Here is a 65839-nt window from a genome sequence, read left to right as displayed (position 1 = left end):
TTTGTTTGACCTGGGTATGCAACAAACTCTTTTTTTAACGATACCCATATTGCTCGGGACACTTCACTGACAATGCGCCTAACTGTGGCTGAACCAAGCTTATAACTGGCTGCAGGGGCTCTATAGCTCATCCCAGTTGCGAGAAACCGAAGGGTGACAGCCAGTCGCTGAGCGCTGCCTATTGGGTCACTGTGAGTCTGATTGTGTTCAATATGAGGGTGAATTCGACGGAGCAATTAGTCAAACTTGGCATGTGCATGCTTGGCAGACATCTCATCTTGGATGACTGCTCACCAGCTAAAACTCAACACTAGTAAAACCGAACTGCTTTACATCCCGGCTGACTCATCCCCCCTCCAGGACCTTGCGATCTCCTTTGACAACTCCCTGATCCGTCCTTCGGGTTCTGCTCGCAACCTTGGAGTTATCATGGATGATCGGTTGTCCTTTTCCTCACATATCACCAGTCTTTCCCGCTCTTGTCAGTTTCTCCTCTTTAACATCAGGAGGATACGTCCATTTCTTTCCACTCGGGCTACCCAGATACTCATCCAGTCCCTCGTCATCTCACGCCTGGACTACTGCAACTCGCTTCTAGCGGGTTTACCACTGTGCGCCATCTGTCCCCTCCAACTGATTCAGAATGCAGCTGCTCGAGTTGTTTTCAACCTTCCCAAGTTCTCCCACACCACTCCCTTGCTACACTCTCTCCACTGGCTTCCTGTAGCTGCCCGCATCAAATTCAAAACACCGATGCTCGCATACAAAGCTAAAAAGGGTCTGGCACCATCCTATCTAAAAGACCTCATCACACCCTGTACTGCACCCCGATCTCTCTGATCCTCCAGCACTGCTCGACTGGTCCCACCACCCCTCAAGGCACAAGGACGACACACATCTCGGCTCTTCTCTGTCCTGGCACCTAGTTGGTGGAATGAACTCCCCCTTAATGTCCGAACAGCGGAAATCTTGGCTGTCTTCAAGCGGCAACTCAAAACTTGCCTTTTTCAGAAATACCTGAAGTAGTACTCTGTATTCTTACCCAGCTCTTTTCCTTGTGTGTGTGTGTGTACAAAAAAAAAATTTGTTGCACTTTCTCAACAGAGTATTTAGATAGATGGTATTCATAGCCTGGGTCCTTATTGAGCTAGTATCGGAAAAATTCATCGCAGCGTCTTGAAGCACTTATGTAAGTCACTCTGGCTAAGGGCGTCTGCCAAATGCTGTAAATGTAAATGTAAATAAATGTCAAACACTTTAGAAGACATTCAGAAATATTCCCGGTGTTTTTCCTCATCAATATCTCTCATTGGCAAAACCAGAGAAAAGAATTCCCCATTTTGTTGACGAGATCTATTAATTGGTCGAATGTACCATCTCTGCGATTTGCGTTTTCTTTTCTGATGCCGTCTCAGTATAATTAAGATTAATTTTTCTTCGAGTAAAGACATATCTGCTCGTAACATATGACAGCTTTAAGATACAGGTATTAATTTATTTATTTAGTTTGCGGCCTTGACACTGACTCCTGGTGGTAAGGAGCACACACTACAGATTACAACGCACAGTACGGACGCCAGTATTTCAGCACAAAGGTTAACAATGCAACTGTGTATGGATACGCATACGTAGCTCACAGCAAGTGTATTTCTGCCCTAACACAGACACACACGGGGCACCAGAGATGGGAACAACAGAGGAAGGACTCCAGGAGGCACACCAACGAAAGGGACCTGACGAAAACACTGAGGGGCCAGGCAAATGGGGAACAAAACTAAGGGAAGGAGAACCAAAAGGGGCAAAACCAAGAGGCAAAGGGCAGGGGGAACCTGGGAGCCATAGAGAAGGCGGAAGCAGCAGGGGCCACAGGCGACCGCGAGGTTGGAGCCAGAGGAATCCTTAGCGAATGCGAGGCAGGAGGCAGAGGGGACACCAAAGGGGGCAAGGAGGAAGGCAGAGGGACTGCTGGAGGAGGCGTGGAGGGAGTTGGCGCCACGGCAGACAAAGCAAAGATGGGTAGCTTCCTGAAGTGTTATGGCTTTGGATGGGGAGTGACATGTTGCAGTGCACTGTAGTGTCTGATGGCAACAGGTAGAAAGGATTCCCTGTAGTGCTTCTTAATGCAGCGTGGCGGAATGTACTGATGGCTAAAGGTGCTCCAAGACAGCTCCCCATGGAGTGGGTGGGCAAAACTATTCAAAATGTTACCTGGTTTTGCCAACATCTTCTTCTACCATTAATGGGTCTAGGGTCAGTTCTGTGATTAAACTGACCCTCATGGTGAGTTTGTTCACTGCTGCCTCCTCCCCAGCAGGTCACAGCATAAAAAAACACGTTGGCCGGTCAGACCTGGCAGACCCCAGTGTATAGTGAGGGTCTGCTGGGAACGCCTGGCGGAATCCCCTGTCAGGAGGAGCTTCAACTCCAAGCTCCGGTAGAACTTCCTCATGTCCCGGGGGAGGCGGGGGACATTGAGTCCGAATGGGCCATGCTCCGTGCCTCCATTGTTGAGACGGCTGACTGGAGCTGTGGTCGTAAGGTGGTCGGTGCCTGTCGTGGCAGCAATCCCCAAACCCGCTGGTGGACACCGGCGGTGAGGGATGCTGTCAAGCTGAAGAAGGACTCCTATCAGGCCTTTTTGGCCTGTGGGACTCCGGAGGCAGCTGATAGGTACCGGCAGGCTAAGCGGAATGCGGCTTCGGCGGTCGCTGAAGCAAAAAGTCAGGTATGGGAGGAGTTTGGCGAGGCCATGGAGAACGACTTCCCCGTTCGAGGAGATTCTGGTCCACCATCCGGCGTCTCAGGGCGGGAAAGCGGTGCAGGATCATCATTGTTTATAGTGGGGATGGTGCGCTGCTGACCTCAGCTCGGGACATTGTGGGTCGGTGGAAGGAATAACTCGAAGACCTCTTCAATCCCACCGACACGCCTTCCAATGAGGAAGCAGAGTCTGAGGACTTGGGGGCGGACTCACCTATCTCTGGGGCAGAGGTTGCTGAGGTGGTTAAAAAGCTTCTCAGTGGCCAGGCCCCGGGGGTGGATGAGATCCGCCCGGAGTTCCTCAAGGCTCTGGATGTTGCGGGGTTGTCTTGGTTGACACGCATCTGCGGCATTGCGTGGACATTGGGGGCGGTGCCTCTGGATTGGCAGACAGGAGTGGTGGTCCACCTCTTCAAGAAGGGGGACCAGAGGGTGTGTTCCAACTATAGGGGGATCACACTACTCAGCCTCCCAGGTAAGGTCTATTCGGGGGTGCTGGAGAGGAGGGTCCGGCAGACAGTCGAACCTCAGATTCAGCAGGATCATTGTGGTTTTCGCCCTGGCCATGGAACAGTGGACCAGCTCTATACTCTCGACAGGGTCCTGGAGGATGCGTGGGAGCTACCCTTTGTCCACGATTCTGTTCATAACTTTTATGGACAGAATTTCTAAGCGCAGCCAGGGCGTTGAGGGTGTCCGGTTTGGTGATCTCAGGGTTAGGTCTCTGCTTTTTGCAGACGATGTGGTTCTGTTGGCCTCATCGGACCGTGACCTTCGGCTCTCACTGGAGCAGTTCGCAGCCGAGAGTGAAGCAGCTGGGATGAAAATCATCACCTCCAAATCCGAGACCATGGTCCTCAGCTGGAAAAGGGTGGAGTGCTCTCTCTGGGTCGGGGAGGGGGTCCTTCCCCAAGTGGAGGAGTTTAAGTATCTCAGGGTCTTGTTCACAAGTGAGGGAAGGATGGAGCGGGAGATCGACAGGCGGATCGGTGCGGCATCAGCAGTGATGCGGGCGGTGCATCGGTCTGCTGTGGTGAAGAAGGAGCTGAACCAAAAGGCAAAGCTCCCGATTTACCAGTCGATCTACGTTCCTGCCCTCACCTATGGTCATGAGCTATGGGTAGCGACTGAAAGAACAAGATCACGAGTGCAAGCGGCCGAAATTAGTTTTCTCCGCAGGGTGTTTCCTCCTCTGTTTCACGGTCTTTCCTTGGGCTTGACATCGTAGAAAACTCTTGGTCAAAATAATAGCAATATGTTTTCACATTCTCACCAACTAGACCATCATTTCTAAAATACTGTATAGACATTTAGCATACCTCCAGCTTAGCATTTCCATCGTTGCATTGTAAGTTATACCGTCGCTCGTGAAAGATGCCCATGTTCTTTCAAGCTCTGAGGTGTTTGTTATTTCACCCACGTGACCCGGACTTTTAAAGGTATGTTATGTCGTGTCATGGTAACGTCATGTCTGTTTTGTAATCTTTGAAAACAGCTGGTCTTATTGATTACGACACATTAGCTAGTGTGGTGGGGACCGTTCCCCCGCTGCGGACATTAGCTGTCTGCCTAGGCTAACCTTGTAAAATGCATAAATTCCCTCTGAAAACATGAGTTTTTACTACTGTAAAATAGCACATTTGTTTAAAATAACATGTTAACAAGCACAACTAATGCTTTTTTACCATTTAAAATTGCCAGACCATTTTTCCTCTCTAGCTAGAAAAGATTGACGAGCCCGGTGCAACGTTAAAATCACGCTCTTAAAAGCTTTTTTATTCCTTAAAACGTATTTAAAGATAGCACGTTCAGAAATACATGTAATGCATTTTATTCTTTTAAAGACTATTGAATCCACTTTGGTACCATCTTCTATGGTAAGAACTGCTTTTGAGTCTGTTTATTATTATATGGACCTACAGTATAGTGCCTTCCAGAGGGCAACAATTCAAACAGGTGGCTCTGCTGAGAGAGTAAATTGGGCAGCCAATGATATTCCGGGTTGTCTGGGACCTCCTCGGGGACTGGAACTGGAGGGACTGGAGTTAGGTCAGGGACCAGGATAGGAGTCACAGGGGTTGCAGTCACAGGTGCGGGCAGAGGGACCTCAGGTGTAGCTGCAGCAGGCGGCGGAGGCAGAGGGACCTCGGGCGTAGCTGCAGCAGGCAGCGGAGGCGGCAGCTCCTCGGGCGTAGCTGCAGCAGGCGGCGGAGGCGGCAGCTCCTCGGGCGTAGCTGCAGCAGGCGGCGGAGGCAGCAGCTCCTCGAGCGTAGCTGCAGCAGCGCCTCGGGCAAAGCGGCTGCAGCAGGTGGAGGCGGAACAGGCAGAACAGGCACCGTAGGGACGAGCGCTGCCCCTTTAAAAGTCCTGAGGATACGTGAGATAGCGTCCCTTATTGCGCTGGCCCCTTTATTTGCCGTGCTACCCAGAAGTTGTACCTCTCAAAGGGCGGCAGTAGATCCGCGGCGGCCAGGCGTGTTCCCAGGAAGGGTGGTGACGTTGGAGGGGATCGGGCGTGCTTCCTGATCATTCGGCAGGAAGAGAAGCAGGGATGAGCGTGCACGCCCCCAGGGCGATCGTCAGGGCGTTCGCCGGCTTCCTTCTCTTCCTCCTCTGGCTCACTGTGGTGGCGGGAGGCTGTGTCATGCCTTATTGGACGGATGGCGGGAGGACAGCCCCTGTGACGCTCTGCGCGACCCTCTGCTCTGTCATGTGCTGGGCCAGCTGCTGGAGGTTCTCGCGCACCTCCTCCGCGAGGTGCATGTTCTACTCGAGGGACAGCCTGTCCAGGATGTCCCAGCTCTGGCTCAACAGGTCCCACACCCGGGGATCTTCCCGGACGCTGGGCTGGGTGATCCAAAATAGCAGAGGTAAGCTTCCTCGGTCACGGGGGATGCTTCCTTCGTAGGGTCCGTCATTCTATGAACCAAGTGCCTGGCCTTTTTATCTGCATTGAGTACCTGAGAGATGGCCTTGTGCTGCTATAATACCCTTCCAATCGATTATTCTTTGACGTGAACCCCACCCGGTGGGTGACTCTATCACCAGCTTGTGTTGGGGTGAACCCAGTTATCCCTTTCTTATGAGGAGATAAAGCTCAAATTCTAAAAAAAGAAAACACAACCTAAAATAAGTTTTAAAAACGTTTCTAAATAGATTCATGAAAATAATAAACGCTCAAATCAGAAGAGCAAGTATTTAAATTGCAAAAAATGTTAGCAATTTTGCAATTAATTTTTAGGAACCAATTGAGTATCCCATCATTTTTTGTATAGAATATGCTTAATTATTTACAAATTTAATTTAAGCTGGTGATACAGTTAGCAATTTTTTTTTTTACTGCTCATCAACATACCAATAGCTGAGTGTAGCAGATGTCCAAAGCACTGCAGTTGTGTCCACTTGTTTAGTGATGTGTCCTTCACTATAATTGTCCCACTGTCCGTTATTTTTTTGTCTTCACTCAGTCTCCAGGATGCAAGTGCTTCTGTTAGTCCTAAAGAGATAACTTTGCCTATATGATCGTCAGGGAAGTAGACTATTTGGAGACATTTACTTTTTAAATTCCAGGTTTGGTTAATGAAGTGGGCAGCAAGGCTCAAATATGGTTTAGGTGTGCGACTTGACCACAAATCCGATGTGGTAGTGAAGTATGACACACTTTGCAGCTCATTTTCTACTCTCTCTACACTCCACGTAGAGTTGAGGAATTTCCATCTGAGAGAAATGTTTATGGCAATGGAGCTGGTAACGAGAGTCAATCAATCAGTCGCTTAAATCTGTTGTTGTCAACCGTGCTTAGTGGCATCATGTCTTTTTTAATGAAATAGGCTACTGCATTTGTGATATCTCTGTGTCTCTTTGCTTTTTTGTCGAATGGCACAGCGCTGGCAGAAGTAGACACTATGGTCTGCTGTTGTGTCATGGACCGCTCCCAGAGTTCTGAAGGCCTGTGGGGAACAACTAGCTGGTGTGTATGCTGATATCTTCAACATGTCACTATCCCAGGCAGTAGTTCCACGAATTTTTAAATCCTCCACCATCGTACCAGTCCCCAAAAGACCGGACACATCCACCATAAATGACTTTAGACCAGTGGCGCTCACACCAGTTGTCATGAAGTGTTTACGTGTTTATACATTATTGTGTATATTTTTGTTATATTTCCCAATTAAGTGGTTTTGTCAAAATTGAATGATGAGAGACCTGAACTATATTTAACTATATTTAAGAGGTCTATCATTTCTGAACACCAATGACACAAACTGTATATTGTATATATTTGTAGATTCAGCTGAATTCATTTGAGAACAGAAAATATTAAAGCACAGTCTCACTTTCTTTTGAGAGATCTTGGGAGATAGGGAAGGAACAGTTGACTCTTTTATTCAGTCTGTTCTTCCTAACTTGAGTGGACATCAACAAGTAGTGGAGGCTCTCCAGAAATTAGGTGCCGAAGATCTTGAAGACACGAAGTACATACAATAAATGAATCTTCTTGGTGTCCTGAGGCCAGTTGAAGCAAGGAAGCTCATTGGTCACATTAAATCATGTAAGTACGCCAATTTTTACCTGTCAGACTTTGCAGATGTTTGTAGTTATTTCTAAGTTCTGATTACCTTGACTTGTTTTGTTAAATTCCAGGGAATTCAGATGGCGCAATGAAGAAAAATGAAAAAGTACTCAGTGACACTGGACTGGACAGCACCAGAGACAGTTTCAGTCGTCCACAAAGCCCCTTAATTGGTCAATGGTCCAATGGTGTGTAGTTTTTTTACTATGGCGTACTCCCAGCATTTTAGTTCTTTGTACTTGTGCATACCCGTAACACAATGTTGAATAACAACTTACAAACATTTCAAGTTAACTCATTTGTAAGTAGAGGAGCATCTGTACTTATTTTTGGCTTTTGCCAGTTGATGAGAGCATGGTGTTTTTGCTTGTTTATGTGCTTGTTGTTTTTGAGCTTGTTTATGTGAGCATTATGTGAGTTTCCATGTGCATGGAGTACTTTATTTAAATGTTAAAATGTATCAACACATTTGAAGACAGTTAATGTCACATTCAGTTTTAATGTTATTAAAAGTTATTAAATGAGACACAACTGAATATCTGTGTAATGTGTCATAAATTTCCCCCAAAAAAAACATGTAATTGTTTTGATCAGTATGCTACCGATACAACAAAATGCACTGTATTTTATTGGTAACTGAGCATGTAGTGGCTGATCACAACAGAGACATCACTTTAGTTCTTAAATATCTCCTTTAATTGGTTAAAATGGGATGACATTTTTAGGTCCAGTTTAGTTGCGCCGTGTGCAGCTTGGTTGTTGGTGATTCCCAGAGATGAAACAAGGTTTCTGTCACACCCTTCAGCCAATTTTTTTTTTTTACCATAAGGGTTCAAAATCAACCCAGGAATGCTGCTGTAGTACTGCCAGTATGGTAAAGTCCTTCATCATACTCGTTGCTCTTGTTGCTTTCAAATCAACTGGCTTTTTCACATTTTCAGACCATCTAGAGATATTCTCATGGTGAGGACCACCCCACCCTCCACCCCTTGCTTTCAGACCACCTACACATACCACTCCCTGTACCCCCAGCTACATCCTGCTATAGTGCCATTACCCTCACTTGCTGATACTATACTGGAAGGCCTGTCAATATTAAGAAATCAAATGATTATCACACAGTCTGCCTTTTTATGATTCAAGTAAAAAGTAACAATTTTTTACAGAATAATTTGATTTAATGGAAAGACTCATGATGACAGTTATATGTAGATACAACAGGCCTAAATCATGCATGCTTTACATCATGTGATGGCCATTCTTCTGATAGCCTTGAATATTACTTTGAACATTACTACTTTAAAGTCCTGGATGACAATATATGAATTTCTGGATGTGTATAAAAGTTGGCATGACTTGCCCTGTCGATCCCTCTGCTGTCAGGTCAGAGTTTCGAGAACTGAATGAGGTTCCTGCTAATTTCAGAGACGTTCCTGCAACCTATTTAATACAAGAGCAGAATTGTGACATGAGCACAGCAATCCGTGAGTGACATCAGGGTCACATGATGATCGATCATGGAGACCATGCTAGGCTGGGGCTTCTGTTAAAATGTCCCAGAGCTTGATTATGAGCTCATCTCTGATGGTGAAGCGTCATGGTCCCAAGGGATGAAGTCCACGATTTTCATTCTTCATTTGTTTCTTTGCCCAGTATAACTTCAGTTTTATATTTTACAAATTTATTCTGCTGATTATTGTCACTCAAGGGACCGTTACAATAAGTCAATATTCATTTAAGTTCAGATAATATTTAGATGCACAAAATCAAAGAAATAAAGTACATTTAAATATACCAGTGCTGAACTCATGTAATTAAGTGGTATAGCATTGTAACTACATTAGGTTAATAATCTATTCATCCATATATCTTTGAAGTGCTTACCCACAGGAGTGAATCCAGGGATTTTTAAGGAGGGCAAGAGAGGGGCAATAATTCAGACTGAGGGGTCAACCTTATCACTATCCAATAGGGATGTAACGATATATATATCGCATTTTAAAACATTTAAAAACAAGACATTTAGAAATGATTTACTGTAAAACCTCGGACTGCGAGCATAATTCGTTCCAGAAACATGCTCATAATCCAAAGCACTCGTATATCAAAGCGAATTTTCTTATTAAAAATAATGGAAACTCTGATGATTCGTTCCACAACCCAAAAATATTCATATAAAATTAATTCATATGAAATATAAAGTAAAAATACATAAAACAAATTAACCGGCACAAATGATATGGATACCAATATATACAGTAAACTGATGAAATTTGCAGATGACACCAAGGTGGGTGGTGTAGCAGATACTGAATTAGCAGCTCAGCAGCTACAGCGGGATCTCGATTTAATTAGTGACTGGGCCGATACCTGGCAGATTAAATTTAACGTCAATAAATGTAAGGTACTCCATCTAGGGAGCAGAAATATAAAGTACAGGTATTTCATGGGTGTCACTGAAATAAAGGTAGCTGATCATGAGAAAGACCTTGGTGTGTATGTTGATGCTTCCATGTCCCATTCTCGCCAGTGTGGGGAAGCAATAAAAAAGGCCAATAGGATGTTGGGGTATATCTCCAGGTGTGTGGAGTTTAAATCAAGGGAGGTAATGCTAAGATTATACAATTCCTTGGTGAGACCTCACCTAGAATATTGTGTGCAGGTTTGGTCACCATATTTTAAAAAGGACATTGTGGCCTTGCAGCGTAGGGCCACAAAAATGATTCCTGGCCTTAGAGGAATGTCATACGAGGAACGGTTACTTGAGCTAAATCTGTTCAGTCTCAAGCAAAGGAGACTGGGGGGGGACATGATCCAGGTATATAAGATTCTAACAGGTTTGGATGCTGTTCAACCAAATAGTTACTTCAGCATTAGTTTAAATACATGACCTCGTGGCCATAGGTGGAAATTAGCGGCAGAACATTTCAAGCTGGATTTAAGGAAGCACTTCTTTACACAGCGTGTAGTCAGAGTATGGAATAGCCTTCCTGATAATGTAGTGCAAGCTGAATCCTTGGGTTCCTTTAAATCAGAGCTAGATAAGATTTTAACGACTCTGAGCTATTAGTTTAGTTCTCCCCAAGCGAGCTTGATGGGCTGAATGTATAGTTCTTATGTTCTTAACTAAACGGAATGACTGCAATCTGTTGGCTCATTGGAATATTTTTCTTTTTGTGCAACTTTAACAAGGAACCTATCCAATGACAGCTGCTTTAACTTCTTTTAGACATTGCATTGTCATTAAACAGTTTCATCATCCGCACTGCTACACCCTTATTCGGGTGGAGCTTTTCTACTAAGTTTTGAATATACAATTGAGGCATGCCGACTGAGACCGAGCTTCGGAAAGGATTACCTACAATCCTGCAGCGAGAGAGAGAGAGAATAATCATCAGCTCAGCTGGGATTACATGATGCTTGGCAGACAAAGCGTATACATACTGTAGTACTCGTATTGCAAGACCTCACTCATTTATCAAGTTAAAATTTATTTAAAAGTTTTGCTCGTCTTGCAAAACACTTGCAAACCAAGCTACCAGCAATCCGAGGTTTGACTGTACTTATATCGGATGTTCTTTACTGCAGAATTGTCTGTATTTGCTTCACATGGAGGGTGGTCATAATAGTCATTGGTGTCTCAAAGGAGAACAAGATTTGATATACAAAAAAAGAATGCTTCTTTTTGCAATATTGTGATTTAAAAAAAATACCGTCCAAGGGAATATGATGATATCTACCAGGATATAACACTGTTATTTCACTAGGACAGTTATGTTCTGTTACCTTTGTTGAAAATTACATTGTTCTTGTTTGAACAGCAGAGGACACAGTCACACTGAAAACACTGATGCTCCACTGTGAGTGTCACAGCTGCTGTATGTATATTATTATTATTATAATATGTATATTTTATTATTTTTATTTTATAAAAGTAGAACCAAAAGAGGTTGCACATTGCTTCAATACAATTTTATTAGAAGTCTTCACCTATCACAGACCCGTTTCAGCGTACTGCCTTCTTCAGTGTGCTACTGACCATGTTCCCATTTAGAAAGACACATCAATGGCTGTTCTGCAGGGATAACATAAGTGCAATGGACATCGCATCACCATCCCCAATGGTCACACCCCAAATATGTGGTATAACAGTAGATTGCCATCATTATATATATATTACCTTAAATGATTTATTTGTTTGGGGGTATATAAAACATTTTTCTGTAAGCATGTTATTGCAAACAACACAATTAAAACATTTAAACTTGGCCCCCAGTACCCTGAGGGGCAGGTGACATACAGGGGTATTCAAAGCAGTCTCTCAAATATGAGGCTCTTTTGTAGTAAAAAAACACAGCAGATCTTGGATGACTTGCCCCACATTTGTGTCACTACTTAAGATATACCAATGGTGCTGCACAATATTTTTCAAAGAATTATAGAGATGGCAAAAACTGGAAACAAGTGTAACAAAGGTATTAGAACCATTAGACCGTGCTACATAGTTCATCAGTTCAGATCGCGGAATATTACGTACCTGATCCAAGCAATCCTGACCTAATTCATTACTATAACCCCAGCCCAAGAATCTCTCACAAAACAGGGATTTTTGAATATACGTTTGTAATGTTTGATCTGTCTTATGTCGCCAACTGCTTGCAGGACTTCTTGCCAAAAAACACCTGTGCTGACCTCAGCTGAGTAGATGGTGCTGGGACCTTTTGGCTGACATGGCGTTCTGCTGCGTTGTTTACCTTGAAACCGGGGGTAAACATTATCATTACAGTAATCCACAGTGTCTCTCTGGTGTTTTTCAATTTTTTTCTGCTGCGCCTCTGTCTTGTAGCCATGCTTGGAGGATTCACACATCTCCAACAATTCCTTGACTTAGTCGCAGGAGAACTTTCTCCAAATTGGCAATTTTCTGATGCACCGTAGCCAATCTCTTACTTTGATTCTCGATGATAAGTAGCACAAGATCGAGAGATCATTTATTGAGAAGGTCACACCACTTCTTCCAAATGTCGGAGTCCTCCCATCCCAGCGTAGGTTCCGTTATAATGCGAAGTCCTTTGGGGATGCGCTCGCTGCAAAATCTTCTTGAGTTTCCTTTTTGCAATGAGTTTCCAGCTTCTTATATTGGGTTTCTGTGCATGCAAAAGCATTGGCCCTCACATCTTTGAAATGATCAACTAAGACATTGTGGAGGAGCTCCAATGAAAAAATGGAAAGATTCCATTCAGCCATTTGTGCTCCAGGGATGTGTCTTTTTAAATGGGAACTGCACAAGATCAGTAGCACCCTAAAGAAAGCATTATGCTGAAACATCTGTGTTGGTTGAAGATTTCTACTAAAATTGTACTGAAGCAAAGTGGGACCTCTGTTTGTTATACTTGTTTGATTCTCTTATTGCGGTCCTTCACTCTGTGCAGTATTACTAGGAGTAAAGACCATCTTTCCATACCATATTTATTTTATAAAAGAACTGCCATTACTGACTGCTGCTTTGTTTTTGTTTGAGTTCAGTCATTCATTGCCAGACACAATTCATGCCAATTTTTTGCACATGCTGGCTATTTTATTTAAAGAAGGAAAGCAGAATCCCTTTAAGTTAAAGAATAAAGGAATAAAAAAGGCTGATCTATTATTTAAAAAAGGGCATTTTCTGAAGTCATCATGTCTTCATATTTTAATATTGTGATAAATATTGCATAGTGGACTTATCGTGATATCATCGTACTGTGAGCTTTTGCTATCGTTACATTCCTATTATCCAATGATATGTTTTATATCGGTAAGTGACAGGAACCTTGCCCCTGTATAGGATCCTTCTTATCTAGTATAGTGTCACAGTACGCCTGGAGCCTATTCCAGTCAGCACAGGACACAAGGAAAGGGAAACCATCCATGGGATGCCAGTTCATCACAGGCATGTATTAGCGCAGTGTAGTGTGCTGGTATTAACATACTGGTTGCAACTTACCAGCAAGAGCCATGCACAGCCGGAACTCGTCATTAAGGATCTGCAAGACCTCCTTCACCCCGTCCTCACCCTGACATGCAGAAAGCGTTACACTTCATTCCGACTGATTGTCAGTTCATTGCTCAGTCAGGAATTTAAGGCATTAAATATAACTATAATTGATGCATATGGTCACTGGGTTACTACAGGTTCTGAAGGACTTCCACAGTGATAATGGAAAGACTTAAACATTCTGAAATAAGCCCTTGTGGTTTCCAGAGCAATACATGAGAACAGAGAGTACTGGGTAACAGAGAGTACTGGGTAACAGAGAATACTAAGTAACACAGAATGTCAGTAGAAGATATGAAGTGATAGTGAATACTGGCAGATAGCGTTTGTGAGCAGTAAGAACTGGGAGAACGTCTTTACCTTGTATGCCAAACCCCACACAGCTGGTCGGCCAATGAAGACACATTTAGCTCCAAGAGCCAAGGCCTTCAGCACATCACTGCCTGTGCGGATGCCTCCGTCCAAGTACACCTCGATTCTGCCCTGCACCGCGTCCACGATCTCTGAGAGTGCATCTATCTGAGGGAGTTTGTGCAGATGGAAGCTGAATTGAATACTCTAAAACTCTGGGGATTAAGCCACAGACCAGCTGGAAAGCGGAGTGTGGGCCTTACTGTGGCAGGGTCACCATCCAACTGCCGTCCACCGTGGTTGGACACTATGATACCCTGAACGCCGTGCTCCACAGCCAGCTCTGCATCTTCCTTTGTAAGGATGCCCTTGATGATGATGGGCAGACGTGTCAGTGACCTCAGCCAATAGATCTCTTTCCAGGTGATGGATGGGTCCAGTGTGTTGGCCGGCACACCGTATTCCTCAGGATCGGTGTTTTCCTGCATAAGGCGACAGAGTGGCAGGTTGACTTTGAAAGAATCTCAACTTCAATGTTGTTCATACCGTTCATTTGTTAAGTGCAACTAATTGCAGTTGTTAAGCCTTTGGAGTCGACGGCATCATCGGCGATGCCGCGTATCTTTCTCATGTAATTCAATTCATAACTCGTTGAAATCGTATTGTAGAAACATGAAAAAACACTGACTAAATCCGTAATCTGTCTTCTTTTAAAAACGTTTGTCGGAAATATTAAAGTTTTTAAAAATTTGGTTAAATCGGCAAAAAAGTAAACCATGTCGCCTTACTTTGTTTTACCTGCATCGGGGGCGTGTAGTACCGCCCACACCTGAAGATCGCTATTCAAATTCTAAATAGCCACATTTCCACATATTCAAATCTCATTCACATGGTAATTTGATGAACAACACAGCAGTGAAACGCGTCCCAGATACATCCCCATCAGCGCCATAAAAGGGGGGGATGTGGCCAGGTGTGAATGGCTCATGCACACACATGAAAGTTGCTACATATTCAATGAAAGGAGCCCAGAAATAGTGGCATGAGTTAGGTTTTTCTTATTTATTTATCCAACTGAATGTTGCAACTACACCATTTAATCATCTTCATGTAGCCAAGACCTTGGTGATCAGATATTTGGGATCAAAACAAACTTCCGCCATTGATTACCATGTACTTTTATAATGTTTATGCAAGTTTTCCAAACTGCATTTTACAATTTTCCATACGTTGATGTCAAATTACAAACTTCACATAAATCTGACATATTTACAAAGTACATTAAGATTAAGATGAGTTTAATGCCAAATCAAATATATAAGAATTAATTTATTTGCCATGAATTAAGTTTATGATATTGAATGAAATGTGTGACCATGCCCCAGTCAGTGACAGTGTGTTCCTTGCCCCTAGACCCCAGAGGATTAAGGTGCTTTTATCACAGAGGCAGCAGTGTCTGTTCAATGTAACTCCATGTTGCCACATTCCAAAAATGAAAGAGGCAGGCATGGGGGTAAATCAGAAGGGGTCAAACTGCATGGTTTCAAACATAAGACAAAACGGGCAAGTAGGGAAACCACTGTAGCACACACTGGTTTGTTTCATGTTTCTACAATACAATTTCAGCGAGTTATGAACTGAAATACACGAGAAAGATGAGCGGCATCGCCGACGATGCCGTCGACTCCAGAGTCTGTTATGGTGATATAAGCATATTCATTTACCTGACCTCGCTTATGACCCATCTTTTAATACTGATCTGTTTTCTCTCATCCAAAAATATGCACCAAGACCCCTGTTACAGCCCATTCCACAAATCAATGCCCATTATTGTTTTATTCACCAATGGTACAAAGTCTGTCTTCTATTTTCATTACTTTCTCCTGTTTTTGTTAAAACCATCTACACACCTTTTCAGTAATGAAGCCTATTTTCTTTCCTCCCATCCCAGTGCCACACGGTTCTATATACCAACCCAGTCAGAGCACAATTGGCATTTCATTTCTGTTAATATAACCTTAGGAACTCTCTCGTAACCCATTTGTATAGCTTCATCTACAAAAGGCGGCAAGATTTGATATACAAAATATTGAAGCATCGCAATGTACTGATACTTACGGAAATGGAAAATAAATCATCATTTCATTATAAGTTTAAATAGGACTTCTTGACCGTCACCTCAAAGACACCATCGAAGTTCTTGACACGCAGGTGTGGTGGGAGCTTGAATTGGTTGCGGATGTCGTCACGGCGTTTGCCAGTGTACGGTACGTCCACAGTGAGCACCAGAGCCTGGTAGCCCAGAGACTCCACGCGGTGCACGATCTGCTCTGACACCTTGCGGTTGCGGTACACGTAGAGTTGGAACCAGCGGTAGCCTGCCGGTGCTGCTGCTGCAATCTCCTCCACAGAGCAGGTGGAGTATGTGCTGGCGATGTAGCAGGTATTCACTGCCTCCGTGGCTGAAGATGTGGGGTGGAGGAGAGTGAAAGGAGAGAGAGAGAGAGAGAGAGAGAGAGAGAGAGAGATATTCACAGAAGGGCTGCCATAGAACATGAGAAAATGAGGGTAAGACAGTAGGATAGAGAGAAAGCTGGGGGAGACTGTTTCACATTTAGTGAAAGTTGCCTATACAGGAAACACTATTAACACGTCTGACAGATCTAAAATTTAAAGCTTGAAATCTATAACCTGGGTGCCAATGAGTCTGGAATCTTCATGTTACATTCTTGTGTCCCATAAACCTTTGACATACAAATGCTTTTCACTCAGGTGCTCCATCTTATTTACTAGCACTAATGTGCGTTTAGGTATTTTATCCATTTATTCAGTGAGCATTTATGATAAAACTACATAATATTAAGTCAGGTGGTTGAAGCACTGATTGGCTGGACTTGCTATAAACAGTGGCCCTGTCCCCAGTGTAATTGGGCTCCTTACCTCTGGCAGTGGCTGTCTCACCCTCATGCCAGGCCAGGCAGTGGAAGGCAGTAGGTGCTATTCCCACAGGGAAACTGATCTCGGTGCCCTGCACTGTAGTCCGGGTGTCGCATGCCGACACATCACGCAGAATCCGAGGCCGTAGGCGGATTCTAGCATGGGGAGTGATGCCATAGTGTCAGTGTTCAGTGGGAGCGTGACAATTATGATTCAGTGGAAGCACGCAGTACCGTTTGAACGCCATCAAGTTGTCGTCCCGAGTACAGCACTCATCTGCCCCAGCAGCATAATAGTCCCAGACAGCCTTGGACAGGTGCTCTTTGGCATACTCCTCAAAGTCATTCAGGCATACCATGGCCATCTCTGCACAGTGTGCACCCTCTCTGCGATAAAGGACAAGACTGTCATCACCATGCTGATAATTATTATTTATTATTATCCATCCATCCATTTCTCAAACCGCTTATCCTACTGGGTCGCGGGGGGTCCGGAGCCTATCCCGGAAGCAATGGGCATGAGGCAGGGAACAACCCAGGATGGAGCGCCAAAGCATCGCAGGGCACACTAGAGCTGCTCGATTATGGCAAAAATCATAATCACAACTATTTCTGACCAAAATTGAGATCATGATTATTCACCACAATTATTTACCACAATCACTCTTGACTGCAGAAACATTGTATTTATTGAATCATAATAATGAAACTTATACACTTACATCGAAGTTGAATTGAAATCAAAATAAAATTAATAACATACGCTGAACTTGTACAAATATATTTTTTAAATTAACAGAAATTATACTGAGATGAAGTTCTCTGAGGTTCAAAAACAAAGTTTTTTTTTTTTTTTTTTTTTTACCCTATCTATACCCCAGCTGTCCACTGATATAAAAAGTGGAACTTAAAGATTTTTAGCAAGAAAAACTAGTCTGTTTACATGGTCTAGCTTCAGTGATGCATGATGGCAGGAGAAAATATTTCCAGCTGTGCTGAAGACCTTTTCTTTTGGTAAATAATATCTGACAGCATCCGTTACCTCCGTGTTATTGAGAACTTGAGGGATACAGGGTTGCATTATAGAGGGTGTCCTTAACGGAGTTGATGAGTTTGCCCAACATTTTTTTTTTGTTCACGTATTGTTTGATCATAGACCACTTTATGTTTTACAGGTTTAACCATTACAGGTAAATGGTTAAATAAATTGGTTGTGTTGCAGACACAGATTTAAAACATACTTACATTGCAAATTATTTGCTGTTATGTTTGGCCCGATTTGTTGAAATTGAAATGATTCCAAATAACTTGTGTGTTTACCTGTTTTGTCGACCAAAGGTACCCATCCTGCCATTTTGACCGTGAACGTGTTTTTATTGGTGTGCTATAAGGAATTCACTAACAGCGTTTAGGGAGGGGAAAAGCACACCACTGAATAATTAGTGCGCCGATCGGGATTTATTGCGCAAGATAAAGCAGGGTATCATTTCATTATTTTCTCTATTATTATTTTTTCATAATGGTGGGAAGCCATAATTGTAATTGTGATTGAAATTCAATTAATTGCAAAGCTCTAGGGCACACGCACTATTCACACCTGTGGATAATTAGCATGTTTTTGGACTGTTGGGGAAAACCAGAGAACCCAGAGGAAACACGGGGAAACCATGCAACATACCCAGAGCCCTATTTTATACCCTGTGCAAAGAGGCACCAGATTCAAAGTACAGTAAGTGTCTCTGCTAGCATGAGCCCAACACAGTTGTCATTTTCCCATCCAGTGCCATATCGTTTACATAGCAAATGTACTTGTATCTGTGCCTGTGGGTGTCTCAGTCTTAAAATGAGGTGGAACAGTGATTGCGCTATTGACTAAAAACCTGGGGCCGGTTGCACAAAACACCTTAAGTTAAGATTTTCCTTAAAGTCCGAGTTAAGGTCTCCTTAAAATAAAGTTGGTTGCACAAAACACCCTTAAGTCTCTTCCTTAAGGTTTCCTTAAAATGTTCTAAGTATTTAAGTTTTTCTCCTTATTTTGGTCTTATACTTAAGGAATGCCTTAACGGTTGCACAAAAGACCTTAGCAACCAAACTAAGGAAAAAAATTAAGGTACTGTACCTCTAACCGTACCTTAACTGCAACATGGCCGAGTTTATGATAATAAATAACGAAAATGAACGCATCCCAAACATTTAGTTCTGCGACCGGGAGAATCCCTTTAGATACGTTTAATGATGAGCAATTGATTTTGCTTTATAAATTTGACCGGCAGTCAGTTAATGGTCTGTCTGACCGTCTGCAGTTGGATCACCCCACAGTTGCAGTTTATGTTTACTCTGCGGGTTTATGCTACAGGCTCCTTCCAGGCTGTAACAGGCGACGTATTTCATGTCCACAAGTCAATGGTGTGCCGTGTCAGTCACCGAATTTCAAACGCCACTGCCCGTCTGTTAAACACCGTGGTGAAATTCCCCTCAAAACAGGAAGAGGATGAGATAACGACACACTTCTTTAATGTAGCCAGCTTCCCAAGAGTGTGCAGGGTGATAGATGGGACCCATATCAGGATTCAAGCTCCCGTACAATATGAAGATCAATTTAACAGAAACAATCAGCATTCAATCAATGTCCAGTTAGTTTGCAATCATGAACATAAAATAACTAATGTTGTAAAACACAATGTAGACTTCTTGGATTAATGTTCATTGCAACCTCCTCCCATTTGATGTTTTCTGTTGTTTACTTTTTAGTATGTTATTTCATTTATTGTACTCCTCCAAAAGTATAATCTTTTCCTCCTCTGACCAATCTGGCTTTCTTGTCTTCTTTTCTCCCATATTTTTTTTTACTTTGAGAGTAACTTTGTGAGGCGATAACAGGTATCATAAGCAGGCGTGAGTGCAAGCGTATGAACGGTCTCCATGGAAATGGGACAATTTTACTGCTGTATAACGTCTTTCAATATTGTAAATCCCTTAATGTTTTTCCTTGATTAAAGAAACCTTTTAAGGGGTTCTGTGCATCACCCTTAAATTAATGTGTCATACTTAAGGTGTTTTGTGCAGCCGGCCCCAGGTCTAAAGTCAACGCCGCAATATTTCCATGTTAAAGGTCACTTCATTCAGATGGTAATGTGCCTACAGTATGCAGGTACGTGCACAGCACACGTACAAGCAGTGGCAAAACAACTGCACACAAGGCCCCGGGGGAAAATCACCAATCAGGCCCCCCTCCTCCCCTGGCGCGCGTGTATTTACCGGCGCTGAAACAAGTTTTAAAGTGTAAGTGCAGGATCACAAAAAAAACTTAATAAAAGAATTTGACTGCCCCTCACAAAAACTATGAAGTTTTAGTGGCTAAATTGCGTTTTCTACGCCTTTTCAGACAGAAGGAGATTTGTGTGGCTATTCCTAGAATTTTTTTATACAATTTAGACAGCACTGAATCATCAAGCTACTTTAACGCATTTACAGTCAGGTCCATAAATATTGGGACATCGACACAATTCTAATCTTTTTGGCTCTATACACCACCACAATGGATTTGAAATGAAATGAACAAGATGTGCTTTAATTGCAGATTGTCAGCTTTAATTTGAGGGTACTTACAAATCAGGTGAACGGTGTAGGAATTACAGCAGTTTGTATATCTGCCACCCACTTTTTACGGGACCAAAAGTAATGGGACAATTGGCTGCTCCGCTGTTCCATGGCCAAGTGTGTGTCATTCCCTCATTATCTAATTTACAAGGAGCAAATAAAAGGTCTAGAGTTCATTTCAAGTGTGCTATTTGTATTTGGAATCCGTTGCTGTCAACTCTCAATATGAGATGTAAAGAGCTGTCACTATCAGTGAAGCAAGCCGTCATTAGGCTGAAAAATAAAAACAAACCCATCAGAGAGATAGCAAATACATTAGGTGTGGCCAAATCAACTGTATGGAACATTCTTAAAAAGAAAGATCGCACCGGTGAGCTCAGCAACACCAAAAAAGAGTTGCAAGACCACGGAAAACAACTGTGGTGGATGACCGAAGAAATCTTTCCCTGGTGAAGAAAAACCCCTTCAGAACAGTTGGCCAGATCAAGAACACTCTCCAGGAAGTAGGTGTATGTGTGTCAAGGTCAACAATCAAGAGAAGACTTCACCAGAGTTAATACAGACGGTTCAACTAAAGATGTAAACCATTGGTGAGCCTCAAAAACAAGAAGGCCAGATTAGAGTTTGCCAAACAACATCTAAAAAAGCCTTTACAGTTCTGGAACAACATCCTATGGACAGATGAGACAAAGATCAACTTGTACCAGAGTGATGGGAAGAGAAGAGTATGGAGAAGGAAAGGAACTGCTCATGATCCAAAACATACCGCCTCATCAGTGAAGCATGGTGGTGGTAGTGTCATGGCGTGGGCATGTATGGCTGCCACTGGAACTGGTTCCCTAGTATTTATTGATGATGTGCCTGCTGACAAAAGCAGCAGGATGAATTCTGAATTCTGTTTCGGGCAATATTATCTGCTCATATTCAGCCAAATGCTTCAGAACTCATTGGACGGTGCTTCATAGTGCAGATGGACAATGACCCGAAGCATACTGCGAAAGCAACCAAAGAGTTTAAGGCAAAGAAGTGGAATATTATGCAATGGCCAAGTCAATCACCTGACCTGAATCCGATTGAGCGTGTATTTCACTTGCTAAAGACAAAACTGAAGGGGAAATGCCCCAAGAACAAGCAGGAACAGAAGACAGTTGCAGTAGAGGCCTGGCAGAGCATCACTAGGGATGTAACCCAGTGTTTGATGATACCTGTGCATTCCGGACTTCAGGCTGTAATTGACTGCAAAGGATTTGCAACCAAGTATTAAAAAGTGAAAGTTTGATTTATGATTGTTAATTTGTCCCATTACTTTTGGTCCCTTAAAAAGTGGGTGGCAGATATACAAACTGCTGTAATTCCTACACCGTTCACCTGATTTGTATGTAAATACCCTCAAATTAAAGCTGAAAGTCTGCAGTTAAAGCACATCTTGCTCATTCCATTTCAAATCCATTGAGGTGGTGTATAGAGCCAAAAAGATTAGAATTGTGTCGATGTCCCAATATTTATGGACCTGACTGTATTTATACAACCACATATTTCCCACATTTTGACATGAGTGATGCAGTGAAGATACAGTCTCTTTATTTCTTGACGCCAACCTTCCCCATTAATCCGGGCTTGGGACCGGCACCTAGTTGAGCTGGCTTGCTCTGTTAAGTGGCTGGGTTAGGCTAAACTATATACATATTTACAAAGACTACAATAAAACATCCCGAAATATATAGTCTTACAAAACGCAGTTTAAAGAAGGTAGCCTACCTGGCGAAATTGCAAACAAACAAATAAATAAAAAGGCCCACGGCATATAATTGGGCTATATCAAAGCAGTTTTTAAGAACGTAGGCTACATGGCGAAATTGAATTAATTTCTAGACCAACAAACGCAACCAGGCATGAACATTATGCACCTTCCTAATCTTGATGTATGTCGTCAGATGGATGAGGAGGTTAGGCAGCCTCTAGATCCTACCCATCATGCACTGCAGTTTTTTGCAAATTCCTCAAAAGAAAACCATTAAACACAAAAGGAACAGCTTAGTTTGTTGTAGGGATTTTACAGATTTTTTTTTCCAAAAATTAAAAATTATACCATACACCCACCATAATAAGAATGTATACAAAAAATGAAATTGCAAGACACAGTTAAAGTGTAAATATTACGTTCTATATGTCAAGAGCTTCGGAGAAATTATATCAGTATAACTATGTGGATTTAGTATATGGGAGGGTCCTCTTTTTGCTGGGGGGAGGGCCCTCTACTATCCAGGGGAGGGCCCGGGCCCAGGGTCGGTGGCCCCACCCACCCCACATTTAGCTCCGCCCCTGCGTACCAGCCTTGCTTCACACAGGGATGTGTTGTCATGACACATGGGACACTGAACAAACATGGCAGCCTCTGTTTTAATCCATTGCAATAGAAGATCAACAACACATCTCTCCAGATATTCACCATCATTACCACAGTCGATATGAAATCATCTGCCTCCTTAACTCGGGATAACCTATTCACCTTCACTGACGATTGCTTTTATAACTTGTGCATAATGGCTACCGAACCCAGCAAAAAGCAACAGAGACGAGACTGGTCTACTGAGATTAAGGGCAAAACAACTGCGGTGAGTGCACTCCAGTCCCTAAACAACCAGCTTTCAAATACTGGAATCATTACACTGTTTACACAATTATTGTGCAAGTATTCTAAATGCATTCTAATGGAAAATCATCTCCAAGAGCATTTTTGTCTACTAAAAAATCATATTAACTGTATTATTCACTTGTATAAACATTTTCAGGTGACTTAATTGCGTTTTTGGGAGAGGGTGTGGTTTAAAGTGAGGAATGCCTTAAATCCAGGTGTGTGCAAGTATGAGGCAGATTTTTGCTGCTGGAAAAATAGACCGAAAAGGAGACCTAACTGAAGATGAAAAGACAAAAATAATTAACTGGCTTACACAGGGCCACAAAACTATTGAAATTGCAACGGTGTTGAGGTAAGAATAAATCACACAAATTAACAACTAAAGACTTGAGAAGAATTAAACAGATAGTATGCAGGAACCCTTTAGCTTCAAGAGCCACCATCATTCAGAACTGCAAACTTGGACCTGATGGGTGGGCCCATGGCCGAGTTACTGACTGGCATCGCACACCAGTTCTACTGAAGCGTAAGCAAGGTGGGGGAGAGATAATGATATGGGCTGATATTGGTTGGACCATTTTGGGTGGAAGATGGCTTGAAAATGAAAAATGAACTCCAGACACTACTTTAAGTCCTTGGGGGACACCATCCTCAAGCAGTGGTACCAGAAGAAAACAGAATCATTCAAAAACTGTTAACCAGTTAAACTTAGGAAGGTTAACTTTAATGGAATGAGACTGAAACTAGAAACCGTAAACTGGATGGAGTTAAACAGCAAAACTGTTGAAGAGGCATGGGAATTTTTTAATAGCAAATAATTGCAAATGCAAGACGACTTCATACCTGACTCCAGTAAAACTGAATCTAGGAAACTACAACCAAGGTGGTTTACTAAGGAAATTAATAATGAAGTCAGGAGGAAAAGGGCTCTCTTCCACAAATGGAAATTAACTAATGATTTCAAAATAAAGCAGGAGTCTACAGGTTGAGTTAAAAAATAACATTAGATTCGCTAAGAGGAATGTACTGTAGAAAGGAAGACTGCATTGGAAGCTAAGGATGACATTAAAAGTTTTTTCTAATACTTTAACTTCAAAAGAGCTCTAAAAGCCGAAATCACTAATCTGCAGGATAGTATGGGTCTTATAACTGAAAATGAAATTGAAATAGTAAAATAGTTTAATGATTATTTTACACAGGTGTTCACAGTAGAGGACACAAGTAACCTGCCACCATTTAGTGCAAATACAGCATCATCTATGACCAATATATGTATAACTGAGGCTGATGTGGTACTAAGCCTAGCTAAGCTCAAAATAAATAAATCGCTGGGCCCTGATGGCATCTTACCTATAGTTTTAAAAGAGATGAGTGATATTCTTTAACTAATCTATTCTTTAGCCAATTTTTAACTTCAATATTCCAGAAATCGTTATCTATGGGTGTGGTACCTTCTTATTGGAAGCATGCTAATATGACACCCATATTCAAAAAAGGGGATAGAAGTAACCCAGCAAACTATAGGCCAATCAGTTTAACTAGCATTATGGGAAAAATAATGGAAGCTATAATCCAAGTGAAAATGGTAGATTATCTGGATGCAAATAACATTCTGAGGGATAGCCAACATGAATTTAGGAGAGGTAGATCCTGTTTAACGAATTTACATGAATTCTTTGAGGAAGCTACAAGAGAAAGTGATCACAAAAAGGCCTACAATGTGATCTACTTATATTTCCAGAAGGCCTTTGATGTTGTCCCCCATAAATGGCTCTTGATTAACCCTCTAGGGTCTAGGGGTACGAAACACACTTTCACTGACTGGGGCATGGTCACAAATTTCATTCAGTATCATAAACTTAATTCATGGCAATTAAATTATTTCTTATACATTTGTTTTGGCATTAAAATCAACTTAATCTTAGTGTACTTTGTAAATATGTCAGATTTATGTGAAGTTTGTAATTTGTATAGTATAGACATTGAAAAATGCAGTTTGGAAAACTTGCAGAAACATTATAAATGTACATACTAAGCAATGGTGGAAGATTGGTGATCAGATATCTGGGATCAAAACAAAGTCTTGGCTACATGAAGATGATTCAATGGTGTAGTTGCAACATTTAGTTGGATAAATAAATAAGAAAAACCTAACTAATGTCACTATTTATGGCTCCTTCCATTGAATATATAGCAACTTTCATGTGTATGCATGAGCGATTCACACCTGCCCACACCCCCCCCCCCTTTTATGGCTGTGATGGGGATGTATCTGGATCGCATTTCACCATTGCATTGTTCATCAAATTGCCCTGCGAATGCGATTTAAATACACACTAATGCAGCTATTTAGAATGTGAATAGCAAACTTCATGTGAGGACGGCACTACACGGTGACATGATTTTCTTTTTTGCCAATTTAACCTAATTTTAAAACTTTAATACTTCCGACAATAAAGACAACAGATTACAGATTTAGTCAGCGTTGTTTTCATGTTTCTACAATAAGATTTTAGCGGGTTATGAACTGGAATACACGAGAAATATACGCGGCATCGCCGACGATGCCGTCGATTCCAGAGGGTTAAGCTCAAAGCTCAAATCTTAGGAAATGTAGCAGCTTGGATTGAAAACTGGTTAACAGGAAGCAGCAGGTAGTTATTAGAGGCACAATTTCACAGTGGGCCTGTGTTCATAATGGAGTACCGCAGGGTTCAATTTTAGGAGCACTACTGTTCCTAATTTACATTAATGATATTGACACCAATACGTACAGTAAACTAGTTAAACTTGCAAATGACACCAAGGTGGGTGGTGTAGCAGATACTAAACTAGCAGCACAGAGGCTACAACAGGATCTTGATTGAATTAGTGACTGGGCTGATACCTGGCAGATGAAATTTAACATAGATAAATGTAAGGTAATCCATGCAGGGAGCAGAAATATAAAGTACAGATTAGGGCTGGTGGATATTGCCTAATACTAAAATCTCCGACCCAATTTCCGATTTTTTTTTAATTTTATTTATTGATAAACATAAAAAACAGAGGTTATACAAATAAGTTTTGTTTTTATTCTAATAATGTAAGCATGATTTAGGAACAGCAAACATTTTAGATTTTACAGTATTTTTTCCTGGTCTTAGTAGTTTACACAGATTCACAAGTGCAAAAGAAATTCTTGATAAGGATCAATATAGTAGTACTGTTACTAAGTTACAAAAGGCACCGTCAACTCATGTACGGCTGCATGTCTCGGCTGGACCACAGGTCTGAGGTAGTTCAGTAAAACGGCACATTCTCCAGCAGCTTTGCGGTTTTTTTCACGTGTTCCGCTGTACAGACGGGGTAGGGCTACTTCTGTAACACACTTTCGGCTTGAGAGCTGATATTTGGGATCGATTGTTTTTAAGCATCTAGCCAAACCCGCATTTTTCAATAGTGTAAATGGGCACCATATCTTTGGCGATATGAAATGTCACCGCATCTGTAATTTATTCTTCTGCGCTTCTCGCATAGCTAGGCATTCCGTCCGTTCTGGTGCGTGCATCTGATGAAGATGCTGAAATAAATTTGTTGTGCTGCTACCTTAGTCGCCACCGACTTGAAACAAACTTTACAACGGACAGTAGTTTGTTCAGTGTCGGATTTAGCGAAACCAAACCACTTCCAAATGACGGACGTGACGCTATCGGTTTTCGAGACGACCTTCTCATTTGTTGACTCATGTACATGCTACCATTTTTCTACTGTCTGCTGGTCCCTGAGGGGCTGGGGAGCCTTGACAGCAGTTTGATTTGCTATAATTTACCTCACGATTATATAATTTTTTTAATATATATATATATATATATATATATATATATATATATATATATATATTTTGTGAGCATCATTTACTCAGTGATATTAACATCAAGCTATAATAAATCGACGTGAATCCCGATTTTCATTCTGCGCGTCGTCTTAAACAAAAAATTTTAATTAATTGATAAAATTGATTTATCGTCCAGCTCTAGTACAGATATTTCATGGGTTCCACTGAAATAAAGGTAACTGATTATGAGAAAGACCTCGGAGCAATTAAAAAGGCCAATAGGATGCTAGGTTTCATCTCTAGGTGTGTGGCGTTTAAGACAAGGGAAGTGATGCTACGATTATATAATTCCTTGGTAAGACCCCACCTAGAATATTGTGTGCAGGTTTGGTCACCATACCTTAAGAAGGACATTGCTACCTTGGATGCAACAGAGGACAATGAGAATGATTCCTGGTCTTAGAGGAATGTTTTATGAGGAGAGGTTAGCTGAGCTGAATCTGTTTAGCCTTGAGCAAAGGAGACTAAGGGGGGACATGATCCATGTTTATAAGATTCTAACAGGTCTGGATGCTGTTCAGCCAAATGGTTACTTTAATATTAGTTTAAATACTAGAACTCGTGGCCATAAGTGGAAATTAGTGGGAGAACATTTTAAACTAATTTGAGTAAGCACTTCTTTACACAGCGTGTAGTTAGGATGTGGAATAGTCTTCCTACTAGTGTAGCGAAAGCTAAAACCCTGGGTTCCTTTAAATCAGAGATAGATAAGATTTTAACAACTCTGAGCTATTAGTTAAGTTCTCCCCAAACGAGCTTGATGGGCCGAATGGCCTCCTCTCATTTCTAAATTTCGTATGTTCTTAAAAAGTCCATGAAACTGATGCAAGACAATTTGCCCCATCTCATGTACACCAGAAATTGGCTGGCCAGCAAAGGGTTCAAAAACAGTAAAATAATGACTTGACCCCCTTGCTCACCTGATGTGAACCCAATAGAGAATCTGGCAACAAAGGTAACTTCCTTTGTTAAGCTTCTGAATTCATTAATATTATAATTATTTACAAAGATGTCAAAATGTTTTTTGTTCTTTGTTCATAAAATGATCTAATAATGGTATTATGTTTCTCAGTTGTATAATAAATGTGCACACCCATGTTTTTGAAAAACTATATTTTCTCCTTGTAGCAGACAAATCTAAGTCTTTCTGTATATAACATTTTGTTGTTGCAATGCATGATTGATGTTGCTTAAAATGTGTCTGTTAATTTTTAAAATCTGTAAAACACACGTTTGGATAATAATTATGTACACTGTGCAGGCAGACCTCAAAGACCTACAGTTTATAAGTCATTATAGTTTCTCATCTTACCGACGAAAATAAAAGGATGAAAGAAATCTACAGTCCCGCAGCATGCGAGACAATATGATTTTTTCCGGTATATCCGAACAAACACCCGGTAATCTATAATCTGCAATCAAGGACTTCATGCAAACAGCTCTGCAAACACCACTGAACTTCATAAACAAAATAGCATTTCATCGAGTTTACCGCCTCGGACTCAAAAACACGAACAGTGAAGGACCGAGAGCAATCGTTGCTAAATTCGAACACTATAAACAAAAAGAATTCATTAAAAGCAAGGCAACTACTTACGGACTCAACGACAAATTTGGCAACTCTGGGAGAGGGGTAGACAAGCTGTACTAACTGTGGATTAAATTCACTTTGACGGCCAGCTCTACCGTGACTACTGTACAATAGCACCACCTAGCTTTAGTCCTCCATGATGTACAACAATCCATACGCCAATACTGTATAAGAATTAACTTTAAGCAAATATTGCTGATTCCAAAATTAACTCTGTGCTTCTCTTTTTCTCTCTCCTGCATTTTCTCCCTCTTTCTCTCACTTTTTAATCAGATTTTTCCATACACCCTTTTCATGTCTTATTTCTGTTTATATCTATGTTTATATCTTTGTTTAAATCTGACTGCTTAATATTAAGAAAGTACATATGGTAACATAAAGAGAATATATATGATGACACTGCTCCAAAGTGATATCGATAATTATTACTGTTATTTTGGTCATTGAAGTTGTTATTATTATTATTATTATTATTATTATTATTGACGAGGTGTATCAATTTTGATAATAAAAGAATTACATTAAGGGGCGGCATGGTGGTGCAGTGGTTAGCACTGTTGCCTCACACCTCTGGGACCCGGGTTCAAGCCTCTGCCTGGGTCACATGTGTGTGGAGTTTGCATGTTCTCCCCATGTCATCGTGGGGTTTCCTCCGGGTACTCCGGTTTCCCCCCACAGTCCAAAAACATGCTGAGGCTAATTGGACTTGCTAAATTGTCCATGTGAGTGTATGGTATATGAGTGTGCCCTGCGATGGGCTGGCCCCCCATCCTGGGTTATTCCCTGCCTCGTGCCCATTGCTTTCGAGATCCGGACCCCGCAACCCAGTAAGATAAGCGGTTTGGAAAATGGATGGATGGAAGAATTACATTAACCCATAGCACAACAATCATGAACCCCGAATGGCCATATGTCATTATTAATGCTGTCATCAAAAACCTCACTATTGCAGACATATATTGTCCAAATTCTGATGTATATGCATGAGTTTGGTTTTGGCGATAGCTGGCAACTAAAAATTCTCCTAATATACAGACCATGCTTCAGCCCATGCGCTTTAGATGGGGCCCATGGAATCCAAAGCCATAATGTCTGACTAACTGGCGTCACAAAATTCCCCAGGATAATTAGGTTGGAGACACATTATCATCAATTTTTTTCTTGTGACCAGGTTCTGCTTCTCATGTCACTGTCCATTCCCTGTTATTATCACTGGGACACTGATGGTACTGTCAGTTTCAAGAAAAGTAACCTTAACACTTTGCCTGTGCAGGAAATGTAACCACCTAAAACACAGATGTTGTACGCATATAACAATAATGCATCCACACTATCATGCAATGCAGCCATGCAAATGAGTGTACTGCTTATGTTATCTGAGAGATAAACCCGTGGGCAGTGGTGGCCTAATGGTTAGTGAAAGATTGTAGGTTCAAGTCCCCAACCAGCACAGCACCACTAAAGTACCCTAATCAAGGTACCACCCCCAAGCACTGCACACTGGGTACTGAATTGGCTGCCCCCTGCTATGTCACATTTGCACACATGGGTTAAATGCAGAGGACACATTTCGTTGCTGTGTGCTGTGGTGTGTCAACAATTACAATTAATCACTGAATTCCAACTGTCTAGCCAGAAGTACAGGTTAAATATTTAAACCCTAGACAAGGCAGATGACTTTTAGAACGCAGCTAAGCACAGGAAATGTAGTCTGTAAACTTGTGTTAAAACATGCAACCCATAATTACCACAACAAGGCTGACATTGTTATTGTGATCACATCATGATCACATAATGACTGCTTTAGCACAATTAGTTGTGTTGACACTGTAATAGACCCATAGTAAAACACATTATTCTGCCACGGTAATTTTAATGAGAATATATTTGCTTTCACACATTGTCAAAGCTCACACATGTTCATTTAAACTCTGTTGTTTTTTTTCTGTACCAGAACTAAAATATTACCTGTTGATTTGAAGAGTTTGCCAATATCACAGCCCTTTCAGCAATGGTGCAAGCAGACATGTGCCTGTCGCTGTTGTGGTGTCCGCTAGTATAAACCCACAACTCAGTGGGCAGACTGTGTACTTTGATTTCCATGACAGATTAACCACTAAACACAATAAGAGCCAAGTTGCTTTTCAGCAGCTGTAGAAACCATGTAGTATGGGCTGCAAGCTACATGTTGTGTGCTTTTTAAACTGTTACTTCCACACCTTCCTGCTGACAGAACACATTGCTCTTGCTTAATATGTGCAAATATCAACTGACAGAGGAATACTGAAAAACTGTTTTTCAAGCTAGTCAATGCAGTGTGTACTCACCAGTGAGGGCTACAGAGCATCTGGTTAAACAACAGCTCTGCTGTGCTGGGGCCTGTCGCCCACACTGCTTATCTAGCTCCCTGTGACCCGAGAGCCTGCATGCCTTTGTGCAAGCTGATGATCCAACAAAGGCAAGGAATGCAGCCCCTCTGTGATCTCACCTTTGTGCTTGTGTGTGTCAGTGCATTATTTGTGCCTGTGCATGCGTATATGTCTGTGACTGCTCATGAATATGTATTTAAGAGTGTGTTTATTTCCTTGTGCAGTATACTGGGTGAAGTTCAGAAGGTACAACCACGCTCCCTGTTATGCTGAACATACTGCATTTGTTAAAAGTTAATGGTTAATGATTTTGATGATAACAGTTTTAAAATGGGTCAGTTTTAGATTAAAAAAAAAAGTTCAGTTAGTACAGTTGTCAAACATCAAATAGGTGTTCCTTTTGTATTCTTCCATTCATGGCAGCTTTTCCATGCTGAGGAGCAGAGCAGTATGTTGACCAGTCCTGTGATGTGGAATATGTGTCCTGGATTTTTATTGGATGGTGTGACTTTTTAAAAAAGGTTTGCACTTGAAAGTATTAAGTGGCTGAATAATTCCCTGGCCTACCACACTGGACACATATTACTAACTAAATAAATAATTAATAACTAAAATGTGAATGTCAAAACTCAGGCAACAGCTACTTCTTTGTTAAAATAACATTCTATGTGTGTAAGTGAGTATCCTAATTAATGTAAAGCTATAATAAACATCTGACTATGTTCCACACAGGGCAGACCATGGCCAAAAGTACAGTAAAATATTTTAAAATACAGCTGTGCACATACATTAGAACCTAAGAGGGTTTTCTGTTAAATAAAGCACTTTTATGTGTTCAATCAATATGTCACTGTTGATGGTAATTCCTCTAGAACCTCCAAAACATGCCAAACAGAGCCTATAATGTCTGCATACAATTTTTCCCCAGACAGATCACTCACCTGTTACAGTTTGTGATGCTCATTCTGCCTTTGTTTTGTTGAAAAAAAGTCACAACCTAGAAAAACAAAAAGGTACTTTACCTTCTCTTAGGTACAGCAATAAAAAAGCAAGCAGCCATTAAAGTAATTTACACATTATACGTCTTGTGTATGCTTTTTGAGTTTTCGTTTTGTTAGCGTTCCCATTTTACAGACCTCTGTCTGACCTCCTAACACTAGAGGGCAGCAGCTTTCCAGAAAAGATAGAAACGTAGAAAGTGATCATTCCAGATGTGTAAAAGCACTGAGGGTTTAATTCTTAAGGTGAAACATAAGAAAAGGCTGCAAATTCACCAAGCGTAAAACAACCATGACAATTTACTGCCATTTAAATTGTCAGGTTTTCCAGTTTCCAATCATATTCTCTTGATTATGGCTATTAAATAGTAAAAATTCCCACACAAATTCCTTGAAATGGCCAGTAACACCATGAGTGAAAATTCATCCCAGAATAACAGAAACTTGGGGAAATTAATAATTAATCCTATCAAGGCCTCAATGTCAAGCATAATGAGATCTATCAAAAACAAGCAAAGAAGAGTGAAAATCACGCAAAATTCCTAAGCACACCCTACCTCGACCGCAATTCTCAGAAATTACTTAAAATGATAGACTAGTAGTGGTAGAACCTTCAAATTCTGGTTTAAAATCATAAATAATAAATTGCCCTTTTAACTATTAAAATTTGAAAGAAACTGCAGTTTTACATTTAAACTGTAATGCAACAAATTTAGTACTGATTAGAAAACTTCAGTTGACTACTTTCAGGTATAGTTTGTAAAATTTGTTTGTCTTTATGATCTACAGAGAGCAACATGGAATACTTAGGTGTTACCTGAATGTAAAACAAAAGAAGTTTGCAATTTTCTTGTAGTCTGACTTGGTTTCCACAAGTTGAAAAAACAATAAATTTCAAAAGCACAAATGGAAGATCTTCAGGAGATTACAGCCCTTTGTGGTAACCACTGAAGCGAACAGGCTCATTCAAATTATCCCGCTGTCATTCAGCTGCTTTCAGTGGTGTTCCACAGCATATTGTAAGGGTACGTTTCTGGAAATTACTTTGTGTCTGTGATACCTGAATGTAATATTAAAACTAAAATAGACACCATCAGGCAAAGCTCTTGTTTGTAAGATAAACGTTGCTAGTAAACAGGCACTTAATTTTTTCACATGTACCTCCATTGCCCATAATACTTTGTTCCTTAGGTACAAAGGTTTAAATCCTGGCTTAACATTTTGAATGGTTCTTGTGCTGCTTGTTCTACACATTTAATCACAGCACATAATAAGGATATCCCTGTCTACAATCTCATTTGCATACACTGCAAGTATAGAGTTGGACCGCAGTAACAAATGTAATATTCTGACCTTACCTTGTCATACCTCCTCCTGCATCTGAGTCCTGTTCCCGGTGTGAGGTGTGACTGAGTTTCCTGTCCAGAGGAGGAGCTGTACAGGCCATCAGTCACCCCTACCTTTGTCTCTCCACATACATGCAGTGGCAGTCAGCACTACGATGACCTGCATGTCTTTTGTTCTGTGAGAAAAGAGAGAGGCCTGCTTTGTTTATGTGGTGTGGTGCCAGTGCTGAACATAAACAGGAATATTATAAATGCCAACAGACACTGTTCTCCAGAGTTCACTGTTCTTGTTCTTGCAGCATATAACTCACTCATACTGTTACATTAGAGTATTTCCTAAGAAGTAACCCTGATACCACTTTGATTCCACTTTCCTTTTTCCTTAGAAGTGGTTCATTAAGCAATAACAATACTGGATACATGAAATCAATGTTCCAGCTTAGTTTGGAACTTTTGCTCAACTCGTTCTGTTTGCCCCAGGTACTATAGAGCTTTTTGATCTAAGAGTTAGTGGGACTGTGGTAAACGCTATAAAAATGCAGCATCATGAATTACCAAGGGCTGTGGTTATATGCAAAAACCATCATCAATCATGAAAAATATCTCCAGTGTGCTGGTTATTTAGTAGTAACTACTTAATAACTACTGTATGTAATATAATAAGTGCTGATGCAGAGCTCTGGTAAACAGAACCGGTGTGGAACTTCACCAGCCAGGATACACCAAATGCCAGACATTTGCCTGCATTGGGAGGAGAGATTAGAGCTGTGATGCAGGAATTGCAAGAAAGCAGGTATGAAGCTGCCCTGCCATCTGCATGTAGTCCTGGTTCAGTACAACTGTGGAAAAGATTGATTCACTTACATGAACTTGCTGGTGGTTATGTACACTGGAGAGTTCTGCTTCTGCTTCAACAGTAACACAGAGCAAAGCTTAACTTTTGTGTGCCCCCAGAGCGACGTCATGCTTACATGGGTATTGTTTGGGCTGCTTTTCTTTTCTTTGTGCCAAAACTGCAATTTTTTGCTTGTTTCTCCTAGAGGTTCCTTTCATCTGTCATTATTATTCACCGAAATATGCCTTTGGGCTGTTAGGAATTCTCTGTGTCTTGCATTTATGTCAGTGTTGGGCAGGTTGTTGTTACTCTTTTGCTAAACTCCAAACCAGGGACCTGTATCAGTGTTTGACCCAAGCACAGCATTATTAACTGATGACACAGGGAGCAGTGTTCATGATGTGATTTTCATGGGATGTCTGCTGGAAGCCAGGACCATCTAGGTACGCAATACCAAGGCAGCACAGAGAAGTAACAGTCAAGGGCTATACTGGGGAGTCTTAACCGAAATACATAATAAGGAACCACCCAAGTCAGTAAAGATAACTTCATAAACCAAGCTGAAACCTGTGCTTCTTGGCCTCCTAAATCATGTCCATAAGCCTAAAAAACATGGAGGTTTACTTCAAAGAGCCATCTGGTAGATGAGCAGACTCCCCATAATAAGTGGATGGAATTTAATGGGTGAATAACCCATAGAGAAAGAACTGTAATGATCATTATAAGGGGTGTGAGAGTTAACCTAACCAGGCTTTTGATTCATTCCTTCTGTCTCTAATCATAACAGTCCCGCATTCATTTACAACCTCGTCATCTTCCATGAACACAGCTCCATGTTCATGTGTGAGTCGACTCATCCCAATCCTGCCCTCTCACAGCTCAACAAAATTCCCATTTTGCACGATTATCTTTGGCCTGTCTGGCATCGGAGGTAATGTTTACTACACTTCCATCCTTTCATAACCCTGCTCCTCCACATGTAGTCGTCCAGTTCCTCACCCCCTCACATATACATTCTCTGAAAGCCCCGCCCCTCTGCATCTGGAGTCATTCATGTCTCCACACCCATATATATACATTCTCTCAAAGCCATACCCCTCTGTATGTCTCCATCCTCTGCTAATGCTGGGATTTGAACCAGAAACCTTCTGATCATCCTAACCTTCTGAGCCACACAAAGAACAAATATATAGTGCAGATAAATGAAGATAGTGGTCCTGAATAAAGCTCTCTTAATTTTCTCCAGGTAACTGGTATCTATGCTCTTCAAGAAGAAGACAAGGTTATATATAGTAAAAGACAAGCTGGACTAAGGTTATGTACAACCCCACCCCTCTGCATATAAGGTCACTCATGGTTCTACTGCGATGGTTGGACATTCAATTAGAGTAGAGCAGAGTGATGATACACAAAACAAGAGGGGCAGGAAACAATTACATGGAAACTTATATTTTCCCTTTCTTTTACTGTTTCTGCTTGCCTGTTTTGATTGCCTTCGGCCAGCAGACTCCATGGTAACCCCTCTGAAATACCAGTTGCTGAGTGTTTCATTAGGGGACCTGTGAAGTGATTGAAGACACGTCCCTCTGCCAGAGGAGACAGGCATGCAGGATACTGTCACTGCTCTCTGTCAAGCCCTGAGCCTAACTGACACTCACACAAGCAAACAATGCACAGTTACTGGAGGTTCACACATGGGGAGCTGCAGTTAGTTGACTGGCTGGTCCTGCCAAGATCAGGTAATAGAGTAACATGATCCAAGGTGCTTCTGCTTTCATCTCTTACTGATCACAGTGTCCAAACTCTGGTCCAAGTAATTTTTTACCAAACATAACCCAAAATGTCTTCTTCCTGGAGAGTGGAGTACCTGTTTATTTAACAAAGTAAGTTAATTTATTAAAAAAGTTGGTGGCCGCGTTCCCGCCTACTGACTTCTCTTGTTCTAGGCTGAACCAACCTGTTTGATCTGCACCTCATAATGCATGACACCAGATCTGTGTTCTCTCTCTCACACTTACGCACTAAAAGGGAAAAATAGATCCACACAATCTCCATCCTAGCTTAGGGGTGGCGGGTTTTGTTAGGTGTGGATTGCCTGGGGCGGGGCAGTCATGCATGGGGGGTTGTCCTGAGGGCTGCCATGCCTCTCCCTCTGGACTGCTCACAGTACACGGCGGGCCCAACCTACCTAGGATGACCAAACAACAACCTTCCCCCATTCATCCATCATTCTTCATTTTGCTCATACCTTTCCTCTCTTCCATCTCTACCCCCAATGTATCACTTTTACCTTCCCCAACACACAGAAAAACAGAAACACATACATGCTCACACACAACACATGCCCACCATTAAGGGGGAAGTACAGTATACTGTGCAACCTCAATAGTCTACACATGTTCACTACATAATAACACCTAATGGTTCTGTCATTGAACTATTATTATTATCCATCCATCCATCCATTATCTTCCGCTGGATCCGAGGTCAGGTCACGGGGGCAGCGGTCTCGGTAGGGAAACCCAGACTTCCCTCTTCCAGGCCACTTCATCCAGCTCCTCTGGGGGAATCCCAAGGCATTCCCAGGCCAGCCGAGAGGCAGCGTGTCCTGGGTCTTCCCCGAGGTCTTCTCCCAGTAGGACATGCCCGGAACACCTCACCAGGGAGGCGTCCAGGAGGCATCCTAAGCAGATGCCCGAGCCACCTCATCTGGCTCCACCCAATGCGGAGGAGCAGTGGCTCTACTCTGAGTCCCTCCCGGATGACTGAGCTCCTCGCCTTATCTCTAAGGGAGAGCCCAGCCACCCTGCGGAGAAAACTCATTTTGGCCACTTGCACTTGCAATCTCGTTCTTTCGGTCACTACCCATAGCTCATGACCATAGGTGAGGGTAGAAACGTAGATCGATTGGTAAGTCGAGAGCTTTGCCTTTTGGCTCAGCCCCATCTTCACCATGACAGCTGATGCTGCACCGATCTACCTGTTGATCTCCCGCTCCATCCTTCCCTCTCTCGTGAACAAGACCCCGAGATACTTAAACTCTTCCACCTAGAGAAGGACCCCCTCCTCGGAGAGAGAACTCCACCATTTTCCGGCTGAGGACCATGGTCTCGGATTTGGAGGTGCTGATTTTCATCCCAGCCGCTTCACACTTGACTGCGAACTGCTTCAGTGAGAGCCGAAGGTCACGGCCCGATGAGGCCAACAGAACTACATCGTCTGCAAAAAGCAGAGACCTAATCCTGAGATCACCAAACTAGACACATTCAACGCCCTGGCTGCGCCTAGAAATTCTGTCTATAAAAGTTATAAACAGAATCGGTGACAAAGGGCAACCCTGGCGGAATCCAACCCTAACCGGGAACGAGTCCGACTTACTGCCGACAGTGCAGACCAAGCTCTGGCACTGGTTGTACAGGGAACGAACAGCCCTTATTAGGCAGCCCGGTACCCCATACTCCTGAAGCACTCCCCACAGTTCTCCCCAAGAGACACAGTCGAATGCCTTCTCCAAGTCCACAAAGCACATGTAGACTGGTTGGGCAAACTCCCATGTACCCTCCAAGACCCTGCCGAGAGTATAGAGCTGATCCACTGTTCCATGGCCAGGGCGAAAACCAAACTGCTCCTCCTGAATCCGAGGTTCGACTATCCGATGGACTCATCTCCAGCACCCCTGAATAGACCTTACCAGGGAGGCTGAGTAGTGTGATCCCCCTATAGTTGGAACACACTCTCCGGTCCCCTTTCTTGAAGAGGGGGACCACCACCCCGGTCTGCCAATCCAGAGGCACTGCCCCCGATGTCCACCCAATGCCGCAGATGCGTGTCAACCAAGACATCCCTGCAACATCCGGAGCCTTGAGGAACTCCGGGCGGATCTCATCCACCCCTGGGACCCAGTCACCGAGGAGCTTTCTAACCACCTCAGTGATCTCTGCCCTAGAGATAGGTGAGTCCACCCCAAGTCCTCAGACCCTTATTCCTCATTGGAAGGCGTGTCAGTGAGATTGAGGAGGTCTTCGAAGTATTCCTTCCATCGACCAACAAAGTCCCAAGCTGAGGTCAGCAGCGCACCATCTCCAGCATAAACAGTGTTGATGCTGCACCGCAATCCCGCCCTGAGATGCCGGATGGTGGACCAGAATCTCCTCGAAGCTGTCTGGAAGTTGTTCTCCATAGCCTCGCCAAACTCTTCCTATACCTGAGTTTTTGCCTCAGCGATCGCCGAAGCTGCATTCCGCTTGGCCCGCCAGTACTCATCAGCTGCCTCCGGAGTCCCACAGGTCAAAAAGGCCAGATAGGGCTCCTTCTTTAGCTTGACAGCATCCCTCACCGCCAGTGTCCACCAGCGGGTTCGGGGATAGCCGCTGTGACAGGCACCGGCCACCTTACGGCCACAGCTCCGGTCAGCTGCCTCCACAATGGAGGCACAGAACATGGCCCATTCAGACTCAATGTTCCCCACCTCCCCCGGGACATGGGTAAAGTTCTGTCAGAGGTTGCAGTTGAAGCTCCTCCTGACAGGGGATTCCGCCAGGCGTTCCCAGCAGACCCACACTATATGCTTCGGTCTGCCAGGTCTGACCAGCTTCCTGCCCCACCAGCGGAGCCAACCCACCACCAGGTGGTGATCAGTTGATAGCTCCGTCCCTCTCCTACCCAAGTGTCCAATACATGCGGCTGCATGTCCGATGACAGGACCACAAAGTTGATCATTGAACTGAAGCCTAGGGTGTCCTGGTGCCAAGTGCACATATGGACACCCTTATGTTTAAACATGGTGTTCATTATAGACAATGCCTGATAAGCACAAAAGTTTAATAACAAAACACCACTAAGGCTTCAGATCGGGGGGGGGGGGGCGTTCCTCCCAATCACGCCCCTCCAGGTCTGACTGTCATTGCCCACGTGAGCATTGAAGTCTCCCAGCAGAACAAGAGAGTCCCCGGAAGGAGCGCTCTCCAACACCACTGCCAAGGACTCCAAAAAGTTCAGGGTATTCAGCAACTCCAGAGTGGAGGAGGGTCCAAGCCCCTTCAAGCAGACTGGTTCCAGAGCCCAAGCCGTGCGTCAAGGTGAGCCTGACTATATTGGAACTTCTCAACCTCGTGCACCAGCTCAGGCTCCTTCTCCGTCAGAGAGGTGACATTCCATGTCCGTAGAGCTAGCTTCTGCAGCCAAGGATCGGGCCGCCAAGGTCCCCGCCTTTGACCGCCGCCCAACTCGCCCTGCACCCGACCCCTTTGGCCCCTCCTACAGGTGGTGAGCCCATTGGAGGGGGGACCCACAAGCCTTCTTCAGACTGTGCCCAACCAGGCCCCATGGGTGTAGGCCTGGCCACCAGGTGCTTGCCATCGAGCCCCACCCCCAGGCCTGGCTCCGGGGGGGGGGGCCTGGTGATTTATTATTATTATTATTATTATTATTATTATAGTTGATTTCATTATCATTCTATTTTTTCGTTTCTTCTATTCTATCTTTCTGTATTTTCCTGGTAGAGATAAAAAAAAGTGTGCTGCCCCAATCGTCTGCTCCATCTCCCACGAGCTTAACCTCGTGTGGAATCCCTGTGTTTACCAGCTGTTTCTTGTTGCTGTTATTAGTCTGGTGTATTTAAGTCTGCGTTAGGTACGTTTTTCCAAGTCCGGTCATTAACATCAGACCTGTTTGATGTATCATATTCCTTGCCTTTTTCCTAATAAAGCCCTCGCTCCCCGATTCACCGTCCCCCCCACTTCTGATATTAGTATCTTTTTTGCAGAACAAAAGAAATTCTTGCTTGTTTGCAAATGTTCTATGTCAAATGGTGTTTTTTTCTTAGCACTTACTCCTAAGTAAACAAACATTTTCTGTGACTGCGTAAGATTTTTGTAAGGTACTGTGTGGAGGTGGGAGCGGAGGGGTTTTTTTTTTTGGGGACCAAAATGTTTCCAAACTGTGGTAAAACTTGAAACTTCCATAATAGTTTTATAAAAATCTATGAATGCAATTAAAAAAGCCAAAAGTCTTGTATTTTGTTTGGTTACTTATGGTTAAGGTTAGGGCTGGGTAAGGGTTTAGGGTGCTGTGATTGGGAAATGTCCCATAGAAATTAATGGAAGTGTTTATGTATTTAGAAAACAAGGATTTTGTAAGATAGGTATTAGAAACTTGTTTTTTAAATACTTTTTTAAATCTGTATTTGTAAGGTACAATCCATGTACTCTACAGGAGACACACAGAAGAATTTACCTCTAGGAATTGCTTTCCTTCTGTTTTGAAAAATCTGACTGTGATGGCTCAGCCATCCTTAGTTCAGTATTTGTATGTGTTTTCTAATTAAATTGTGTTGCAGTAATAATTCATAGGTTTTAGCTGTATTTTGTCTTTGGGGTTAGGTGTAGTGTATGTGTGTATATATTTTGATATTGTGGGGTTGTGTGTAGTGTTTGTTTAATCTTTTGGTTTGTAGTTACTTTGGTTGTGGGGGATGGTCTTCTATTCAGTATAAAGGTGTGGCTGAGGGCAGAGGTGTCTCAAAGGACAACCCCTGGTTTGTAGGCGTGAACCATGTGCTGCCATGGCAAGAGGGGGGAGTTGGGGTTTAGCTGTGTTTTGCTTTGTTTAGTTATATGTGGTGCTTATTTGGTTTATCCCTTTTGTGTGTTAATTGGTTTGGCCAAACCGCTATATATGTTCCCTCATGTTTGCTTCAGTTACTGTTTTGCTTTGTAATATTATGTTTGTTTTTCTTGACCTCTTTTATGGGCCCAGTTATTAAGGTTTGAGTGTGTCATTGTTTGCATTTTTGGGGGTCAATAAAGCCCTGTTTATTTAAGTTCCTGTGTTTGTCACCTTACTGCTTGGTCCCTCACACTGACAAATATATTTATCAGTTTGTTTTGATTTTTAAAAGAGATGAACATTCCATTTTTTCCCGAAAGTTAAACGATTCTTCATCAACTGGATTAGTCCATTAGGAATTATATTTTTTGTAAGTTATTGGGAATTTGTGCAGACAGGATTTTGAAATTCCTAATTAATAAACGCCATATGTTTATACAAATATGATGATTGTCACAATCATATAATGTGACACTGAGCGATTGATTGAATTAAAATCAACAGGTGAACTAGAGGGGCAACAATGAGACGACCCCCAAAACAGGAATGGTTTAACAAGTGGAGGCCACTGACTTTTTTCCCTCCATCTTTTCTGACGGTTTTTTCACTAGTTTTGCATTTGGCGACAGTCAGTGTTACTACTGGTAGCATGAGGCGATACCTGGACCCTACAGAGGTTGCACTGGTAGTCCAACTCCTCCAGAACATCCTTAACCCATCAGCAGGACTGGTATCTGCTCCTTTGTGCAAGGAGGAATAGGATGAACACTGCTGGAGCCCTACAAAATGATCTCCAGCAGGCCACTGGTGTGAATGTTTCTGATTGTTTGGTCAGAGACAGACTTCATGAGGGTGGCTTGAGGGCCAAAAGCCCTCCAGTGGGCCCTGTGCTCACTGCCCAGCACCATGGAGCTTGATTGGCATTTGCCATAGAATACCAGAATTTGAAGTTCTGCTACTGGCACCCTGTGCTTTTCACAGATGAGAGCAGGTTCACCCTGAGCACGTGACAGACGTGAAAGGGTCTGGAGAAGCCATGGAGAACATTATGCTGCCTGCAGCATTGTTCAGCATGACCGGTTTGGTGGTGGGTCAGTGATGGTCTGGGGAGCCATATCCATGGAGGGACGCACAGACCTCTACAGGCTAGACAACAGCGCCTTGACTGCCATTAGATATCAGGATGAAATCCTTGAACCCATTGTCAGACCCTATGCTGGTGCAGTGGGTCCTGGGTTCCTCCTGGTGCACGACAATGCCCAGCCCCATGTGGCAAGAGCATGTAGGCAGTTCCTGGAGGATGAAGGAATTTATATCATTGACTGCCCCCCATGCTCGCCTGACCTAAATCCAATAGAACACCTCTGGGACATTATGTTTCGTCCATTTGACGCCACCAGGATGCACCTCAGAACTCAATGATGCCCTGGTCCAGATCTGAGAGGAGATCCCCCAGGACACCATCCGTGGTCTCATTAGGGCCATGCCCCGACATTGTCAGGCATGCATACAACCATGTGGGGGCCATACAAACTACTGAGTATGATTCTGAGTTACTGTAATGAAATTTGGGCAAAATGGACTAACCTGCCGCATCATTTTTCACTTTGATTTTCGGGGTGTCTTTGAATTCAGCCCTCTGTAGGTTGATAATTTCATTTCCATCAAACGATGTGGCCTCCTTTCGTTCCTAACACATTACCCAGTCTACATCAGTATAGTTAGCCAGCATGATTTTTTCCCCATTGATATCAGATGTGTTTTCAAAGTGCACAACCTCCCCCACCCTCTTCAGGACCAGACGCAGCCCCACCCAGTGGATGTCCAACTTAAGGCACCTGCCCTTCTTTCTGGTCGGGCTGTAGACCCAGACCAACCCTCCAGCTGTGAAGTGACGCCCCCGGGCATGGAGGTCGTAATTCCGTTTTTGTCGCAGCCCAGCACTCAGCAGCTGAGCTCTGGCATACTCCTGAGCTGTATCCAAGCGATCCTGGAGCCGTCTGGCATACTCAGGTCCAGCAGGGGCAGATGCAGCGTCTGGGGGCGGTCCAAAAACCAGCTGTGCAGGGGTCCTGATCTCTCGGCCTAGCATTAGGAGGGCTGGTGTACAAGAGGTTGAGCTCTGGACTGCAGAGCGGCAAACCATCAGGACTAGGGGTAAATATGCATCCCAGTCCTGCTGATGGGAGGATGTTAAGATAGACATCTTAACATAGAAATAGAAATCTTAGCTCCGCTAAGGTTCGGTTAAACCGCTCCACCAAGCCATCACTTTCCGGGTGGAGCTGGGTGGTGCGGATTTTTGTGATCCCCAGCCATGTGCACATGATGGAAAATACCCAGGACTCAAATGCCGCCCTTGATCACTATGGATGGACTCGGGGATCCCAAACCTGCTGAACATCCCCTCAACCAGGACATTAGCCACAGTCTCAGCCTCCTGGTCCAGCAAAGCATAAGCCTCTGACCATTTGGTAAAGTAGTCCATGGCTGTCAGTGTAAAGCGGTTCCCCTGTGTTGTGCGTGGGAACGGCCCCATCACGTCAACCCCCGCCCTCTGCATGGGTTCCCTGACCATGAACTGCTGGAGCTGGGCCCTGGACCGCCCCTGTGGTCTCTTAAATGCCACACAGAGGTCACAGCACCTGCAAAATTCCTCCGCATCCCTCCTCCCATCCCTCCCCTGATGCACACGCTGGAGGGTTTTAGTCACACCAAAGTGCCCAGACCCTGCAGGACCATGCAGAGCCTTCAGCACCTCCTCCTGCGTCCCTTTAGGCACCACGACCTGCCATCTCTTCTCCCTGTTGCTGGCTCCACCCAGGCCCACGGCAGGACCCCATCCATCAGGCGTAATGCGTCAAACTTTGCTCATAGCCCTTTGACGACCAGGGAGAGGGCTGCCACCTCCGCTGTGTGCCCACCCATAGCATAACAAGTTGCAGGGCTGGGTCACTTCGCTGCTTCTCAGCCCACTCAGTAACCCCCACCCCCTGCAATTCTCTGTATGCCTGTGTGGCCACCCCACGCACCATCTCACCTGTCCCAGAGCTAAGCTCACCTTCCCTGGTGTCCCTCCGCTCGCAATACTTGCACTCGTGTGCACTGCATGGGCGTCGAGACAGTGCGTCAGCATTGCCATGCTGGTTCCCTGCACGGTGGTCCACCGTGAACTCATAGCTCTGAAGTTCTTCCAACTAACGAGCCACCTACCCTTCTGGCTCTTTGAAGGACATCAGCCACTGCAGGGAGGCATGGTCAGAGCGTAGGGTGAAGTGCCGACCACTCTGGTAATACCTGAAATGCCTGATGGCAGAGACTGCAGCCAACAGTTCCCGGCGGGTAACACAGTACCTCCGCTCTGCTTTGCTCAGTGCCTTATAAAAGGCCACCACCCGCTCCCCATCTGGCCACCTCTTGGACAGTACCACGCTCCCCCCCTCCCCGCTCGCATCGTTGTCCAGTACAAAAGGCAAGTCGGGGTCAGGGGGTGCCAGGATGGGTGAGCTAGTCAGGGCTTCCTGTAGAGTTCGAAAAGCTGCCTGGCAATCCTCTGACCAGACAAAATGACGGTCCTTTTGCAGCAGCTTGTACAAGGGGGCTGCAATGCAGGAAAACCCCTCATACAAACTTCCTATAGTAGGAAGCTAAGCCTAAAAAGCTTTTCAGGCCTCTGTGATCTGCAGGTGTGGGCCACTCGCGAATGGCGCCCACCTTCTCTTCTACAGTGTGCACCCCCTCACAGCCTATCCTGTGCCCCAGGAAGGTCAGTTCCCTGCTCAGGAGCTTGCACTTGTCGGGGTGCAGCTTCAGCCCTGCTGCCCTGATCCTCTCCAGCACCTGCCACAAAGCGATGACTGCTGAGGAGAAAGAGTTCCCATGCACCAGTATGTCATCCAGGAAAACGAGACATGCATGACGCGGGGCCCCTTCCAACACCTATTCCATCAAGCGCTCAAAGGTGGCCGGTGTATTACATAGACCAAAGCAAAGAACCTTGAACTGCCACAACCCCTTGCCAGTGCAGAATGCAGTTTTAGGTCTAGCTTCAGGAGACAGAGGGACCTGCCAGTAGACGCTCTTCAGGTCGAGGGACAGAAACCAGGAAGAGCCAGCTACCAGGTCAAGGCATTCATCCACATGTGGGAGGGGGTACGAGTCTTTTTTTGTTACCTCGTTGAGCTTCCTGTAATCAACACAGAAGTACCACTCACCCCCCTTCTTAGGGACCATGACCACTGGAGATGCCCAGGGGTTCTCAGAAGGCTCTATTATGCCAGCAGGTAACATCTTTACTAGAACCTGCTCTGCAGCTTCCTGTCGGGCCAATGGAAGACGGTGTGGTATGGGTGCAGCATCCCCCGTGTCAATACTGTGTTGTACCAGGGAAGCCTGCCCCAACTTGTTGTCATCGCATGCAAAACAGTCCTGAAATTCCAGCAACAACTACCACAGTTGTTCCTGCTGCTGCTCATCCAGATCGCTGGAGCCGCCATTTTCCTATCCTCTCTGTCCAGCAAAGCGTCTGGTCTGCCCTGTCCCCCCAGTACTCGGCTTGGAATGCACACTTGGGTAGCAGGAGCCTCAGTAGTAAGTATGGGTCCCTTTATGTGGCTATGCCGGATCCCCTCTGGGTTCCCCGCCTCCTCACACAGGAGGGTTGTGTGGAGCATGCCAGGGGCTCATGCTGAGGTGTACCATGTGGGCTGGTTTGGCATGATTCCTTACATGCCCTTGGGCTGCCTGCCTGGGGTCCCCCTGACACTCCATCGGCTCGCTGTCCATCTGGTGGCCTCATCTTTATCACATGGCCACTGTAGAAACTCAATGTGGCCTTCACCAGGTCCAACAGAGGGAATTAGCCGACAGGTATATAATTAACAATAAAGTTGTGAATTTGTTCTAAAGCTTGTTTAGGAAATACAATAATAATCTAATTGTGTTTAATTGTATTCTAGGTCTGGGATATCACAATCATCACTAAGCTCAATATCATCTGTCATTTTGGATGGGATTATTAAAATGACTAGTTCCCTTGCACTGTGGGACCACATGGCCAACATCAAAAGGCAATTTGCAGCAATGTCCGGTGTCCCAAATGTAATTGGCGAAATTGACTGCACTCACGTTGCATAAGGGCTCCAGATGAAAACTAATTTATTTACGTGTAATAGAAAACATGTGCATTATATAAATGTGCAAGTTACTTGTGACACTGATATGGTCCTGACAAACATGGTTGCATGATAGCCTGGTTCAACACATGACTTGTTTATCCTGGAGTACAGCAGTGTAGGGAGCAGACTGCAGGCTGACGCTGCGACCGATGGCTGGCTTCTTGGTAAGGTGATAAAAATATTGTGTCATTTATAACTATTCATTGTTCATGTATTGAATCGTTCTGTTATGAAATGCAGGTGACAGCGGCTACACTCTCAAGCACTGGCTCCTCACCCCCCTTTCAAACCCCCAGAGCAAGGAAAATGTCTATAACGATGCTCACGTTCGTGCAAGCACCGTTTCGGAGCGTGCGATCGGCTTGCTGAAATGCAGATGCCTATGTTTGGACACATCATACATGCTTTTTCGATGCGCTGCAATTCTTTTTTTTATATTCACTTTCAAATCGGACAGCTTTTTTTATTTCGGGTACCGTCCTGTTTGCAACACTCACTACATTCACAGCATTCGTCACCTGTTACCACTCCCCTCGGTTGCCATGATGCCATGAGTTTTTCAGGTTTACATCGGCTTAAATATGCATGAGGTGATCTGAATTGACCATGTATGGTTGAATGGGGGCATGTAGGGGGCGTGTAGAGGGGGGAATATGCAGCAAATGCACATGCGCACAATCCCAGGCTGAGTGCGATTTATAAAGTGTATATTGCGTGCAGGTGTGATGCTGGCTGACAAAAGAGAGCAGAGATCCAGGTATGCGTGCAACTGCGTGCTTTAATGGGAGCACGGGAGCGAAAGCACAAACAGGGAGTAGCAATAGGAATAATCGGTAGTCGTAAGCGTGGGTCTGAAGCCAGGAGATCCGTCCCACGGGTAGACACAGGACACGAGTACAAAGGGGAGCGGGAACAGGACTTGCCAGTCTCAGTGGGGAAGGCTGGTCAGGTTCGGGAGCGGTTCTGGGAAAAGGAGAGGGAACGGGTAAGGTGTACACACAGGGTAGACAGATATGGTAAGGGAAGGCTGGCCAGGTTCGGGAGCGGTTCTGGGAAAAGGAGAGGGAACGGGTAAGGTGTACACACAGGGTAGACAGATATGGTAAGGGAAGGTTGGCCAGGTTCGGGAGCGGTTCTGGGGAAAAGAGAGGGAACAGGTAAGGTGTACACACAAGGCAGACAGATATGGTAAGGGAGAGCGGGCAGACGAAGGACAAAAGAACGCTTGGTACAGCACAATTGCATTGGCTCAATACTTCACAATGTTTCCAGGTTTCTCGGTGCCTTTTGACTGCTTGTCCATTGCTTGCGATGCGGCGCACCTGATAGGCTCCGCCTGCATGGGCGTGACAGCAGGTGTGCGTGCGCATGCTTTTATAAATCCGACTTTTTTTTTTGCGTATGTCTTTTTCGTCTTTTGAGCGCACATACACTTTTAGTATGAGTTCTAAAGCGAAGTTTTATAAACGAGACCCCTGGTCTGGGCAGAGTATGTACTGAACGCTCGTGTGAACCCAGTAACTCACATGTCCCCTTTTCAGTGTGTTCTAGGATATTCTCCACCACTTTTCCGGTGGGATGCAGAGGCCAGCGAAGTACCCCAGGTGGAACAGTGGTACCGCGGGGCCAACAGAGTTTGGAAACGAGCCCGAAGAACCCTCTCAGACCAGACCTCAAAGTAGATGGCCCAGGCCGATAAACATCGGATGTCAGCTCCCCCATACAGGGTGGGTCAACAGGTCTGGTTATCCACACGCAACCTTAAATTGCCCTCCGGTCGTAAGTTGTCAGATCGGTTCATTGGACCCTTCCAGATTGTGTGGAGTGTTGGACCTGACTCCTATCGGCCGGCACTGCCTAGGGTGTACCGCATCTGCCCCGCTTTTCACTCTTCTCTCCTCAAACCTGCCCGATATAGCCCAGCTCACCCGCTGACGGGAATGGCGGTTCTACCGCCCCCCACCGTACAGGACGGCTCCTGGATCTATCAGGTTTGGGCCCTCCTGGACTCCTGTCGATGAGCTGGGGTATTGCAATACCTGGTAGACTGGGAGGGCCTAGGCCCTGAGGAGAGGTTGTGGGTGCCGAAAGCAGACGTCCTGGATCCCAAGATGAAAGCAGAGTTCCATCGGTTGAACCCTTCCAAACCAGCTCTGAGACCCCGGGGCCATCCACGGTGCTCTCTTCAGCCTCCAGGAGGCGGCTGTCGGGGGGGCTGTACTGTCACGCCCACAGGGGCGGGGCAGCACAGTGGCTAGCAATAACCACATTACCACTTCTTAAAGCGAAAGCAAAGTACCTGATGTTGCGAAGTATTGCTGCCATGCTAATGACCTTTACTGAGTATTCTTTGTCTCATGTCTTCCCCGATTACCCTGCCTGCCTTGCCGTGCCCTGCTGTCTCGCCTGCCCTGCTTCCTTGATCGTTCCTGCCTGTTCCTGCCTGCCTTCCCTGCCTTGCCTTCCCGGTCTGCCTGCATTCTCTGTTTCATTCCATCATCTCCTCACCCCATCATCGCCCATAGGACTGATCTCTCTGGCTTTAGACCTCCTGCCATCGACCCAACTACCCTTTTGGATTTCCCCTTTGGCTTTGGTTGCACCCAACTTTGCCTTCAATAAATCCTTCTCCTGCATTACGGGGTCGGACTCTTCCCTGGTTCTGCGTCACTACAGATACTGTCTCCCATTGTGATATGTAACATATGCTTATTCATAAACTCTTCCATGTTGTTGTTCTTTTTTGAGGGGGGGGTATCGGGGTTTTAAGACCTCTGGTTGTATTAGCTGCTTTAATGTCAGTCTTCTCTGCATGGCCACTGCTGATTGCGCATCTGGTAGTCCACATCATCCTTGGAAGCAAAGCCAAATGAGTGCCGCCGAGAATACATCTTTTTAAGGGGGAGACATGGGCAACATCTGAGCTCCGTTTCATTATTGTAATTATTGCAATTGCTGGCTTTTGTTTTGCTTTTCATTTCCACTTGTTGTCCATCTAGTTATTATTGTGTACTGTTTTAATTTCTGTTGTGGTTATTATTGTTGTATGGTTCCGGTATTAAGTGGATGATTCATAGACAGTTCATTTTGTTACTTAGTTTTCGTTCAGTCTGCATGTGTACACCCACGTGATCAGCTTACCTCATATGATTACCATCTGCTTAGTTATTTATATTTGTTAGTCCCTTTTATCTGTCTATTGTTGCTGGTACTGTATATTGCACAATTCATCAATGTACCAAAAACGTTTGTATTGTCATGTCATGCATTGTCCTTCTCCTTTGTGTTATGACCTGAACATGGGGTCATAACAAATAAAACTGAACAATGACATACAACATCTATCTGAAGATATTGAAGTAAATCAAAGGTGGCCATTGGGTTGATGAACTATTATTTTTCTGCTTTTATGTGACACTATCCACAGGATCCTTCTTTTCAATGAGAAATATGAGCGAAAAAAAGAACTACATTTAGTGGTGTTTAGCACTGTGTCATGACACAAAGTGCTGGGGGGTGCAAAGAAACCACAGAGGCAGTATAATGGCTGCCTAACCCCCAAAGGGCGTTACAGTGAGGAGAGAGTTCCTACTCAGACCTTTTAGGAGTGAAGAAGAGCAACAAAGTAACAATGACCGGACTGGGGAGCATGGGATGGAGGGGCACATATATACACTGGGAATAAACAAGTATAAGACATGACAAAGGACTGGTGACGAGCCAACGCATGTGAGGGTGATAAATACAATCAACGAGGGCTACAGGAGGGGCAGGTGTGACTGATTGGGGATATGGGATGTTCAGGAGGGAGACCTCTGTTGGCCAAATGACCATAGGACAGGACTGAGGGAGAGAGGATATGACACACTACAGATATGCAGCTACACTCGCTAGTAGATAACATGGGATTCAGTTCATTATGAGTGTTACTATACAGTGTCATTTTTGAGTTTTTTTTTCATATTCTTTTACATATTTATTTTTACATTATGCAAATTCAGTTTTCCCCGCTATGCTGAAATCGCATCAAATCCAAAAACGAGTTTTGGGCAAACCATGAATTTTGTGTGCTGTTACACCCCAATTCCTGTGCCATTTTAAACAGAATATCAAGACCATATAAAGGATTGTGCTTCGGCCAGATGTGGTCTACGTGCCTTAAGTTTGACATTTGTACTTTATACCCAAACCAGGCCGGTTGGAAATGCATCAAATTAGTGTTATGGGTGCGATGGAATGCTATACATTTATTTTGCATCATTTTTTGTAGTTTATTTTTCTCAGCATCTGAAAATATATTTTTTTCTCTTTTCCATTGAATACTGATTGTTTCTGACATTGCATCATACAGTTATACAGCTTGTGCTATGCCACTCTGTTAATGTTGGTGAGTATTTTTGCTAAACTTTGGATAAGCGTACAATCCGGTTAACTTCGGGTACTTTGATGCTGGTGAAGCGACAACTTGTTACATGTAGCTAGTGTGTTTGTAGTGTTTTTAATTTTGTTAGAGTATGTAATATCTTAAACTAGTATTTTTACTATATTTCTTTTAAGTGTGTTACATATTAGGTGTGCTTAGAATTAATGTGGAGTTTTAATATTACATTTTATTTGTGTAGCCAGTGCAATTAACATCACACAGACGAACACAAATAATTTGGGGTTCTTTATTTGCTGGATGCCCAAAAGAAAATGGAAGGGCAACTGAACGGAGTTTTCCCGTTCTTTTTTTTGTGAGTTTTACCGTGCAGTACAATGACTACACTACACGGGTGCAGATCAGCTTTCCCCAGCAGCAAATACTCGAAATAAAATAAATCGAACATTTCCTTTTACCGTGCGTAAAATACGGCAGTGGATTGGAACTGCACAAGGAAAAAGCTCTCTTATTAACTCACACCTCAGTATCTCGCGTCTCTCCACGCACAGTTCGCTCCCTTCAGAACGGCTTACATGAAAGCCCCAAGCTATTCATACCCCGTTCATGGATGACATACATGCAATGAAACAAAAAAAATCTATGCATTAATGTAAATTAATAAAACACATTCCGCATTCTGCTTTACTGATACACAGATGCTAACCCAACTGTCACTAATCCCCTCTAAAACACATAAAACATAATTTTTAACATTACATCTCAATATCGAGGGAAATTTACATTTACTCTGCGAGGATCACTCCGGCCTCGTTCCCCACGTGCTCCATGGCTATGTTTTCTCCAAAAAGGCCGGGGGCAGGGGAATAATAAAAAAATGACCTCCGGGACGGTTCTCAACCCGGACAAGGCTAGTACCTTAAAGGGAGAGAGTACACCTTTTCCAAAACGAAGTCTGCCCCCTCCCTCCCCTTAAACCAGTGCCAACACGCAAAACAAAGACTACTTTCCCACCCTTTACATTTGGTTCTATACCAGATAAGGTTATGGTTCACTTTATTGTCATCAGGGGCTGTGTACAAGTACTTATTGAGATGAAACAGCATTCCTGCATGATCACAGTGCACATATAACAGTAACAATACTCAATAACTATACCACAAAATAACAGTACCAGTCTAAAGTGCAGACTGTAGGCATTAGACATAAGACACAAGACAATATACTGTAACAATAAAAATCCAGTTGCATGTAGTGTATATTGTGGTGACCTTAGTTATTGGGTTTTGTTATTTAAGTTATTTGTTAAAAATGCTGAATTGTTTGTTGTTCTGTTCTTTTGCACTTTTATTGTCAGTGTTGAGATTGGGGTTAGATGGATTATGGGGAGTATAGTAGGGGCGTGCGTGTGTGAGTGTGTGTGTGTGAGTGCGCGTGTGTGATTGGAGAGCGAGTGAGATAGCTGGAGTCTGAGAGGTGAGCCTGATTCAGGTATTAGCGGCGTCAGTTGTTGCCAAAACAGCAGCACGATTGTCAGGAGGAAACTAATAAAAGAAACTGTTGGAGTTCCGTCAGTCCAGTGTCTGTTTGATGGTGGGTCACTACGATATGTAGATGTAATACAGAAGAAGTTTTTGCCTGCATATCTGTAAACACTGGTGATCAATTTATACTGTGTAATATATTATTACAATATAATATTGCACATGGAAGGACATTAGCAGCATCGGAGCTTATTGTACATTCACGGCACATGAAGTATTGCACAAAAACAGACATTTAGCAGCAAAAGTGTATTGTTGTGAGGTATAGAACCTGTATAGTTATTTGGCAGCATGTGGGTAGAAAATGTTCAGGTTCCTGACTATTTATTCAGTATATAGTGAGGTAGATTAAGGTAAATTACAAGTATACAGTTCACAGACAAGCTGGACAGTCTGATCTTCTTAACTTTTGTTATATGTTAGTTTTCTGTTCCTATTGTCACAACCGGGTCCGGGGAAGCCAGAGCAGGCAGGCAGAGAGCCAGGAATTCGGGGTTTATTGGGGAAAACAGCGAGACTAGGTACAAAATGGTGGAGGTGTCAATGACAAGACTGTGGAAACATACTCGAACGCAGACTGAAATACACAGGACTCAATGGGAAAACCGTAAACAGCTGGTAACAATTGGGATTGCACACGAGGTTAATGAGGGGGCGTGGCACACAGGTGGATCGGACGAGCAGGACATGACACCTATCTCTTATGTTAAATGGTTCGGTGCCAAGCCGTGTCTTAAATCAGTCATAAAATACCCTCAAAACAATTATTTATCATCCTCGGCAGTGCCCTGCATATGGCAAAAGATTCTCAAAATGTAATGGAAAAAAATAATTTTGCCAAACAATGCCTATCAAAGGACGAGTCTAAATCGGTGAGGCTGGTTGAAGAGACTGACCTAAGTGAGGCTTACTTTGTTGGCATGGTGTAGTGTGACAGGACAGAAAATCCATCCATTTTCCAAACCGCTTACAGTACAGAAAATGTGCACGCTAAAGATGAGAATGTTAAACATTCAGAAAATGAAGACACATGGATTGTGCCACTGCCGATAAATGGGGCTTTAGTAGCTCTAAGGATTGACACTGGTGCACATGCAAATCTGATCAGCATGACAGAAATTATTGCTATGAAAGAAAAGCCTAAAATAATCAAGAAGATTTTGCCACCGACTACAACGGAGGAGACATAGAAAGTAAAGGTCAGTGCAGACTTAAAGTGAAAGTAAAGAACAAAGAATACAACGTACTGTTCTCTGTCGTACCTGAGAGCCGGGAGTCACTGAGACTGAAGATCTCAACAGATGGTTTGAAGGACAGGCTGGGAGTAGTCTTGTCGCAAGCAGAAGGAGAGAGCTGGAAACCAGTTGCCAATGCTTCTAGGTCCATGATTAAAACTGAAACAAAATATGCCCAAATAGAAAAGGAATGTCTCAGACTAGTTTATGGGCTAGAAATATTTCACTCCTATGTTTACAGGCTTCCCACCTTGACAGTCAAAACAGATCAGCGTCCTCTTGTGTCAATCATCAAGAAAAGTCTGAATGAGATGTCACCGAGAATTCAGCGATTCGTCATGAAGTTGCAAAGGTATGACTTTGAGCTGATATGCACTCCAGGCGAGCACCTAGTGCTGGTAGATGCACTTTCACGAGCACCAGTGATGAAACATACAAGCTCCACTGAACAAGAGATTGAAATCATGTAAACATGATAGTGGAGTCTCTGCCAGTATCTGATGTTAAAACAAAGAAAATATGTGACCCTCCAGCACAAAACTGTACACTTGGGTCAAAAATTAGAAATTAGGATTATGGTATAATAGATGTGTTTCATATGTTCCTGTTACATTTTCTATTAGATTTTTCATGAATATATTGGTCTATATGTGGTTGATATATGGTGTGAATTTCATTTTATTTGCTTGAAAAGTAATATATGTTGCTAAGGAGTTTAAATTGATCATCTTTGGGACCATTTTTCTCAAAAATTCGAAATTTCAAATTAGCATATCTTGATTAATTTTTGTCTGATTCTTAAAACTCATGCATCATTGGAAAGGGTTTTTTGTGTTCTTTCATTTCATACCATAATCCTAATTTCTAATTTTTGACCTAAGTGTACAGTTTTGTGCTGGAGGGTCACATATGTGTGGAATCAGCCAAAGACAAGAAACTACAAACGGTGATGAAAAACCTCCACAGTGGCTGGCCCAAGGGCTCCTGTCTAAAATATCACATCAGATCAGAGCTGAGTGTGGCGAATGGCATGTTAACGAGAAAGCATAGAATTGTCATTCCACACAGCCTTAGACCAGGGATACTTAAAAGGTTACACGAGGGGCACCTTGGCATAGAGAAGTGCAAAAGTGTATTGGCCTGGAATCAATAAGGACATTGAGAACATGATTGGAAAATGTGAAATATGTAACAAGTTCCAGAGCAAACAGGCAAAGGAGCCTATGATGATTCCAGATCTTCCTACTGCACCTTGGGGGAAAATTGAAACAGATTTATTTCATTGTAATGGGAAAGATTATCTGTTAGTAATTGATTACTATTCAGACTTCCCTGAAATTGCTCTGCTCACAAGTGCAACTGCCAACTGTGTCATCACTCATGTCAGGCCCATATTCACCCGCACTTCTTCACATAGCATGTAGTTAGAGTATGGAATAGTCTTCCTGTTGGTGTAGTGCAAGCTAAAACCCTGGGTTCCTTTAAATCAGAGCTAGATAAGATTTTAACAACTCTATTAGTTAAGTTCTCCTCAAATGAGCTTCATGGCCCGAATGGCCTCCTCTTGTTTGTAAATTTCTTATGTTCTTGTTAACACCACAAATAAAAGGTTTTCCGGCAGCGACTCAACCACGCATTCCAGCTGCTTTCAGTCTTTGCTACTATATTTAGAGATACCAGTTTCCCTCTGTTCACATTTATTGCAGCCCTCAGACCTCTGCAGTCATCTTCCAATTTCTTTTACACGTCACGACTAAGTGTTTCTCAGCCTTTGATGTCACTTTCCTTGCCCCAAACTGTTCCTGATCATTGTTGCTTCCTGCCAATATTTTTCTCTGTAAACAACTTAGAAACATTTCATTTTCTGGTTATTTGGCGATAAGAGAATGCTTCTTCACTGGAAATTTTGATCTGAGCCCTCTGTTCAATTGTTAACTGTGCTTTTCTAGCCATTAGAACCATAAAAATAACAATTATTTATCAAAAATTGTGAAACAGTACAACAAATGATTGATGAGGAGTAGACCAAGAACAATTCAAATTCTGACATTAGTAAATAGAATGTCAATGCACTAAAGACAGACCTGATATATGTTCTTCAAAACCAATAGTTTCAGCCTTTGTGCATAAGTAATGTGTTACTACATGTTGGCTACTAACTTACCAACAAGGCTAAGTGCGGGAGGTACCACGCTGATGCGCACAAATTCCAATTATCTCAGTTTCTTTTATTTGCAGATACGAAATGTCCTTCAGATCCATTTACGATAAAACTGCATCATGTGGCTCAAACCGTGCAGTGTCGGGTATAAGCGACATAAAAACATTGCAGAAACTCCAGTATGGAATTCGGTCAACAAAAATGTGCTCCCCCCAGTTGCCTCTTTCTTCCCTCCACATGTGGTTTCTTTTACAACCTAATGCCGACACCCATACACTCACGTGACCTTCACACCATTGGTAAAACCAAAATAAAAGCCCAAGTGCGACATACATATGGCCGTTACACTACAAGTTATAAAATATTGAAAACCAGTCAGTTATGTTTGTTTAAATTTTTTCTAATATTTTCTTGGAATAATATTACTGGCCAAACGTCTGGCCAGTACATGCTAAGACCAATAAGACCAATGTGTAGGATAGCTTTGTACACCAGGGTGCAGCGTTTTCCTCTTTGTAGTCTTGATCAGTTGGTGTAGCATTTAGAGTTGTAGCCCATTTTGTAGGAGACTATGGGCTCTCCCTTCTGGAGCTGCTCCGACTCTTATATTTATAAATTTATATTTATAGCGCTCATGTATTATCCAAGGATACAGGATTATGTATGTGATTGCGACTGGCACTAAACATGCAGAAAAAACACAATTTTTCTTGTTTTCTACCTCCCTGAATTAAGCAATAACCATTTTTTTTTCATTTCTCATATTTTGACAGTTGTGTACACATATTCTATACGTTCTATATCTTCAAAATACATTCATATTAAAACACAGCATGTGGAAGACCAAAGCAGCTCAATTAACAATTAGATTTTATTTCTGTCTGGCAATTAGATATATACAGGATTGTTACTCAGGTCAGTTCTTTTTAAATGAGAAGGTTTTAGTGGTTTGAGTGTTCCCAGAATTTTGCTGTGCTTCTTAAAATGAGCACTAATTTAATCCCAAACGTATTGTTCGGGACAGAGCAAAGACTATCTTCTACTGCATAATTCCAGATGCCAGTTTGATTGCCATATCATTCATTTTCGTGGCTTATTTGTTTTGAGGCCATATTTTATTTCCATTACGAAGGATGATTATAGCTGCCAACAATTTCAGCCAGATTTTTATTGGGAATAGGACTGGTTAGCTGGTGTGTGTATTACACAGAATACCCAGCATGCTTCATTCCTCCCTCCGTTTATAGGTGAAGTTCCCCAAATCACGTAGCAGTTCTGGCTCTCAAGTAAATAATAAAATACAGCATGTCTCCCTGAGGTCTGGCTTTTTTCCTGGAAAAGAAAGCTTTTCAGTTTTGTCCTATACTTTCCATGGCCAGGTTTGGCGGAAATTGCTCTGTTATTTCCCATGTTCTGTGTAAAACGACAGCACTGGGTTCTTTCTAATTATCCTTTTATTTACTTTCAATTTTGCATTAGTGACCCAGCAAGGCTTCTAGAGAATTTGTATAAAGAAAACATACAGAACCCAACCTCTAATCTACTCACTCTTCCAGGTTTAGCTTAAACACATAATAAGTTTGTATTGAGGCATATTTCAGGATTGGTTTCGGTTTTTTGGATGCCTCCTAGGCAGAAGTTAAAACGTATTTCTTGAAAACAGGAACAACGTCTAAATGGAACAATGTGCACTAATAATATAATAGTGAAATAATTAGCTGAATAAAAATGGTTTTTATTTGAAAGATTTTGCCTTTTTATTCTGCCTAAACCATCTCTCCGTACATGGTTCTCCTTCCGCTTCTGCTGATTCTCTGGTCGTACGCATACAGTAGAATGTCCTATAAATGAAACTGACATAATCAAGAATAAAATAATGTCTACAAACAAAATTAGGGTCTAGCTTCAGTCTGTATTTGACATTATTATAACCCCAAAAAGGGGTCTGAAAATGTTCCTCACATGCTGCCCCATAGCATTTAAGCAATGAAATTACTTAGCCTGTATTTCAATGTCCTGAAATATAAATACACAGCATCCTGTTCTCTCAGAACTTACATCCTATTTAAGGCAAATTTACTCTGTTTTTTTTTTTTTTATTTTATTTTCAGCATAAGAAAGGGTCTGGTCTTCAGGACGTAAATTGATAGATGTGTGGTTAACATTTCTATGTGAATGTGTGTGGCAGCAGTTCATCTCAGGCCCTGAAATTACATTACTTAAAGAAATTAATCCCTTCGATTTGTCACAGCTGCCCAGCAAACTGGAAAGACTGCAGTCCACAAATGCGACCACAGGATTTCCTGGACTGCATGAGGCCTATAGGGCGAAGAAGTGGTCAGAGTTCTGTTGAGCTTTCAGCACAGAGCCATATGGCCCACAATGCACTGCAAGGCAAGATCGCTAAAGAATAATACCAATAACAGAGCTCTCATCTTGCATCCCCTAAAGGCCTCTGCCACCTCTCTGCCATTCTTTTACCACTCAAAACTTACAGAAAACAGGTCTTTCACTGGAGGTTCAATCTGTGCACATTAAAGGGCATGACTGAAATATACAGTACTGTGCAAAAGTCTTAAGGTCAATTCATATTTCATTTTTCTATGCATGTTTTCAGTCACACACAGAGTGAGGTGATGTAAATTTTGCTAACAGTGGTTTGTGCCAGATGACTGTGGAGGGTGTGTCTGTACCCTAGTTTATTTTCTTTTCGCTGAAGATCATGCATGCTGGTGTGCATGGACTATGCATGTGCAAGAAAATTGGCTAAGTATTAACCAGTAGGTGGCAGCACTGACACGGACAGAACAGAGGGCAACCTAGAAAGAACAGAGGAAACATAGTTTTTGTTGTAGTAGTTATGGTGAGCAACTGTATCAGGAGGTGCGGAGGTACCTGCATATCAAACCGTCCAGACATTATACCGAGGTATACAGTATTTTCAACAGCGACACCATTCCAGAAATTTGAATAAGTGCCATAAATTTCACTGAGTTGGGGATGGTCCCAGCTAATTTTGTAGTAAGAATTTCAAAATACTGCAGTATGCCATATTGTCTTTTATTACAATATTACCACCCAAGCCTAGACTAACAATTTTATAAAAGTTCATAAAAGTTTACCAGTTTCACTACTCTGCTTGTATTTGTGTTTGATTCTTGTTACAATACATCTGCCCTCTCCTGGTCTGGTGGAATATCACTGCTGTACGCATGCACTGACCGCAATCATCTGCATCTGCAGACAAATGTAGTATGAACACAAGCTGCTGTGCACAAGACCGTCCGTAGCCACAAAAGGCACACAGAAAAGTGAGCTATGTATTAACCTTTGAGCAATCAAAAGAAACAATGTTTAAATAATATTCATGTTGGTGTAAAGCTATTAAATTACGCCTGTCTAGGTGTATCTGTCGTAAGGTAGATGATGCATGGTGCAGCTTGACAACAAAAGGCATTTATTTATAAAGTGAACTCAAGAGACCTAGGAAAAAACAAGGGACCACACGGGATCAAAACAAAAAGCAGGAATTAACAAAAACTAACTGCACAGAGAGAACACAAGCAAGAACCACATGCAGCACCTATACATTCAGGTAATACATGGGTAACACACAATTACTGACGAATAGGCCAAGGGCAGGCATATATATATATATATATATATATATATATATATATATATATATATATATATATATATACAGACACACACACACACACACACACACACACGTGCCAGATGAGAAACTGGCGCAGGTAATCAATGAACACTAGGAGATACTAGGAACTTGAAACAAGACATAACCATAAAACTAGGTTTGAGTAGGGATAACTAAGATCAAAGACACAAAAAACATGAATAAATACAGAAATATATAAACACAAGCAGATAATGGCAGGAATGCAGGGTTTTCAGCTGCCCACATACTTCATTTAGCCACGTGGTGCGTTGCGGAGCAAAAGAACAGAGTAGGAACACGAAAAGGCTGCTAAACATACAGAAACACAGAGAACAGACTGCGATGGCCAGCGACACCCGGGAGCCAAACAGGGAGATGACAAACAAGACAGGGACTGATCCTGACAGCGTTAGCTTAACCATTTCTAAACCTCTCCTAAAGTTAACCCAATATTTGCAGCAAGCATCCAATACACCAATGTATTTTTTGACCAGTCAGCTTGGCTAATCAATGCCTCGCTCAGTTATTTAATTAAGATTGGGTCTGGTGGTGAGGAGGGATTTGGGAACTTATTTTATTGTGTTATTGTGAATTTACATAAATTCTAATGTTAAATTGCTTTTTTTTCTGAGCCAATATATACTTCAGAACAAGAAAACCAGAACATTTTCTTTGACTGCCTAAAATGTTTGCACATAGTATATCTTGTTCATTTCATAAATGAAATAGTTTTGCAGTTGTATTACATTCTGATCTTCATTTTTGTTGTTGAGCAATTTGATTATGGATGACAAATTTAAGAACTGGCCTAATGCATTTTATTCACAATTCACTTCTTCTACACTTCTAAATTAAGTTACATTCCCCATTAACAATTTTTAATTCTAGGAACAATTAAAAAACATTACAATTAAGGTATGGAAACATTCCAGAGTGTCCAATTTTCCTGATGTTCCTACAATGTTACCCACTATTACAACTAGTAGGAGAATAATAATGCAGAAACCAATGAAGGGCCTGGTAGGGCAGGGGGTAGCACTGTGGCTGTACACCTCAGAGCTCATGGGTTCGTGGCTGGATGTTGTGTTTTCAGTATATACATATGGCACTTTTATGAAATAATATTTTATTATAAAAATATATTTCAACATTAACTGTGTTAAAAGGATGTTGAAGTAATAATGTTATTGTGCTGACATCGACACAACCTTTATTAAAACGTAAAATGTAGAGAGAACATTATAGTAAGAACGTTTTCTGCAACCTTACATAATGTTGGCCAAAGTTCTGGGAACGTTCCCTATTACCTGAGTTATAGTTGTAGCATAATGAACATTCATTCAGTGTGACTTGAACAGCACAAACCAGTTTAGTGCATTCAGTTAACACTGGCAGTATAAGTGGACAGTTTCCATTGATGGATCTGAAAGTTGTTTTGTACTGTGGACACAAGCTCTAATGAAGTTTGAGGGGAAAATGAGAGAAAACCCCAACTAACATAATCCATTCTTCTTTTGGATGCCTGCCTGGCAATGTGTCCTGCTGTGATGATGTCATCACCGGTGGCCCCCATGTAATGCTGTGCCAGCAACAGCTGGTCTGCACTAATGGCTGAAAGATAAGCACACATCTGCTCTGCAGCAGAAGGTAATGAGAAAAAAGGGCATTTTCAGCCAAACAAAAGAGTCGCTTTATTAGATTTGCAAAGCCCTTGTTTTTTTCACTTAACACAGCGTGAAAGCTGAAATCAGCGAAACAGGACAGGGTATCGGAAACATGCAATGTTTGTATTTAGGCAGCAGGCTTGGACATAGCGTGCCTGAATGTGTCCAGGTAGGCTGGCTGACGATGAGGCCTCACAGGAACAGAGCCTTTTGGGATGGATCAGCTTTCGACATGGCACTGCACTTCAGGTTTGGGGTCTTCGTGGCCAAACAGAAGAGGAGTTGAAGGGGAAAGATGGCAAGATGGACAATGAAGGATGGAGAGAGAGCATGCTGATTGGGTCACCGTGATTGGCGGGAGCATGCGCTGAGCCCTGGGAATGGGGGTTGGGGGGGGGGGTGAATTGTAGGTCATTCTCCATGGAGAAGCTGGATTTTGGCACTTGTTGCATGAGTGCTGAAGAGCACTAACAAGCTCTAATGAGCACCAAGGAGTAGGCGATCATCTTTCCTCTCCACCCGAGCATGCGTGTGATGGATTACTGCCCACTACTTTCTCGGGGTATGCGTTCTCACCACAGCACCATCATCAGAGTACCTCCTGAAAGTACAAGCGCCCGCAGTGCAGTATCATGGCTTATGTCTCTCTCACACCTTGGAAATGCACCTCCAAGACCACAGTCTGAAACATATTTATTTGCAGAATTATTTTAGCCACCCAGTAAAATAGGAGAATTGTCCACGTTCAGAAGTGTCAATACATACACCAAAAAAAAACAATACATAAATTGCTTATATTTTCTTTATTTTCTGAACAAAGTATGACTGTCTTTCTTAAATAAAAAGTTTCTGTCAATACTGCTGCAACCTACTAATAAAAAAGCTAAAATTTACATAAAAGTAAATCTAAATAAATATTCTCTCAAGTAAATAAAAATAAAATGAATATCCATTAAGGTGCACATTTAAAAAATGAACTGTACCTGATCTGTACCTAATTTACTTTAGCAGGTTTCAGCTTCATATTAAAACTGCGCAGAACAAATATTTTCTCAAAAAATACAAAGCACAAGAAAATAAATATCCATTACGGTGAACCATTAAAAAAATACCTATGTTTTATATCACTGTGCATCTGCATTTGGGGTGTTTGAGGTGAAAGAAGGAGGCTTTGATACTGTGGCGTTTGTCTCTATCAGGTGTATGCATGCTAGGTTATTCGATACCCATAAATACACATGAGCTGTATTCTGTGTGAACACTGTGGGAATTTACTCTTATCAGACACTAAGGAGCCTAATGTGGGATGTTTGTCTTACTGTGTGTCAGGATCGGTTCCTGTCCTATGGCTTCTAACCAATTTGTCCAGTAGGTGTCACTGATAATCCTGTTAGCTCCAAGTGTGTTCCCCTGTTCCCTAGCTTAATGGGATGAGGGAGCCACTGTGTCATCCCTGCTTCCCTTTTGTTGTGGGCTGTTTATAATTTGTCATTTATGTTTCTTTGTATATCCCTGGTTAATTATGTATTTGTGATACAGTTTCTTGTTTTTGTCCCTGTTACCCTGTTTGTAGTAATGCTAAGTTACCCTTGTTTTCTAGTCTCCCTTGGCACTTGACCCATTATCTGCTGATTGCCCTCACCTGTGCTTGTGTTCCTAGTGCTTGTTACTGCCCACGCCAGTCTTATTGACACTCATCAGGTATGTGTTTAAGTGCTTTGCTTTAGTCTTTACTCAGTCCTAGTGGTTGTTCCTGTATTTGCTCCAGTTTAGTTCTTGTGCTGCTGTGTTTGTTCTTGTGTTGCTCCCTGATTTAGTTCTTGTTTTCTACCTGCCCATGGTCTCCTTTGTTTTCTTGTTTTGTCCATTCTTACTAAAAAAGTCCCTGTTCTGGCAAGCTGCACAGTGAATCATCTGTCTTTCCAGCATGCCCCTCCATAAGACTATGTATATTTCCTTAATAATAATAACAGCAACAATTGTAATTTAGTATCATGCCATCAAAAATTCAGTATATTGTACAAATGCTGTAATTCTTTATACATATATTACTGTGATGGGTGCAGTGTGTGGCAGAAGGGTGCCGGTTGGAACCCAGCCTTGCCACATCTGCGGGTCCTTGAATAAGGCCCTTAACTCACAGCTTCCTGGGCGCCCAAAAGGTTTCTGCCCTTTGCAGTCAGCTTGTTCTTTAGAGAGAACAAGTTGGGGAAGATATAAAGAGAATCTCCCTGCAGGGGTCAATAAAATATCATCCATCCATCCATCCATCCATCTATCCATCCATCCATCATCTCCTGCTTGATCTGAGGTTGGGTCACGGGGGCAGCAGCCTCAACAGGGAAGCCCAGACTTCCCCCTCCCTGGCCACTTCATCCAGCTTCTCCGGGGGAATCCCGAAGCATTCCAGGCCAGCCAAGAGACATAGTCCCTCCAGCGTGTCCTGGGTCTTCCCTGGGGCCTCCTCTCAGTGGGACATGCCCGGAACACGTCACCAGGGAGGCGTCCAGGAGGCATCCTAATCAGATGCCCGAGCCACCTCATCTGGCTCCTCTCAATGCGGAGGAGCAGCAGCTCTACTCTTAGTCCATTTACATTTCATTTACATTTACAGGATTTGGCAGACGCCCTTAGCCAGAGCGACTTACATAAGTGCTTTGAGACTCTGTAATGAATTTCCGATGCTAGCTCAATGCTCCCTCCCGAATGACCGAGCTCCTCACCCTATCTCTAAGGGAGAGCCTAGCCACTCTGTGGTGAAAACTCATTTCGGCCGCTTGCACTCGTGATCTCATTCCTTTGGTCACTACCCACAGTTCTTGACCATAGGTGAGGGTAGGAATGTAGATCGACTGGTAAATCGAGAGCTTTGCCTTTTGGCTCAGCTCTTTCTTCACCATGACAGACTGATGCTGCACCGATCCGCCTGTCAATCTCCCGTTCCATCTTTCCCTCACTCATGAACAAGACCCTGAGGTACTTAAACTCCTCCACTTGGGGGAGGATCCCCGACCCGGAAAGAACATTCTACCCTTTTCTGGCTGAGGACCATGGTCTCGGATTTGGAGGTGCTGATTCTCATCCCAACCGCTTCACACTTGGCTGCGAACTGTCCCAGTGAGAGCCTAAGATCACAGTCTGATGAAGCCAACAGAACCACATCATCTGCAAAAAGCAGAGACCTAATCCTGAGGTCACCAAACCGGACACCCTCAATGCCCTGGCTGCGCCTAGAAATTCTGTCCATAAAATCTATGAACAGAATCGGTGACAAAGGGCAGCCCTGACGGAGTCCAACCCTTACCGGAAACGAGTCCGACTTATTGCCGCCCATGCGGACCAGGCTCTGGCACCGGTCATACAGGGACTGAACCACCCTTAAAAGGAAACCCAGCGATGCTGCCGATGCATGTCAACCAGGACAGCCCCACTGCATCTTGAGCCTTAAGGAACTTCGGGCGGATCTCATCCACCGCCGGGGCCCGGCCACTGAGGAGCTTTTTAACTACCTCAGTGACCTCCGCCCCAGAGATAGGGGAATCCACACCCAAGCTCCCATACTCTACTTCCACATTGGAAGGCGTGTCAGTGGGATTCAGGAGGTCTTCAAAGTACTCCCTCCACCGACCCAAAACGTCCTGAGTTCAGGTCAGCAGCGCACCATCCCCCCCATTAACAATGTTGATGTTGCACTGCTTTCCCGCCCTGAGCCGCCGGATGGTGGACCAGAATCTCCTCGAAGCCATCCGGAAGTCGTTTTTCATAGCCAGCCCCCAAACTCCTCTCAAACCCGAGTTTTTGCCTCAGCAACTGCAGAAGCCGCATCCCGCTTGGCCTGCCGGTAGCCGTCAGCTGCCTCTGGAGTCCCACAGGCCAAAAAGGCCTGATAGGTCTCCTTCTTCTGCTTGACGGCATCCCTCACCACTGGTGTCCACCAGCAGGTTCGGGGATTGCCGTCGCGACCGACCACCTTACGGCCACAGCTCTGGTCAGCTGCCTCCACAATGGAGGCGCGGAACTTGGCCCATTCGGACTCAATGTCCCTCACTTCCCCCGGGATATGGGAGAAGTTCTGCCGGAGGTAGATCTTGAAGCTTCATCTGACAGGGGATTCCGCCAGACATTCTCAGCAGACCCACACTATACGCTTGGACCTGCCAGGTCTGACCGGCTTCCTCCCCCACCAGCGGAGCCAACCCACCACCAGGTGATGATCAGTTGACAGCTCTGCCCCTCTCCTCACCCAATTGTCCAATACATGCGGCTGCAAGTCCAACGACACGACTACAAAGTTGATCATTGAACTGCGGCCTAGGGTGTCCTGGTGCCAAGTGCACATATGGACACCCTTATGCTTGAACATGGTGTTCATTATGGACAATCCGTGACGAGCACAGAAGTCCAATAACAAAGCACTTATTATTGGAATAAAGTATCAATTATTATTAAATACTTGATATTTCCAGCAATATTACTTTAGAAGTAACCTATTATTTGGACCAAGTGATTTGGTTTAGTAATTCAGTATCTGGCTAGAGTTGTTTAGAACACAATCTGCTCCTCATTAACTACGCGTCATAATGGCACAGAGGGTGTGTGTGGACATGTGAGGCCCTTTATGAATTCCGCTATGTTCTCTCTCATGATTAGTAGAGCCCAGTTTGCTCTCCCTTCCCCTGTGCTGCCTTATTAGCATCTGTATTGTCTCCCCTTGGGACTCCTCTCTAATGTGAGTGGGAGATGGCCCTCCTGGTTTTCATTAGGAGTAACAAGTGCTTTAATGGTATGACCTGTGACCCTGCCAGTGAGGCCTTGATAACCATAAACTCACCTCCCCCCATCCTGTGGAACCCAGGGGATGCAGAGTAATGGTGCTTTTTCACTGCCACCAAGAACCAAGCCATACCTGCACTAAACCAAGTTGGTTGATTCACCACCATCTGATTGGTTGATTCACGGAGGTACCATGATCTGCGTTGATATGTGTGGATTATCTGAAAGAAGAAAGGGGATATTCTATATATTATCCGTTATTAGTAGCATCACACACCATAATGTATTGATGCATTCCCAATAACTCGGAACTTGAACTAATGCTAATTGCGGTAGTGTTTGAAGCTTATATAAGACATGCTAGTGGAAATTAAAATAATAAATCATGATATCCCGTGTGAATGGTAAATAAGCGTCTCTTTGGTTTTATGTCAACTTTGCTCTCCAAACCCGGCAGCACCTTCACTGAGCCGACCCTTCTGCAGTAGGAAACCAAAAGTGAGCTGGAATTGCACTGTAACTAATCTCTCTTTGCAGTACAGGTCGAGTATAGCCTGGCTCCTATATGTCAGTGGAAAAGCACCATAAGTAAGCAAGACTGACATTTCCAATTAACACTGGAAAAAAAATACTAAAAACAAAAAAGGAGCTAAAGTTCATCCTGTTGCTTGCAGATGTTGCCATTCATAATATTTGTGTGACAATGTA

At 43.2% G+C, this 65839-nt stretch overlaps 1 protein-coding gene across 5 annotated transcripts; it reads right to left on the bottom strand.

The window, feature by feature from the left end:
* Positions 1-8006: 8006 nt before the first annotated feature.
* Positions 8007-30750, bottom strand: hao2 (hydroxyacid oxidase 2 (long chain)). Of its 5 annotated transcripts, none has more exons than XM_048978788.1 (8): positions 30329-30477; positions 16889-17041; positions 16659-16810; positions 15897-16180; positions 13982-14200; positions 13728-13886; positions 13317-13386; positions 8007-10699 (listed from the first exon to the last, which is right to left on the bottom strand). In XM_048978788.1, exons 2-8 carry the CDS (start codon positions 17017-17019, stop codon positions 10692-10694), a joined length of 1023 nt encoding a protein of 340 aa, XP_048834745.1. In that variant the 5' UTR covers positions 17020-17041; positions 30329-30477; the 3' UTR covers positions 8007-10691. The 5 variants fall into 5 exon arrangements, with proteins under 5 accessions (XP_048834745.1, XP_048834743.1, XP_048834742.1 ...); XM_048978786.1 differs by having other exon boundaries at positions 8007-8773; XM_048978785.1 differs by lacking the exons at positions 8007-10699; positions 30329-30477 and adding exons at positions 10706-12480; positions 30688-30750.
* Positions 30751-65839: the final 35089 nt, after the last annotated feature.

The sequence above is a fragment of the Brienomyrus brachyistius genome, chromosome 16 (genome assembly GCF_023856365.1).
Source record: "Brienomyrus brachyistius isolate T26 chromosome 16, BBRACH_0.4, whole genome shotgun sequence".
Taxonomy (NCBI): domain Eukaryota; kingdom Metazoa; phylum Chordata; class Actinopteri; order Osteoglossiformes; family Mormyridae; genus Brienomyrus; species Brienomyrus brachyistius.
This window is presented reverse-complemented; position numbering and strand designations above follow the sequence as displayed.

Excerpts from the sequence above, each read along its gene's own strand:
- hao2 (XM_048978785.1), bottom strand. The coding sequence starts at position 17,019 with ATGGCCATGGTATGCCTGAATGACTTTGAGGAGTATGCCAAAGAGCAC. Across the intron at positions 16,811-16,888 it reads AACTTGATGGCGTTCAAACG|AATCCGCCTACGGCCTCGGA; the intron begins GTACTGCGTGCT and ends TCCCCATGCTAG. Across the intron at positions 14,201-15,896 it reads ACTTCGATGGTGTCTTTGAG|GAAAACACCGATCCTGAGGA; the intron begins GTGACGGTCAAG and ends CGCCTTATGCAG.